Raw genomic sequence first — 72,089 nt, forward strand, 5'->3', positions numbered from 1 at the left:
CTCACGTGCATGCTCTTGTCCACATTGACTCTACTTTTATTTTTTCTTCTAACCAAAGTCTTAACCACGTATTCAATACATTAGTGGTAGGGGTGATTTCTTTGACCATGTAGATGTAAATGCTCTCTATAGTTAGAACACTGACATTGATGTCTTTGGCATTACGAACGTGTTTATGTCCCTTTCCTCTTCGGCCCTGTTTAGTTCACATAAAGTAATCATGTGAATTCAATTTTCATTTCTTTTTCAATAGGATGAAAGATTTATTTCCTGTGTTCGATAACAGTGGAAAAATAACTAGAAAATATCATTTTATTTCTTTTCCATATTTAGGTTATGTAGGAATTAGGAAGATAGTTTGTGGTTTATATACAAAATATGCTGTCTGAAGACTTAACAGTTTACGAGTATCCTACTATAAATGTTTTAGATGTCTCAAACAATATTTCAAAATTAATCAAGTCTCCATGGTTTATGTAGGAATTGAAAAAACTACACAAAAGTGTCTTCCTTTACCCACCAAAAAAAAAGGGAAGAAACTTTGCCTAAGTATGAGTTCTTCATTTTGTATAGTTTTGTTATACAGTTGCTGGTCATCTATTCACGTTGGAGTATACCACCTACCATGGAGACTTTATTAATTTTGAAATATCGTTTGAGACATCTAAAAAATGTATATATATAGTAGGATACTCGTAAACTATTGAGTCTTCAGACATCTAATTTCGTATAGTAGGTTATTCATAAATAGTTTGTCATAGAATTTCTTGTCATCTATTCACGTTTGCCTAATTTTTATCATCACAAGTAGATATCTCAATAGTTTACAATTTGTCCAAATTTTTTAAAGCATAATCTATGAATACAGAACATGAGAACAACATGTCTTCAAAGATGATGGGGAATAGACTGGTCAAATATGAGTGAGCGGGCAACTTCAAGCAATTTTCAGTTCTTCCTTTCAGACACACCATTTTGTTGAGGGGTAAAAGGGGTTGTCGTTTGGTGAATAATACCTTGAGTTGGAAAGAAATATGCCAAAGTATTATTCACATATTCTCCTCTGTTATCAGTCCGAAATTCTTTGACTTGAGCCTAAAACTAAGTAGACAGCATAGTACAAAATTCTAGAAGGATGGAAGCAACATCATGTTTAGTTTTCAGCAAGAAAACCCAAGTGGGTCTGGTACAATCATCAATAAATGTGATGAACCAACGAAATCCGTTCGAAGTAACCCAAGCCAAACCTCATGTATTAGAATCCACTAAATCAAAAGGCTTTGTAGCTTTACTATCACTCAAAGGAAACACAGTGTGATGACTCTTGGCCAAAATACATGTTTTACACTTAAAACTGGACTCATCATAAGAACGGAATAAAGATGGAAACAAACGTTTAAGGTAGCCAAAATGGGTGTCCCAAGCAATAATACCATAACCAAATTTGCTATTTGTCTTTGACAATGCAACTTTGAATAGTATTAAAGACACGATCATGAACTAGTGCATAAGGCAATGTCAAATAATATAACCCCATATCCGTTTATCATGCCCAATTGTCTCGTGAGTCTTGAGATTATGAAAAGAGCAATGTATAAGATATAAAGTAGCAGAAGCATTAAGTGTATCAAGTAATCGACCAACAGATAACAAGTTACAATGGATAGTGGGAACTAGTAACGCACGAGACAAGGACAGAGTATGAGTGAGAGAGATTGTGCCCTCGCCAGTAATTGAATAGGGCAAGCCATTAGCACTAGTTATGCATGGGTCATAGGTGTTACTAGGCAACTCATCAAAAAAATTGGCATTATAAGTCATATGATCAGAAGCACCAATGTCAATTATCCAGGTATTAAAGCCAGTACTTGGAATAGAGTCAGAAACACACAAATTTGTAGAAGCAGCAGCAACATAAACAACAATGGAGTTATCACTCATGATTGCAACAGAAACTCAATAGATCACGGCAGAGTACACAACGGAACACAGTAAAGGCACAAATATGGCAGATGCACGAACACAATAAAGACACAAACACGGCAGAATACACAGCAAAGGCATAAATACGGCAGATGCACGAAGACTACAACACAACACACAAACCTAGGAGGGCACACACGACACATGTAGAAAAATTATGGGACTAGAACACGGATGGGCACAACACACAGGTCACTAGAAAGTCAACTCTGATGCCAAGTCAAACAATATAGGTTGTATTTCATTCTCCAAAAAGAGATATTTATAATACAAGGGTGTAACCCTAGTGGGGTTAAACTAGGAAACAAGATAAAATCCTAATTACACAATATTTGTACAAAAGGAAAGAAATGGAGTCTTAATAGACTAGGAAATAAATCTCCTAATTAAACTAGGATCTTGCTAACAAAAACAAAACTTATACAACAATCAAAAGAAGGGACACGCATGAAAACAAACCCTTCATGTCGTGTATGTTAATGAAATCGCATTTATTGTTCGAAATGAGCAATCTTAGCTCAAGCGTCTGCTTGCGGGACAACTCTAATCCATGACATCTCTACCTAAGGTTCCAACTCTAGTCCTTAGAGCGTTTGTTCCATGAGTAAATACAATACACAAAACATTCCAATTACCACTTGAACGACGTTTTATACCCAACGAATGAGGGAAGCTCGTTCATAAGGTAATACACATGTTTAATAGATATGTACCTACATAACAAGATAGTTTACAACATAGGATGAAGCAGTACACAGAACATGTATACCTATGTCATATTACTTGTTATTGGTATAGACACCAAAGAATTTGTATTTGTTTATGGCCGCCAATTTGCATTTCGGCTTAATGCCTTTGCAATCCGCATGGTCGGAAGGCTCAAACAATAGGATATCAAAAAGCCAAGAAAGATAGATAGAACTGGTTCCTAAGAACATTAATTGAGTAATTTATCGATAGTTGATTGAATGCCCATGGAACATGTATATTTCTTCAATGTATTCCATTAGAGATAGAGTAAAAGGGCTCTTTTCCAGAATCAGAGTTCGACAATGGCTAGTCAGAGAGTGAAGTGGTTTTTAACTTTTTAGCTTTATTAAAAACCTGGTCAAAATGCTAGTTTAAGTTCTAAACTTCTAAGCTTGTATTGTAGATCTACACTTATAGGCACACTTAAAGGGTTGAATTTGATAGTCAAGACTCAAGAGATTTACAAAATAGAGCATCACAATTAAAGAGTTGAATATTATAGTCAATACTTGACATTTACGAAATAAAGCTTCGCATTGGATATCCTGATATATATATATATATATATATATATATATATATATATATATATATATATATTTAACAGCTTTGAGGATTTCTACCAAGATGATTTTGTTCTAGCTATAAAGGGATTTTGTCCTAATTAATCAAGGAGATTTATTTCCTTGATTAATTAAGAGATTTACTTTTCTATTTTATAGATTTATTTCCTTGATTAATTAAGGGATTTACTTTCCTATTTTATATAGTTGTCAAATCATTGTATAATTAGGAGATACTTTCCTAATCCTTTACTGGATCTAATTCCTTGTAAAGCACTCATGTAAACTCTTATATATACCTCATTATGGAGAAGAATAAAAATAAGAACCTAACATATTCAAACCTATATTCATATTTTAGCATGGTATCAGAGCAATCGATCCTCGGTTGTCTCTAAATTCTCATATCAAAATTTCTCCTCCCCTCCTCTTCAAGGGGGGGAGGGGGAGTGAAAAAAGATATGTTTGTCTTTCTCATGGAGATTTTCCTCTTTCTTGACTCCGACATACCATTCTCTTCAGGGGGAGAAGAGGATTGAAGAGAAGTTTCTATGTTCTTAAGCTGTGTTTACAGGGTTTCTGTGTCCTTACCCGTGTTCACAGGGTTTCTATGTTCTTAGCCGTGTTCACAGGGTTTATGTGTTCTTTAAACTCCTCATATCAAATTTCTCATATTTTTTTCCCAAATCCAAATCCCTCAAATCTAAATCCTCGTATCGAATTTTCTTGAACCAAAAACCCTGAATCAAATTCCTCATCTCGTATTCCTCATATTTCCATATCTAAATCCTCATATCGAATTTTCTTGAAACACATCGTATTCCTCGTATCGAATTTTCTTGAAACACAAATCATATTCCTCGTATCGAATTTCCTCGTATCGTATTCCTCATATCCTCGTATCGTATCCTCGTATCCTAAATCAAATTCCTTGTTCAGATTCAGATCTTCATACCCAAATCCTCGTATCCTCTTATCCTGAAATCCTAAACACATCTTTTGTCTCTTAATCTTAAATCCTTTCGCTGCCATGGATATCATTTCCAAAACCTCTCAAATCCAATTCCTATATCAAATTCCTCAAATCAAATTCTTAAATCAAACGGTCGGTCGCTAGTGGAAAGCGACCGGCCCCCTCTTAGTTCTTCGAACATGGAGAATCTACTTCAAAACTACCAGTTGCCAGTGGAAAATGACTAGTAGTCAGAGAAGCTGTTTCAAACCGACCGGTCACCAAAGGAAAACGATCAGTTTTCTCCGCGCTGTCAAAATCAGGAGGAGGAAATTGAACCGTCTTATGAGATTTTGCCCGCTTCAGCTCCAGTACCACATCACCCATTGAGATGAATCACAAGTTGTGTGAAGACATGGACCAAGAACCAACCAATAAGAAATAGTATCAAACGCCTTGTTGGAAGGTTGATATACCTGGCACACACAAGACCAAATAGTGCATATGCTGTGATTGTGGTTAGTCAGTTTATGCATTCACCCAGTGTTTCTCATATGAATGTTGTTGATCGAATCTTAAGATACTTAAAGTCAGCCCTTGGAAAGGTTTTAATGTTCTCAAAACATGAAGATCTTGAAGTTTTTCGGATATACATATGTTGATTGGGCTGAGTCCATTACAGATAGATGTTCTACTTCTGGTTACTTTACATTCGTGGGAGGTAACCTAGTCACTTGGAGGAGTAAAAAATAAACTTTGGTTTCTCGGTCTAGTGCAGAAGCAGAGTATAGAGGAATGACTCAAAGAGTTTGTGAATTATTGTGAATCAGAAGACTCTTGACATAATTGGGCTTCAAACCTGAAAAGCCAATGGAGTTACATTGTGATAACAAGTCAACCATTGATATTGCCCATAATCCAGTTCAACATGATCGAACCAAACATGTTGAGGTGGATAGACATTTTATCAAAGAAAAAATTGAGAAGAAGATCATCCGCCTACCATTCATAAAATCAGAAGATCAACTAGCAGATATCTTAACCAAAGCTGTTTGTGGCAGAGTATTTCATGACTCACTTACCAAGTTGGGCATTTGTGACGTATATGCACCAACTTGAGGAGGAGTGTTGAAGTGAGTCTCCTAATTAATTAAGAAGATTTATTTCCTTGATTAATTAAGAGATTTACTTTCCTATTTTATAGATTTATTTCCTTGATTAATTAAGGGATTTACTTTCCTATTTTATATAGTTGTCAAATCATTGTATAATTAGGAGATACTTTCCTAATCATTTACTGGATCTAATTCCTTGTAAAGCACTCATGTAAACTCTTATATATACCTCCTTATGGAGAAGAATAAAAATAAGAACCTAACATATTCAAACCCAAATTCATATTTTAGCAGAACTCATTCTAAGACGTGGAAGTTACTGACTTATTACAGCAGGAATAAACGTTGTTTGAGTTGAGTTAACAGTTGGCTAAAGTAAAGAAAGAAGGATGAGACAGAGATGTTTAAAGGAAAATAGGTTTAGGGTTTGATGATGTCTTCTCCTTTACCTAAACAATGTTTTTACATGATCCATCTTCAGTTTCTGGGGTTCTATACTAGAAATTTATCATCGTATTGATTTAAACTAAAAAACCATGTTAATTACTACTTACTAAAACTAGCGAAGAACTAGAATAAGCGGGAAGTTAAAGAATCTACAAGACCATGGATAAGGTAATAACAGATGGTAGTAGTCTATGGATAAGGTAATAACGGATGGTTCTTTTAAGTCTGGACAGCTGAAGGTTACGAGAAAACATATAATTGTTCTTAACATATAATAGTCGTAAATGATACTATTCTGCATTTTGACTTTATTCATAAGCATTTTTTATACAAACGATATTATACTTTAATCTAATCTAAACTATGAAGAGGGGGATTCAAACCCGGGTGCAGAGTGGGGAGCACATCCGCTCAAACCAACTTAGTTAAGTCCATGTCTGCGAGAAAATATGCCACTTTGAACCATCTACTACTGGACTGAGGCAAAAGCTCACTCAAACGACAGAGCTATGCTTCTTTATTTCCAAGTTCAACACTTAAACCTACTCCATGAGAATGGCACCAAATAAAAAGACCCAAAAAAAGAAAAGAGGCTTCCATTCTCTCCAAGCTATTCATAATTATTGCAAATGATAGTGATTTAGGGGATCTTTGTGGTACTTTCCTACTATTTGGCTTTTAATTCTTTGTGTCCTGGGTTTATTAGGTAAAAAATATTGGTGGTCCTCTCATGTGCATGCTTTATGTCCACATTGACTCTACTCTTATTTTTTTCTTCTAAACAAAGTCTATCTGTATTGAATTTGGTTTCAGATGATGATCACTTTACTATATATCGAATTCAACTATGGAGAAGGGTTTGGGGCTCGATCCACGTATTATTAGTGGTAGGGGTGATTTCTTTGATCATGTAGATGTAGAAAGTCTCTGGTTTGAACACTGACATTGATGTCTTTGGCATTACAAACATGCCTATGTCACTTTCCTCTAAAGTTCACATAAAAGAATGGATGGAAACTCAATTTCCATGTCTTTTTTTTTTAGGGATGGAAAGTAAAAGATTCATTTTCCAAGTTTGGTGATAGTGGAAAAGTAACTAGAAAATATCGTGTTATTTTTTTTTTCATGTTATAGCATGAGTGGACGGCATTGTTGATACTTCCCCTTTTAGGAAATAGTATTTATAAATATCCACTTATATTATAACATGTAGACAAACTATACCACATGATTGTACTACGGTACTACACTACAATTTTGTATAGTAGGTTATTCATAGTTATACAGTTTCTTGTCATTTATTCACGTTGGAGTATACCTACTAGGGAGACTTTATTTTTTTGAAATATCATTTGAGACATCTAAAATTTGTATAGTGGGATATTCACAAACTATTGAATCCTGAGACATCTAATTTTGTATAGTAGGTTATTTATAGTTAGTTTTTTATAGAATTGCTTGTCATCCATTCACGTTCGCCTGATGTTTTTTCATCACACTTGTTCGCCTGATGTTTTTTCATCACACTTAAACGTCTCGATAGTTTACAATTTGTCAAAATTTTTTAAAGAATAATTTATGAATGAAGACTTGAAAAATATACGATTCGACTCTTTGAAATAAAATGCGGAATACGCCCACAAAGTGTCCCTTGAATTAGCTTATTTATATCCTCAATAAATTGGCAGGATAGGAAATCACAAAATAGGAAAATATAAACAAAATCAACTAAAGCTATTAATCAGCTAGTAACACACTAGACAACCCAGAAAAACCACTCAAGAGAAGGCAAGAGCTTATTGCCTATGCGTACGGGTGTAAATGAAGAAAAGCACAAAACACAAATTGAGGACTATCTTTCTAAACTACAACCCTAAAGTTAAAACATGAGCTCATTAAAACTGACTGGATCAAACATGGTTTAAATCCTATATATACATCAGGATAAAGTCGGGTCAGCGAGGGCCTAATGTGAGAGTCGATGAAACCGGTAATGTTCATGACAAAGAATCATACAAGAGTGAAGGTTAACTTGTAAGAAGAGTCCAGAATTCAAAGATAAAAATAAGATAATAAATATAGTTAACATCATCAGTAAGAGAAAATACATGCAACTTAAGTTAAAATCTAACATGCTACATTGCGTATCAATATGAGCAAAATTACCAAAGAGCTATGAGTGACGATATATTTGGAATTACAATGAAGAATTGATTAAAATAGATTGACTATATCTATAACTTATCCAAAATCAAACAGGTTATTAACATTTTACAGCAGAATTTGGAGTTCAGCCAGGCAATAAACAAAGGGAGAATAACAGTGAACAAAACCCAGTTCTTGCATAGGACTTTCGTACAGCAGTCTTGAATGCCACTATCTTAGCAAAGCAATGAGAATCAAAGCTTCAGTGAAAGCAACTTCTATCTAAAATTAAAATCCAATGTTTGAGTTCTGAGAAGGCCCATCCACTTCTAATAGAACTTTTCGCTCTTGAATTACCAGTTGCAAACCTCTTACATGGCCTTCTACACCTAGTTTGTAATTATACCACAACTGAAACAGATTCCTATGGTTTCCTCAGGTCTGAAACAAATTAACAAACAAAAATAATTAATAGATAGCTTTCTGCAATGTTGTACTTGGAAAATTATGAAAATGACATTGTTCTGGAACAGAACCTGAGTTAGACACTATATCAAACATCTTATCAGCAGAGCCATTTAAACTATAACCAATAGAAATTTTCAATTTAAATCGTACCTTGCCAATGAACTTCGCATTATGGTGAGCAAGAAGACAACGGGTCCCATTTCAGTGAAATTGTGGAATGACTGAAAGCTGGTATATGACAAACCAGGTTGAAACTATACATCTGTCCTAAAGGGAGCACACGGTTTAGTGTAACTATCAACTACCATGTTCTGCAGAGTACTCTCCTTGTGATTGATAATAAACGAAAATGACAAGAAACTGTCTAATCACTTGTCCAAATCTAACGTTAAGCTAGAACAAAATTTTGCATTCTGCAGTAAATGTCTAATGACAAGAAACTGTCTGATCGGTGAATGTCCGAATAACAACTATCTGAAGAGTTTACGACAGCACCACGCAGGACAATGACATTGAATTAAACTCAATTTCTGATTCCAAGGCATGTAGTAGATTTTAGCCTACACTTGATAGGATACGAATTTGCAGAATACATATGAAGTATATCAATCTATATCTTCAAAAACTTAAAGAACAGAAGCATGATAATCAACCATTTATTTATACTCTAGCAGTAACTCCTTCTCTCAATCTTGAAAAGAAGAATGATAGCTTTGCGCTTTTTTCAATACAGTGGAGCATAAAAATGGAATATAAACAGCTATCAGGAAACAAAAATAGTGGAAATCACCAGTGTATATATAACTTATTTCCCCAGCATTTAAGTTATCAACATTATTTTCTGCCATGGCAGTAATGAGTGCATGCATAAATCCTTTCTTTAGAGGCTCTATAGGCACTAATGAATTGGTATGTCTTGATTTCAATATCCACATGGTGGTGGCACTTGAAGTAACGACCAGGAAAATCAAAATTAGAAGCAGGTGCTTTACACCAATACAGCAGAAGACCACCGGTTAGACAAAATAAGATATATCTGGACTGCAAAAACAGATGCGGAATATAATCATATCAGTTCAAAACTAGTGTACAAAGTAATTAAATTACTCATATTTTTACCATAAAGAGAATCATTCATAAAAAGATCAAATAAGCCTAGACTAAAGAAGCATGAATAAGCAGACATATTTTGCACTATACAGCTATTAAGGCATAGCAAGAATGCTGCAGAAAATATACCATGTTAGCAAAAGAAGATAAAAGGAAAAGCATGCAGCCAAACATAATATGAGAGTTAAAGGATGAATGGCAGAAAGGATACAATTCAAGAGGGATGTTACTGCTGTCTCCAAGATTCTATGGTCATGTTAAACATGATATTTTTTACAAAAATAAAGTAAAAATCAACTTGGTGTGGCAGCAAAGAGAAGAGAAATAATAATGGAAAATACAACCATATATTATAAGTCTAACCTCACTTTCACACATCTCATACAAATCCTTAATCATTCATTCAACTCTTGACTACCCTAAGCCGTTGTAAGAAATACCTTAAATATACTGTGATGTTGTTGCTTCTTGGCCAATATCCACTTCACAGAAATACTATTTTGAACGATCACACAACTTTCTTGTTCAATTCAAATTTCTTCGTTTCTAATTAAGTGTGGATTTGTCTCTCAGGTCTGGTTTGTTGGGCCCTTGAAAACAGGGATAAGGCTAGAAGATTTGACGGTGATCTTCCTTTTACTTTTACTCACATCCGCTACCAGTAATACCAAACTCATCTTCAATCCCACCAATGGTATTATCCACCAACGGTATTATCCACCAACTACACCACCATCCTCATCCTCATCCTCATCCTCTTACTCATCAACCTAATTGTGATCATCATAATTCGGTTTCAGAATCAACTGCACAATTACGTTCTTTGTACATTCAACTAAACCATAGAATCCACTGCTACCCATCTTCTCAGCTCGCTGATGATCATGAGATTAATCCAAGATATGGTGTCCAGAAGATATTAGTCCTCTCTGGACCCAACCCTCTTCACAAATGAATCCTAGGTTTGTCTGGTTCATCAGAGTCGTACTCATAAAACAAATTGTTAACTGACTCCTCTTCGGAACTGGATTGGTTATTACCGATATCATCAACATATGGATCCACTTCTACACCATCACCTTTACTCTTCTTGTATAAACCTTTGCTCCTATCCAGGAGCCCTTTTCTCAACAGCCTTGCAAATCTTTCCCTCAAATCTACAGTGGGGTGTTTTTGCAAGAGTTGTTGATGGTCATAGGCTTCCCTTAGAATGACAGTTTGAGTGGCACACTTTTTTGAAATGTAGAAAATACCTGGATGGCGCTCAAACACTTTAGTGAACTTCTGGGGTAGGGCCAAAGGTTTACGAAGGTTGCTCACATTCTTACGCTCAGTTTTCTTGTGTATAGTTAGTTGAAGAAGCTCATGAAAAACCCCTACAATCCTCTTCTCCGATACATCTGTACGAGGATCTAAATGAGAGGCATCAGAGTACGGCGAAGTATAAGGGAGGGTCTGCCACTCCTTCAACCACTCCATGCATTTTCTCTTCAATCCAAAACCCCTCGTAAATCCAACAGGAAAAGCTAAACAGCCACTTCTTGCATCTTCTTCCTTCTGTTGTCTAGCAGAATTCTTTTGCAATTGGGAGACAGCGAGCTCCTCATCCCAGGATAAGAGCTTCAAGCCAATACGATCATCGGGGAGGCGGATGAAAGAGAATAGGTCAGGGTGATGTGGAATGACTGAGTGCTGGTAATCATATGGCAAGCCCAGGTCCCATTTCAGTTGGTCAAGGGTTTGTAAAGGAAGGGTCCAACCCTGGGTAAGCATGAGCAGTTTTTGAAGCCTATTAATGAGATCCATCTGATTCTGCTGAAGGACATTCAGTTCCTCATGGTAGAGTTGTAGGGCTTCAGGAGTCAAGCTAAAGCATGGGACACGAGCACCTCCACTCCAAAATGTGTGGGACTCAACAAAAACAGAAGGAAATTTCCTAATAAAAGTAGAGAGCTTCAGATCACAAGGAAGACTGAGTTGTCCACGATGGCAAGAGAGACGGTATATGGGGAGGCAGCCCTGACGTGAGGACGAGATAATGGAAACAAGAATACAGGCAGCTTTGAGATCCCTCTCAGCAGTCACAACAGCATCCAATCCCCTATCTTTCACCCATTTCAACTTCACATTCACAAGACCACGCTTGTGCTGGGAATTAAATCCGTGCTGACACCCACGGAGGAAACCAAACCCACCAACTTTAACAAATAGAAAAAACCGGACCATGATCCTTCTTGGTAAATATAGATGAGATCAGCAGCATTCTTACATTTCATTACATTGTGTGTTTTGGTAGCCTAAAGGGCAAGACTTTGTGCCCAAACAGTACAACTGCAAAAGGAAAAATCAACACTTGAATAAACAACAAAACATTCCCGCAAAACAACTATTGTCATTGTCATATGAGAAGGAAGGAAGCCATCAAATACATGAACTTAATAAAGTAAGTAATTCTGTGACCGGGGAATGACAATTTCTTTCTTTTTTTAACTAAGAAATATTGATTTATGTCTAATGATGCCACAATTGGAACAGAATTCCATCTTTCCTCAGCCTTAAAAAAATTAAGTAAAGAGAAACGACCTTAGCAATTAGCTTCCCGAATTCTCTGCTTGATAAACAACAAAAATGGCATTGCTATAGAGCACAATCTGAGCTAGACATTTTATCGAACATCTTACAGGCGAAAATGATATAAAGCTACAGTTACGCTGGTGCTGACTAAAAGGACAAAATGCAACAGCTAGCATTCAAGAAGAAATAGATTATACAACAATCGAATTATTAATCGACCCACCAGTTCACCACATACCAGATGAATTTGTATTTGTTGCCATTGCAAACGACAATCAAACCTAATAATAATGCATGAAAGACTAAGAAAAAGAAGAAACTAGCCTTTGAAAGAAACCCGCAACAACCAGAGATAAAAGCTTTGTTAAGCTTGATTTTGGTATGTGTCGGAGAAGTGATCGGGTATCGTTGGGAATGGTGGCTGGGAGGTGTGGGAGGAGGTGGAGGATGGTTTCGGCGGGTATCGTTGTTTTAATAATCTTTTTAAAAAGTTATTTTGTTTATATAAAAAAAAGGACAATGCTTGGCTCCTGATATATCAGGAGCCATTCCTCCTCCATACAAGATGTGGCCTTCTAAAAATATGACATCTGTCTCTTTTTTTTTTTTTTTTTTCACAGACTCTCTTTCTCTCTCTCCTCCCGTGTTCTCTCTTCTCTCTTCTCTCCATCTCTTTCTTCCACCATTCCCAAAATTTCCAAAACTCCCAAATAAATAACTCAATAAAATTAAAAAGGAGAGAAATCAATACATAGTGTTTGGGTGATGATGATGGAGGAGCAGCGATGGGAAGAGAAAGGGGCTGAAAATTTCTTCTAAAGAGTTGCAAGGGAAGAGACAGAGATGGGGAGAAGAGAGAAGAGAGAGCTGGGGGAGGAGAGGAGAGTGGGTGAGAAGAGAGAGAGGTAGAATCGGTGAAAAAAAAAAGAACAAAAAAGAACCATGGGAAGAGAAGAGAGAGCTGGGGAGAGTGGGTGAGACAAAAAAAAATGGAAAAAAAAAGAAACATGGGAAGAGACAGAGATGGGGAGATGAGAGAAGAAGAGAGAGCTTGGGGAGGAAAGGGAGAAATTATAGAATAGTACGGTATCACCACGTCAGCTGGTGATACTCCCATTCAAAATCTGCCACATGTCTATTTTATTTTTAAAAGTTAAAAACTAATTACAGCTGGATATGAAATTATACTTTTACCCTTTCAAATAAAATTTAAAAAAAAAATAAAAAAAGAACGAGTTACCCAAACTATCTCCCTCTGCTGCCGCACCCTTCTCTTTCACTCTCTCTCTCTCTCTTCTTCCCTCCATCTCTCCATCCTCTCTCGATAACATATGAGAAAGCTTTAGACTTTTCAATTGAATATGACCTGGCCAAAAGCTGACTTGGGATCAATTGGAATATGCAGATCTCATTCTTCTAGATGAGAGAGAGAAACTGAGAGAGCGGGGGCGATGGCCAGGGGAGGCAAAGCTGAGTGCAGTGGTTGGTGTACAATATTCTAGTTTTTTAATTTTTTTTATTCTTTTTATTTTGAGGGAGATGAATAAATGGGCAAAATTTCGATGTGGAAATAAACAACAAATGTAAGATAAAGTAGTTGCTGGTACAGTAGAGAGATGGAGGATTAGAAACTCAGAGAGAGGGGACGGCGAGCAGGACTGGTAATTTCAGTCGGGTGGGAGTGGTGCAATCTTCTTCTTTGTGGTTTTTCTTTTATTAATTTTATTGTGAAGGGTAAAATTGGATGTGAAAGTCCAGTTGTATAAAATACTGTAGTTTTCTTTAAAAAGAGACAGGTGGCAGATTTTGAGTGGGAGTATCACTATCTGACGTGGTGATACTGTACCATTCTATAATTTCTCGAGGAGAGGAGAGTGGGTAAGAAGAGAGAGGGAGGGTCAGTGAAAAAAAAAAAAAAAAAAAAAAAAAAAAAAAAAAAAAGACAGGTGTCATATTTTTAGAAGGCCACATCTTGTATGAGGAGTGCTAGCCATGTTATCAATTTAACACAAAATTAGACTATGGAATAAAAAGATTGATTAAACCTTGAAACATTCAGTTGTAAATTGATGAAATTGAAACTCCACACCAATATTTTTTTTTTCGATAATCCATGTTTCCATATCCCCTATAGGGGAGTGCTAGCAACCTTCTCTCTAACCTTCTCTTTTGGACCTTCTCCCTTCTTCTCATGACAAGTGTCACTTTCCTTACACTTAAAACAATGTCATTAATGCATCACACAAACTAGTTTTTGTTTTCCAAGTTTACCCTTATTAAATGTATTAATTTTTTTTAATAACAAGCTAATTTTTTTACAACTTTCTTACCATCTTGTTAAAAAATTAAATAAGAAAATAAAAACTGAAGTTTTTTATAAAAAAAAAAATTTCCAAAGAGAACGTGTGTTTTGTTATAAACAAAATAAAGATGATAACAATGTCATGAAACGAACTTTATTTTTGTAAAAAAAAAATATGACGTTTTTCTTATGTTTTTTTATTATTTAATTTTTAATAATGTGCTAAAGAAGTTGTAACAAAATTTGAATAAATTGAAGGAAATATAGAAGCCAATACATTTTAAAAGGGTAAACTTGGAAAACAAAAACTAACTTGTGTGATGAATTAATGACATTGTTTTAAGTGTAAGGAAAGTGACACTTGTCATGAGGAGAAGGGAGAATGTCCAAAAGAGAAGGTTGAGAGAAGGTTGCTAGCATTTCTCATACAGCAATTTGAATAATCACCAGTGTTGACCAGGGCGGCCCTTGCCCAAGGCCACTAGGGCATCGCCCGGGGCCCACAATTGAGAGGGGCATAAATTTTTTTTTTTTTTCATATATATAGGCATATGCAAATAAAAATAAAAATCCTCATAAAAAAATAAAATAAAAAAGTAAAGTAAAGGGGCATGTGTGATATTTATTGAGAGTCTTACTTGGTAGTTTAAAACAATAATAAAAAGGGAAATAAGGATGCAAATAGATCTAGAAGCGATGGAAGTCTACATCATTGTTTTCCCAAGAAGCAAGAACCAGACAAAGATCCCTGCTCTTGAAATCAATTTTTATTTATGTTCTCTCCGAAACGAAACTAAGTGTGAAAGAAACAAAGCCATTTTTAGTTGGAAATTGATTGTTCTCTTCGAAATTGGGAGCACCTGCACCAGAGTGCAACATACATGACCCAACATATAGGATATTATTGACCATATTTGTTTGGGTTTTCCTCAAATAAGGTTTTAATGAGGCTCAAAGTATTCTATATTATCGATTGTAAACTCTTATAATTCTAATAAAATTTATTATTTGATAAAAAATTATAATTTTATTTATTTATTTATAAGGGGCACATTCTTAGATTTTGGCCCTGGGCCTTAAATCACCCAAGTGTCGGCCCTGGTGTTGACTGGTGAAACCAGTGGTCAACATAAAACTTTGATCCTAGAGGGGGTGCAAGGTTACATGGATCAAAATGAAAACAAGATTGGGATACGGAAGAACACAAGTGAAGTTGATAATATGCTTTGATTGATCTTCTCATAATTATTAATATACAAAGAGCGTAGAGCATGGCCTGGGGATTAGAACGCATCCTCCTTCATATGAGTCTTCTATTTATAGGCGCATGGTGAAGGTGGTCTGCATGGTCTGGGGAGGCGCAGCCCACTAGGCTGAAAACGTGGCTTTTGGTAATCCATCGCTTCCAAGCAGGGGCTCAATCAGAAGTTGACACGCTGATAGTCATTAGTGCCTTATGCGGTTTCCTAGGCCGACGATGCTTACCTCCGTCTTGTCATGTGTGAGGCCCAATGACATCTCCTATCATAAATTTATGTCTTGTCCTAGAAGTGGCCCCAATGGTGATTAGATACGGGGACGTCTTCAATCATTTGCGGCCCCTCAGTTCTCAGTGAGGCATCCCTCGCGGTGGAGAAATGCCAGGTTTCCAACTCATTATCCCAAGCCAATAGAATACTGCCACCTGCCAATCTTCTCTATAAACTTTTAGAAATATATTTTAATAAAAAAAATCAACCAAAAAGTGAAATTTCTCTCTCATCCAATCTCTACATCCGTGCCAGCCCTTTTACTTCCCAATTAATTTTTTTTTTTTCTCAAACACAATTAATGTTTTACATTTTTTTTTGCCAACCCTCTTGCGTCTCTTAAGGGCTCGTTTAGTATGCGGGATTGTCATGGACTAAACTAAATATTGGGACTATCTTGGATTGGCTCGACTTGGCATAAGCTGGATAAGACTTGTACTGTGTTTGGTGCATGATTGGATTAGGACTAAATTTTTTAACTTTTTTATTTTTAATTATTAAAAAAAAAAAAAAAGGCAAGTGGATTTATTTGTTTTGTTTTGTTTTTAACTTTTCTTCTTTCTTTCTCTGTTTCTTCCAACCTGCGACTTCTTCATCTTCTTCTTCTCCCTCCTCTCTCCTTCTGCTTTTCTTCTCAATCTATTTATCTCTCTGCTTCTTAATTCAAAATTTTATACTCTCTCAATTTCCTATTTCACTATTTCTCTCTTCACCTTCCTCTCTCTTCAATAGCCACATGCCCAAACCCCACAATCTAAATTTGGGAATTTGCTTCTTTGAGGAGGCTTCTGCCTGGGTGGGTTCTTTGATGATGAATTGCTTGATGGTTAGCTATTGTTTTATGCGGTTCTTCTCCTAATTTCATAAAAAGAAAAAGCGATTTGAATTAATTGATTTATTTCCTCCATTTGGGTTTTGTAGGAGAGAGAGAGAGAGAGAGAGAGAGAGAGAGAGCAATTGACATGGATGAGGGTTGGAGGCCATGGCTGTGACGAGGTGTGTGCTTAGGTGGGAGGTGATGGCTGTGACAAGGTGTGTGGTGGGGTGAGAACTGATGGAAGAGATGAAGGCGTGGAGAGGGGAGGAAGTCGTGAGTGATGAGGAATAGAGAACTTGATGTCTGGTAGGGTGTTATGACTAGGGTTAATTCATAACTCCATTGACAAGAAAGGCGCCACTGTCAGGAATAAGAAAGGTGCCTTTTTTTCGAACCAGGCGCGACTTGACACCTATGCTAAGGGGAAGTTGTAGCCTATCCTATGCACCGTAACCTTACTTTTTCTCTTCAACTGTTCAAATGCATTTCAATGGCTGCGATTGATTCTTATATAATGTTCGCGTTCTCACCTGATCCGGATGGCTCAAGCACTTATCTTCCTTTGTTTGGGCCTAATTTCTACGCGCCGACCCATCTGGCTATTGGGCTATTTTTGACAACACGGACTTGGGCTCTATTTACCAAAATTGGAGAGCAGCCCAATTCATTTCAAGAAAGGGGGAGTTAAAATGAAACCGATTGCCCAAATTAATTTTCACGGGATAAATGTTAATTACCACCAATGGTGATTTAATCTAAAAGCTCGGATTTAATTGGTTTAACCTCTACCCAGTTTCCAGATTACATTTTTTAAAGGCTTGAGGTTTAATCATCACCGTTGGTTACTGATTCAAAGCCAGATTAGCGACTCTAGAGCTAGAAGGGTTGAGTTTCTTTCCGCAATACCCACGTGATTCCAACGACAAGAAGTCAACAGAAAAGTGAAAGCAGAAACTACTCCCCATAACCATTAAATTCTAGGAAAACAAGCTGAGTTTCCTTCCATACCCGTGAAGATTTCGTTAGTGAGACATTCAATTCCAGTTTGCAAGGAATGGACAAGAAACAAGGGAGTTGGTTGTCAAAAAGTCAAAACTGATCATCATAGCTGACTCTTGATGTGGGATGTTCCTATCATAACAACTACTACTCCCTTATTTACTGGTGCAAACACTTCTCAGCAAAGATCCTTCATATATTAAGGAATCATCATCATACAGATTTCCTATAAATATAAGAGGATGTGAACTAGAGAGAGGACAACAAAAAATCAAAATCAAAACAAAAACTCTCAGTCATACTGACAAAAAATCAAGCAAAATCACACAATCTTAAAAGTCTTCAAACTTAGAAGCAATAAGGCTATCTAGCTTGCAAAATCCATCCAGCTTCCAACAAAACAGGCAGAAATCGAATCTCTGACTTCAATCCAGCTCGGAGGAGTAGTTCACAGGGAAAACGGATTCCTCTCGTTACAAATCTGGTTCAGAATAGGTGATCCAAGTAGAACTCAGGTTGTTCATAATATGAAAACCTCAACAAATTTTCAGAGACATCTTGATGTCTTAAAATCCCCAGAATAGCCCACAGGTGATCCTCAGTCAAGCAGAATAGATACTAAAGTGCAATTTTAGGCTAGCAACTGCCAACCCATCCACTTTCAATTCAGTCCGGATTGGAGAAATCCCAGTTCTGCCCATTCGACAAGCCTCTTCATGGCTCAGATTAATTATAGCTCTGCCAATCTCGACATTGGCATCGATTTCCAGTTGATCTCTATTAGTTGAAGGTGCTGACGTGCAAATTCCAGTACAGATACATCTAGTCCAGCCTAAGTCACAGACAACAACCCAAGCAGAAATTGAAGCCCAATTTTCTAATGTTTTTCTAGACTTGGCAGTCTCTTTTTGTTTAATGTATGATAAGCAGTTCTCTTTGAACTAGTTTGTTTTATTTTCAAACGCTTATTTTTGGCTAGACTTACTAGTTTTTACTGTGGGAAATTATAAAGTCCTCACCCGTCTGAGGCATGGGAAATTATAAAGTCCTCACCCGTCTGAGGCAAGAAAAGCACTTTCTTGGGAGATATTCCTCACTCAAATTCACAATCCCGTCTGAAAGTGACTTCACTATGCTGCCCACGTGCCGCCACACGTGCCGGCAGCGCGTGGGTGGCTTGATCAAATTCCGGCAACAGGAAATCTTCAAAACTGGAAACCCAGCTTCCTACCCTAGGTAAAACACCCTATTTGGAACAACTTTTCTTCTTGGACCTACCCCAAAAAGTAGCGGTAAGTGGCCAAAATCGCGATCCCGAACCCGGTTGAAACCCACTTCGAAAATTGAACTACCTAGGCTCAAAATTGATAGATTCCTACCCAACCCTCAGCTAAATCATGAAAAATTAGTGAGAAAGCATACCTCACTCGCATGAAACGGTGGCCGGAGGAGGGAGAACGAGCCGCCGAAAGTTTACGAAAAAGCTGTCCACAACTGCCTGTTTCTTGGCTGTTTCCGGCGATTACAGCTGTGGATCGAGGCGGTGAAGGGCTAGGGCTGGAAGAGGGAAGTGTAGTGGTTCCAACGGGACCGGTCTTGTGTGAATTGGTGGTCGAAGTTGAGAGGAATCACCTCTTGAAGTCGGCTGGTCGAGCCCCCCAAACTGCAGAAATTCTGGGTTTATAAAAAATGGTTAATTACTGTAGACGTCCGTGAACTATGGCCCCTGCAATTGGGTCCGTGAACTAATTTTTGTGCCAATTATATCCTTTAATTAGACAATTAGTTGCAATTGGGTCCTATCGTCCAATTCTGTCAATTTATCTGTTAAAATGAAGGGTAAAAGCGTCCTTTCGGGTTAAATAAATAATATACAGTTTGTAAAACTGAAAAGAAAAACTAAAAAAACTGAAAAATAATAATAATAATAAAATAAATAAATAAACTTAAAAATAACAAATCCAAATCCAAATTCCTCTCTCTCTCTCAGCTCTTCCTCTCTGTCTCTCCCTCTCTCCTACAACCCATTCCTCCTCCTCCTTAGTCCACCCCCTCAAAACCCAAATCCAATTGCAATTGCAGGTTTTATTTTTAAGTTTTTTTTTCACCTTTGTCTTTCTTTCTCTCTCTCTCTCTCTCTCTCTCTCTCTCTCTCTCTCTCTCGATAGACTTGGTGCGGGGATATGTGGGTTACGGCAGGCGAAGAACTTGGTGACGAAGACAATGGCGTGGCCTTGACGAAGAGGGTGGTGTGGCCTTGGCAACGAAGACGAAGATGACGAATCTAGTGTGGGGCTCGTCAGATCTGGAGAGAGGGAGGTTGGCTAGTGTTGGGGTGGGGCTGGGTTTTATATTTTCTAGGGCAAAGGGGTGGGGCTGGATCTATGGTTGGGGTGGGAATGGGTATCGGGTTTGGAGGGAGTTGGGGGCTGGGCGAGAGCAGAAGGTAGAGGTCTCAAATTACCTCTTCCAAATGAAGACTTGGGAAATATCACTTTTCTTGAATGAAGCATCTCTGGTGAATGCCAAATTCAGATCTTGGAAAAGAAACAAAATCTTCCAAATGAAAAAGAAAAAAGAAAAATAATATAAGCCAGTATTGCAGATGGGTTGTGGAAATGATGAATTGCATTGGAATAAATGTCTGAGCAGAGGAGAAAGAAAAACATTTGATAGGTAGGTGGTGGTCGGTAGATGATGATTTGGAGACAGAGCGAAAGAGAGGGAGAGACAGCGAAAGAGGGAGGGAGAGATATAGCGAAAGGACACTTTTACCCTCATTTTGACAGATAAATTGACAGAGTTGGACGGTAGGACCCAATTGCAACTAATTGTTTAATTAAATGATGTAATTTGCACAAAAATGAGTTCGCGGACCCAATTGCAACTGGGGCCATAGTTCACGGACGTCTACAGTAATTAACCCTATAAAAAACTAAACTTTGAAATATTTACGGTTATGCCACTGAACTTCTTTTGATCGCCATTTCTTCGTTACAACTTCGATTCGAGTCCACTACGTGTCTACGGACTCGTTTTGACGTGCTCTATGCAACGGTTCAATCAAAATTTCCAAATTCCTTCCCGAACTTAAAATGACATTTTTACCCCTTCTTAATATTAAATAATATTTTACTTTTCAAACAGCTTAATTAATTCAAACCACTTTATTGTATTATTTATTTCAAATTTATTTTCTCACTTAAACTTATTTCCTCTTATTTTAATTATTTAATCATTCCTGGGGTAAAATTGTCCTTTTCCTGAATAATTTAATATTTAACTATTAATTTAAGACCGGGTTAGTAGGTTTCGGATCAACCTACCAACCCACTAAAATACCTATATAACCCATTTATTAAATGGGTCGTGTCAACCCGTGTAATACCAACCAACCCGTCAACCCGTTTCTTTGTTTCTTTTTCTTTTTCTACATTTTTCTCATTTTTAAAAATTTCTTTTATTTATCTTTCTCAATCTTCATACATACAAAGAGGCAAAATGTAATCACCATTTTTATATATAAATAAATAAATAAATTGCTAAGTGCAATTATTTGTTTAAATTATCAAAATTCATGTTTTTAATTCTTTTTCTATGACCTTGTGAATTTTATATGTGGGTCTTTGTTGATTTTACGTATTTTGTTTTGTATTTGTTTACTTATTGCCCAATACTCAAGAATGCAAGTGATTCTTGTATGTCCCATGCAAGTTATTCTTTATTATTATTATTATTATTTGTTTTTAATTTTTACCCATTACATTTTCAGCTAATTACTAGATGCTGCCACATTTTGACCAGGCTTACTTGATGCAAGTGATACGACTTGAACCCAACATGTTTATTATCCTATCTAAATAAGTCGGGTTTTGATTAAGCATTCTTGACACGTTTATTATCCTTACTTTAAGGAGACTTTTTGATCATTTGCCCTAAAAACGAAAAATAAATATTACTGTTTTGTTCTTTAATAAATTTTAGAACGTTGTTGTTTTGTATTCTTAAATAAGTTCCTATGATTTACCACGTGTGCGGTTCTTCTTACATCAAACACTTTAAACAGTCTGAAAACTTCTCCAAGACACAGAACAAGTCGCTCCTCTTTCATAACCTGAGTTCTCTTTATCTCTGATTCTATCTTTCTACCACTTCACTGAAAGTCCTCTTGAATTCCAGTAAGTCCAATCCAACCCCTTTTTCCATTCTTCTGTTACACTGAAAGCTATAACCTTTCTTGCATTTTCTTTTTGGGCTTTCGCCATTGATTTATTGACCTTATTTTTTCTTGCTTATTGAAATTCCTATTGTTTTGTTGTTTTTTTTGTGTATCTCTGATATTACAACTTTTAACGGGTTGTAATGATTCTTAATTTGGTGGCAATACTTTCTGGTCCACCTGTTTTATTATTAATTTTGTCTATCAATATAATTGATGATAGTAAATTTTGAAATGCTGCGTTCGTTTCTAACTGCTAAGAAAATTGAGGAATAAGAGAGTAATTGGAAAGGAAATCAAGAAGGCGGGAAAAGATTGAGAATGGCTGTGTTTGGTTACATTTTCATAAGGATCTTTTTGTACCAAAAATTGGATTTTTGCCTAAAATTGTAGATAATTTTCCGTGGACATCAGAATGGCCAAAATATGGCTAGACATGCATTGCTGCAGTCAGATGGAGTGGGCCCAAATTCAAATTCAGCGCTGAAATCAAGTTTCATTCTTCTCGAAATTTGTTCATCTCTACGTCTACTGCAACATATCCAAATTTGGGTTTATTTGGACAAATGTGGAGTCCTAAGAGCTGAAAACACCAGATGCACAGCGCCAGCGAAAGCTTATAGCAGCAATTCGGGCCTAAAACCGGGCTAAAGGCTCCCCAGTCAAGCCCGAAGCAGCTCCAGCGGCAGAGAAGAGGCCCGGGCAAGTGGAGGGTCCTACCAACCTGGGCAAGCCCACAGGCAGATCTTGCCTGGGCTGAAGCCCGAAGGCGCTGATGTCAGCCGTGACGTCACACTAACGTCAGCTCACGCGCCAACAGTAAAAAAAATTTGATTTGCGCCCGCTGACGTCAGCGCTTGCCAGCCCCAATGAGCAGAAGCCACGTGGCGATCCCCCAGCTCTCCGATCCATTTTTTTGCAAAAATCCAACGATCCTCATTTTTTTCTGCCAAAAAAATTGCAAAAAATTCGAATAAAAAATTTATAAAAATTTATAAAAAAATACCAAAAAAATCTAGATTTTTTCCCTATAAATACCTATCAATTTCATTCACCTTCCACACCAAATCTTCGTACCAACTCTTCTCCTTGCAATATTTTGGGCAATTCTACTCACATTTTTCTACTAGTTTCCATTTGTATCAAAAAATAAATGGCCTCTTCTGTCGAAGCTCGAGGCGCTTGGAGTAATGTTGAAGATGTTGTGTTGTGTGAGTGTTGGGTGAAAGTTAGTTATTGCCCTATATCCGGCAATGAGATTAAGTTTTCTCAAATGTGGAAAAAAATTCATGAAGAATTTGTTGAAAGATTCGGTTCGGGTCGGACGGAAACGGCCTTAGCCTCGAGGTGGAAAATTTTGAATAAAGAGTTGGGCAAATGGAGGGATGCCTTGGCAAAAGCTAGGGAGAACCATAGAAGCGGTCAAAATCTTACCAATGAGGTAAAATATTTATAATTCTCGTTTTATTTAATTTAATGTATCAATTTTTTTTCTTGCATATTATAATTTTTTTTCTTGCATTTCTAATTTATTTATATTTTGTTGCATAATAATTTTTTTGCATGCATTTGTAAATTTTTTATATTGTCTTACATATTTATTGTTTTGTTGCATAATCATTTTATTTCTTGCATTTATAAAATGTTTATAAATTGTTGCATAATCAATTCTTTTCTTGCATTTCCAAATTATTTATATTTTCTTCTATATTCATTTTTTTGTTGCATTTGCAATTATTTATTTTTAATAGATCGTACAAGCACAAATGTGGTTCGGTGCGACGGGGCAAGGCAAAAATACTTTCCAACATCAAGAATGTTGGGAAATTGTTAAGAATTGTTCGAGATTCAAAATCATTTGCACTACTCCTCCGGTTATGTTGAATGAGACGCCGCTTCACGATTTGTCGACAACTGATTCACCATTGGACTCCCCAATGGATCAAGACTCACCACGCCCACGTGCGCCAAGACCTATTGGGAGAAAGGCGGCAAAGGCAAAGAAAGGGAGCACTTCAAACAATGAATGTGCACAATTTTTGGAGCAAATGGCTAAGAATAGTGCACTGAGACTTGAGAGAGAGTTGAAAAGAGAAGAAGTGGACAAGGCACGAGAGGAGGCATTTTCAATTCAAAGGGCGAAGGCACAAGAACAAGACATGGAGGATAGAGAGATGAAAATCATGGCTATGGATACCACCCATATGTCTCCTGACACAAAGTCATACTGGAAAATGAAACGAAGGGATGTGATGAGAAGAAAACTTTTTCATGATGACGGACCTAGCAATACGGATGGGTTAAATGATGGAAACCTTTAGGTTGGATTAAAAGATTTGTCATGTATTAAGAATTGTTGTATTATTTCCCTTTTATTCAATAAAGAAAGCATTAAATAATATGACTATGTATTAAAAATATTTGCAAATGAAAACAACCCTAAATTAAAAACAAACCTTATTTTATTGCAAACAACACACAAAATAAAGCATAATTATTGCAAACATAATTAAAAACAAAACATAATTCCAAACACACCACACACAAAATAAAGCAATCTTAAAAACAAAGCATTAATCTTGTCTTCATCCATTGTGATTGCCTTTCATCTCCCACAAGTGCTCGATCAAGTCAATTTGACGCCTCTCATGAACATACGAAGATTGCATTTCTTGGTAACGATCAATCATGGCGTTGTTGAATCGACCATCTCGAACTAACGGTTCATGCTCCAATGGATGTCCATTTGGTCCCATCGGCCTTTCATAAATTCTTGTCAAGGCCGTGTTCATGGGATCCGGTTCGTGCTCCTCTGGACCTTCATAATCATACTCATCCTCCATAATCATGTTATGGAGGATGATGCAAGTCATCATAATGCTCCGCAGCACCTCCTCATCATACATCTGAGCAGCGCCTCTAATAATAGACCAACGAGCTTGCAAGATATTGAAACACCTTTCCACATCTTTCATGTAACCTTCTTGAAAGGCAGCAAAGCTTTTTTCCTTCTGGGATTGAGGATTCGGAATTGTTTTCACAAATGTCGTCCACCTAGGATAAATTCCGTCGGCAAGGTAGTACGCACCAGAGTATACAGTGTTGTTGATTTGGTACGTGATCTGGGGAGAATGACCTCGCAATACATCATTAAACACTGGGGATTGACCAAGCACATTGAGGTCATTTTGAGATCCGGCCACTCCGAAGAAGGCATGTCAAACCCAAGTGTCGAATGAAGCTACGGCTTCCAGAATTATACTTTTTTGGCCCTTTCGATTCCCATAATCTCCTTGCCAAGCTGTTGGGCAATTCTTCCACTGCCAATGCATGCAATCGATGCTTCCAATCATTCCTGGGAAACCTCGAGTCTCAGCTTTTTGTAGAAGCCTTTGGAGGTCCCTTGGAGAAGGTCTACGAAGGTACTCCCTTGTGTAGAGATTTTCTACTGCATCACAAAATCTAACCAAGCACTCTAGGATAGTTGATTTTCACATCCTTGCAATCTCATCCACTTGCTCTGCAGATGCGCCATAAGCAAGCATCCGCAAAGCAGCTGTAAGTTTTTGCTCCGGGAGAAGACCCAAAACTCCACAAGCATCATTCTTTTAAATGAAGTATGTGTCGTAATTACAAATATCATGCATGATTTTTTGGAACAAATGTGGCTACATTCTATATCTCTCTCGAAACTTAGAAACATGATATAAGGAATTTGGGATAAAGTAATCTTCCATGAGATTCTTACCCCAAGATTGCCTACGTCTATCCACATTCTGGGCACGACGGCGGTGGTGTTGCCTTGATTCATTAAGCATAGCAAAGGCTACAAGCATTTCCTCCTCTTCTTCATCGGCCTCCCGATCTTCCTCGGCACTTCTCCGCCGGATTTCTTCCTCTTCTCTCTCTTGCCTCTCCAACACCCTCCTCAAGTTTGACATTGAGAGTAAAATATGTATTGTAAAATCTGAGAATTGAAGGAAAAGAGAAGATGTGGTGTGAGATGTATGAGTTGAAGATGTAGTTATATAGAGGGATTGATAAGATAGAGATGACACGTGGTGCAATTTTAGAGGGTGAAAATCTTATCTGAAATCTGAGATTATGATTTTTTTTTTAAAATTTGAAAACCTTATCTGACATGGGACACGTGGCACAATTCAAGAGGGTGAAAATCTTATTTGAAATTTGAGATTATAATTTTTATTTTTTTTTAAATGAAAATCTTATCTGACATGAGACACATGGCGTAATTTTATAGGGTGAAAATCTCATATGAAATATGAGATTATAATTTTTTTTTTAAATCTTAAAATCTTATCTGACATGGACACGTGGCAACCAAATATATTATCCGAAAATGTTATTTGAAATTTGAGGTGATAATTTTATAATAAATAGTGACATGTGGCAACCGAAAATATTATCTGACAAAATTAATTAATGGTTTAAAGTATAAAAAAATTGAAAATAAAGTACAATGAATAGTACTTGCCCTTGCCCTAGCCTTCAAAGGGTGGAACCAACTAAGGCAAGGCTGCCACTATTCACATGAATAGTGTCAGCCCTTGCCTTGCCTTAGCCTTGCCTTTGCCTTCATGGGTGGATTTGCTCTAATGAATTCTCTTTCTTCATAAAAGTTTTGCATTAGAACGTCTACTGTAACATATCCAAATTTGGGATCATTTGGATAAATGTGGAATCCTCGCGACATCAAACACCAGAAGCATACCAGCAACAGTGAAAGCTGATAACAGTGGCAATTCGGGCCTAATTATGGCCCGATTTGGGCCAGCTTCCAGTCCTCAAATGAACATTCGTTCTTCATGAAAGTTGTTCATTTGGATGTCTACTACGACATATCCAAATTTGGCGTCATTTGCGCAAGTATTGAATCTTCATGGCATTAATCATGATTTCTATTTGTGACAGCAGTCTGTGACGACCAGTCCAGTGTAACCATGCTAAAACCAGATTTTCTATTGCTCAAATGGAATTAAGTTCTTCATCAATGTTGTTCCTACTTATGTGGAGAACAACATATCCGAAATTGGCAGCAATTGGATCAACCTAGCATTCCCAGTTTATTACGCATCAAGGCATGTTCAGAGGAGAAACTCAGTGGCTGCAAATCAAGTTTCACTTTATCAATGGAGGGACTTCATCACCAGTGAGTTGATTCAGAGAAGAATAAAGTGAAGATGTGGTAGATGGAAACAATTTAATATTCTCTGTTACGAAGAATATTAAAACAAAGCCAAAGTCCAACATACACGTGAAAAGTCTACACCAAGGTTGAAAGAAGAATAAAATAATATGCAAGTGGGCTTAAAGAATGAATAAAGAAAGAAGTAGAGATGGTGGTCATTATCTCTACATTTCTTTTTGTCTTTTAGTCAGCTACTTTTGGCTGTCACTCACCAATCAATGGCAAGTGGACTAATACTTTGGATTTCTTTAAGTCTAATAGTGACAACTTCTGTCAAATCACATCAAAGCCTCTTAGCAACTTTTTTGGGTTTACTTGTATTTTCAGCAACCCACTCACCAAAACCAATGGCAAGTGGGTACTTCCAATTGGCTTGCTGGTCCACTCAACGACCTCCATTCTCTATAAATTGAAGGAGAAATCATCAGCAAAAGACACACAACTCAACCAACAAAAACCAGACTCAACGTTTATAAACCCAGCTCAAAAGCTTGAAACAGCCTTCCTTTTTCATTCTCTGAGTTTCCCAGTTGACAACTCCTGAGGAATTTTCTTTATTTTGCTCTGCCAACTCTTGGTATGATTTTTCCTCGTACAAGATTGAATAGAGAAATCTTCAATCTCCATTTTAATTTTATGTACCAGGTCTGAATAGAGAAATCTTCAGGCCATGTTGTTTATGTATTTCCTTTTTCTCTCAAGTTGTCTGAATAGAGAAATATTCCGATAAAACTTCTGTCATTTCCATTACCGTTCAATTTCAACTTCTGTCAATTATCATTTTCGCACTAGATGAATATTGAAGTCCTCTTAATTGAGGCATAGAAAAGAACCTTGTATTGGGCCAGTTCCCCACCCAATCTACAATCGATTGATTAAAGTCAATATCGGTGCGCATTTTCCAGTCTTACCATTGTCAGTCTGTTGGAGTTTTTCACTGCCAACAGTGGCACGCCTTGGCAATCGCAACAAGCAAACTCCACGGCCAAACCCCATGCGAATGGCCGGCGGGTCTTTTCGGGGTAAACAGGATCAGAAAAGACAAATCAAATATGCAATTGGGTCTTTTACTTATTTATTTTGAAGTTTCTCAAAAATAAGAAACAGACGAAGCTCTTGAATGTTTTGGTTGTTTTTATTTTCGAAGTTTGGCATACGCTTGAGAACTGCTTGAGATATACCTAAACTTTACAATAATTTTTTTTTCTTTCTTTGTTTTTTGTGTGCCGAATGAAACATTTACATAACGTTAACTGCATCTTGTACATTTGTTCTACCATGTCTGATTGAGGTTTCGTACACTTTAGAACATGGTAACTTATGTGATCCAAATTTCGTTCCTTTTCTCTTCCCATAAGTATCTTTCATCAAGGCTTTTCTGAGTTGACCGCAGATCTTTGCACTTGCCTATCTTTGATGATTCACATTAATTTCTATATCAGGGCTTGACCATTTGTAAAGGCCTTCTGTGTTAATCTTACATTACCACATTCCAAACATGCAATGATAATCTCTCTCTCTCTCTCTCTCTCTCTCTCTCTCTCTCTCTCTCTCTCTCTCTCTATATATATATATATATATATATATATATATATATATATATATATATATGGTTTTCCTTTATTGGATGGTCTTTATGATTTGCTCATTTAATTTCCTTGCAAATCTCAAGTTATTATATGAATATGCAATACTAAAGGGTCTGCTCGATAACATGGTTGACAGGTGCGTTAGTGTATCTTATAACTTGATATATGTTGTCCTATAGTGGAGGTGCAAATGGATGATCAGAATGGGACAACATACACTTCTGAAGGAGGGGAAACAAATATTATTGAAGTTAGCATAAATCAAGAACCATATGAGGGTATGCTATTTGAATCAAGGATGCTGCCAGAGTATTCTATGACGATTATGCCAGTCGCGTAGGATTTTTGACCCGTGTTCTGCCATCCCGGAAGTCTGAGCGTGATGGGTCAATAATCTCTCGAGGACTTGGATGTAGAGGGGTCTCTGATAATGGTAGAAAAGTAATGCAGAAGGAGTGTGGACAACGAGAATTTTGCACAGCCATGGTGTTGTTGAGGCAAGAGAAGCCTGGAAGTTGGGTTGTCAAGAACCTCACCAACCTCACCAACCTCGTCAAGGCCCCCTATAAATACTTGGCCACGCACAAGGAATGAGGTACATCAGAGTTTCTACTAAAATTCTAGAGAGCTCTTCCCTTCACAAATCCTAGCCACCTCCTCTCTCTCTCTCTCTCTCTCTCTCTCTCTCTTTTACATAAGGCTCCGGCCGCCCGGTTTTCACCACACATATATATCTCCGTACCCTATTTAGCTATTGATTTTTCCCTAAATCAATTGAACTAACTTAGGCATCGGAAGGCCTTTGGCCAACACCCCCCGGGTGTGGTCCTCTTATCCAATTTATTTTGCAGGGAGAAAGAGGCGGCGAAGAAGAAAGGGGAATCTTTCAACAGAATATTCTTGTGGGAGGAAATTTGCTCCCACAAATTGGTGCTTTCATTGAGAGCATGAGTTATACTCAACGCGTGCTCAAGGAATCCGTTCCCCCTATTTTCCAATCCACCAAAGCCTTCCAAACAACCATGGTTGGAAGCAAGATGACGAGAGGCAAAACCGCCGCAATGGCTCAATCCGCGACGGCCCAAAGCCACTCCACCCATGGACCCGCGACGGATTAAATTCCGGAGACGGCCGTCTTGTTTTAAGTTTACTCACGCACACACTCTCCCTATCTCTGTCTATTTCATTGAAATTTATGGTGCACAATTTCTGGAAAAGAATGCATATTTCAATTGAGTTTTTTCACTTCTTCATTAAAATTTACAACGGTTTTATCTCGTCTAGACATTAGAATGCGTATACAACGACAATAATTTTATGTGGCCGTTTGAAATTATGTCCTATGTCTGTTTTTTCAACATCCGTCGTCTTAATTGAAATACTACGACGGTGTTTGATTTATGTTCTATTAATCTGTTTGCTTTTGAATATACGACGAGTTTTTCTACCAACGTTTTTTGGTTTATTTTGCAGTTTGAAAAGAAAAAAGATTGAGTTCAGTATACACAAGAACATATTGCGAAGTTAAGCATGAATGGGCAAAATTCGTTAACAAGCTATTACAAAATGATAATTGATGTACATAATATTTATTAACAATGTTAAGTTTTATTTTAGTTTATTAAAAATGTACATAAATATTTTTGTTGTAATCAATCGAACAACCATCAAAAAAATTAATTTTTTTTTGAAATATTTTTAGTTCCCAAAAAATTCATGAAAACTTAATTTAATTCCCAAAAAATGACGTCTCATTCTAATTTACACGTCACATATGTGTATACAATGGTCGTCTTACTATAACTAGAAATATAACATCGACGGTAATTATTAAAAACAACATGTAACAGTAATAAACACGATGGTTTATATTTACTTCATCTTGTATGGATAAATTTATAATGATATACTACGTCTATTAGTACAACCATATCGTCGTCTTAATAATATACAAAGGCAGTTATCATACAAACTTTGACGTTGTATAATCAAACAACATCGGTGATCCAAAACAAGATGACGTGGTAATCTAACAACCCACGTAGGTGATCCAAAAAAGATGACGTGGTAACATAATCATCCACGTCGGTGATTTAAAACAAGAGGATGTGGGAACTTAATTATCCACGTCGGTGAGTAAAAACAAGACGACATTGTAACTTAATAACGCCGTTTTATGTTCGTTTCGACGTCTAAAACAATATAGGACGTCAGTTTGTGTTGTTTAACGTCGTTGTAAAGTGATACAGCGTCGATTATGTCATTTGGCATTTAATTTTAATATGACTTTTATATTTTATTTAAGGGAGTTTCACTAAAATACCCAAAATGGGGGTTGAAATTATAAAAATACCCAACACCCAAAACACTTTATAAACATACCCAAAACCTATCATTACACACACTCAAAACCCATTTATAAACACACCCAAAAAATATACAATTGTTGATTGTAGGGTTGATTTTGGGTATGTTTCTATGTTTAAATAGTGCTTGGGTATTTTTATAAATACATGTCTAGGATTGGGTATTTTTATAAATATCTATTTATTTAATTCCATAATAAATTCAAAACTAATTCCAAAAATTAAACTGACAACTACCATGCACTCATTGAAATATTGTCTCTCCCCTAAAGCTTTAAAAAATATAATTTTACAAATATTTTTTTATTGTATTTAATTACTAATATTAATAATATATTCCAAACAAAATCCGAAAAATATACCGACAAATTCTATGCACTCATTGAGACAATATCTTGCCCGTAAAGGCCTGAAAAATGTCATTTTAGTTTTCAAAGTTCAAATGATAATAAAAGTCAAACAAATTTAGAGACAAAGCACGATACTCCTTATACTTTACGTAACATAACCCTAAAGGATATGTGATCCATTGGTGCCCATAAATTCAAAATGATGAAATCCGGATTTTAGCCTACTATTATAGAAGGCATTGTTGTAAGGAGTCCGTACCAATTTTCGGTTCATTTTTCTCATACTTGTGTATTTTTTTTATAATTATTGTAAAATTCAGGGTTTAGGGTTTAGGGTTTAGGGTTTATTGAAACGACGCCAGTTTTCTCCCGTTGTTTTCAGTCAACTACGCGTGTTCGAATCCCAGGAAACCCAAACCCCGTCTAATTATTTAATATTTACGACGTTGGTTTATTAAGGGGTGATGTAAACATAATTTACTACGTCGTTTTCTTCATTTGTTGACGTATGTTCTGTTTACAACGTTGATTTTGTATGTAAACCGCCGTCGTAAGTGCGTATTAAACTTCCATAGCTAAGTATTTACCGACGTCGTTGAAAAACGCGGTACTTTGAAATTTTTTACCAATATCTAAAATTTTCAGAATTTCCCTTTAACCGTAAAATAGTTTGTTCTCTCGACTAGCATGTTCGCAAGCGCAAAGTTTGTTGCAGTTATTTTTGTTCTATTGTTTCGTTACTTTATTTTGATGTTTTTTGTCAAACCGTTTTCTAACCTATGGTCGGCTCAGCAGACGGCTCAGCAGATATATGGGCTATTCCAAGGCCATCTTAGCTCAGAGGCTCGGCTACTTGAATGACCGACTCGGAGTCAGAACCCATCACGTCGTCCAACCACCGTGGTCGGCCTCATCCACTTCAGCGCCGAGAAAATCCCAGTGCAAAAGGAAGGGTACTTCTCCCCAAGCTTCTCGTATAAGTCGAAGTATCCCTGAACAAGTTGAGCAGCAAGCTTCTCTTCGTACTCAGCAGACCGTATATAATCCTTTACTGCATCATCATAGCATGACCGCAGCTCTAATGCAAAGGCCTCAATTTTGCGGTTCGCCTCACCTATTTCCTCCCGTGACTTGGATAGCTCTGCTCTTAGACTACGCTTGTCTGCTGTCAGCTTATTCACCGACGACAGTAGATCGGCGTTCTTCTTCATCTCGGCGTCTAGCCGACCCTGCACCAATGATAGCTCCTCATCCACCTTGGCCTATTCATCAAAGGTCCTCTTCAGCTCAGCCATAGTCACAGCCTGCTCGTCCCTCTTTCCTCGGTAAAAATCCCGACGAGCAGCAACGTTTTGAGCAGCGACGAAAAGCTTGAAGGTAGCCTGCATCAAAAATACAAATGACATATATGCTCGGTAACAAACAGATAGAATGGGGTCAGAACATGTTAAATCTTCATTGGTCCTCCAGAGCCGCAATGGTCATAAAACTAACCCATCTCCTCTGTGAACATGCTCTCTATAACCTCCACTTTCAATACCCGCTTGGCTGCTTCTTGGTAAGCCCTCAGTGCAAGCTCACCGTCCACCAAAGGCTCCAATGGACCAGTCACAGGGTTCACACTTAACCTCTTTCCCGACTCAGGAACCGCCGAGCTTACTGGCCGCTTCCCCGTACCCCGTCTAGGCTCAGCCATTCCTGCCCGGCTCGGGCTGGTTTAGCAACCCAACTGGCACCATCGCTCCTGGCCACGGATATTTGAGGTGACGCTCTCGACCGAGGCGACTGCGAGACCTCAGCCGACTCTCTCCACGTCTCCTTGGCCATCTTCATCAGCGTCCCTTGCATACTGGGGTCGTTTCGTTTTGGTCTCATCCCTGAGCACACGGATAAAATTAGTCGCCACTTCACCGCCACAAAGTATACGCGACCGGTGTACTCGAGTAGGTGTGATGACTTGGCGACAGGCGACTGGTGGTCTGAAGTGGCGCCAGGTTTTGAAATCGGTGTAGTGGAGTATGTGTGATAACGTGTCGACAGGCGACTGGTGGTCTGAAGTGGCGCATTAAATTTTCGTGACAGGAGAAAGGTTTCGTATCCCGTCACTTCAGTTGACAGGCATTGGTGTGGCTCCACGTGTGAGCATCTGGAGGAGGTAGCCGTTCGCGTCAACGGTAGAGATGGCATGGCCGTCCGAGTACAAGAACGGCAGGCAGGTTTCAATTTATCACTTTCGTCATTACTTCCGTTTGAGAGCTTTGGAGCAGAGTGTGTTGGGCGAATTTCTTTGTGTGTTGAGTCTTTGCAGACAGTAGCGTCAGAGTGTCGTGATTTCTGGTAAGCCCTTCTCCTCCTTATCTCTCCTTACCTTTCTAATCCTTCTTTCGTTCCAAAATTTGTTTCTGTTTTCGTCTAGCGTCATAAGTCTGTGTGTTTGGTGTTTGCTGGGTTTGGGGTTTGTGTTCGTCAGTTTGTTCTTGTTCTGGCATGATTTGATCCTTAGCCTCCAACTGGCCTCATTAACACATGTTTGTACCCCTTTGCAGTTGAATTGGAGCGAGCCGAGCTTTCCGCAGTTGAGCAAAAGCAGCTGGACCATTTACTTGCATTCACCAGTACCCGAGAGGGCAGCAGATAAGCTTCTTGAGAGTGAAGGGCTGATCAGCATCGCTGGTGAGTTTTGCATGCTTATAAATGTAGTCGGTTATGGTCGATATCATGGTCGGAGACTCATTAGTTTCCTGTTTCCAACAGCAATGAGGCCGAGCCGAAATGACCCTGCCTTCAAGGCTATGCTGATGAAGATGGCCAAGCGTTCGTCTGGTGGATCGGCTTGGGGTTCCCAGCCGAACCTAGTTGGGGCTTCTCCCCACATATCCGTGGCTCGGAGCCAAGCACCCGTGACAACAGCCGGCCCTGCTCGGGGAGGTCAGAAGAGGCGTGCAGAGGAGCAATTACATCGAGATATGGGAAATATGCGGGAGGAAGAGCCGAGGATAGACACTGTTAAGCGGCCTATGGGATCGGGTACTTCAGAAGGACCGAGACGGACGAGTGTGGACCCCGTAAGCGGTCCATTTGAGCCACCGATGGACGGGGGTGTTGGGCTCGGTGGTTATCAGGAGGCGGTGAGGCGCATTCTGAAGATCGACGTGATCGAGGGGATGTTCACCGAGGAGATCGGTTACAGTGGAATGACTCTGTCTGCTTTGGAGGACCAACTGGAGGTATGGTAATCTGTCACCCTACCTTCTGTTTTTCTCTCCTGAATGAGCTTTCGTGTTTTCTTACCAGTTCTTTGGTGTAGGCAAGTATGAAGTTGTTTATCGCTGCTCAGAATGTGGCTGCTCATTACGAATTTGACCGAGGAAAGCGAGACGAGCAGGCCGTAACAGTTGCCGAGCTGAAGCGAACGATAAGTGAGAAGGAGAAGGTTGAAGAAGAACTTGAGCAGGTGCGAAGCCTCCTGGTGGAGGAAGAAAATAGGAATGCCGAGTTGTCTTCCTCACTGGGAAAGTTCCGAGACGAGAATCGCTTACTCAGCCAGGAGCTGACTGTGGCGAAGGAAAATTTAGACGAGGCGAAGCGTAAGATTAAAGCCTCTACCTCCGAGCTGCGCACATGCCATGATGATGCCATTAAGGACTTCATGGATTCTGCTGAGTATCAGGAGAAACTTGCTGCTCAACGGGTCCGGGGATACTTCGACTTAATCGTTAAGGTTAGGGAGAAGTATCCTTCCTTGGACTGGAGTTTTCTCGGAGATGGAGTTGATGGGACCGAGGCCGAAGCCGAGCATTGTGGGGTGACCGAGGTGGCGATGTTCCCTGGTACGGAGCCAGTGATTCAGGAAACCGAGCCCGCGAGCCAGGGTTGTCGTGGCATAGCCCCTCAAGATCGAAGCCCAAAAAATCCAATGTCTGATAAGGCAAGCTGCTCTGGGGCCACTGGTATCAGACCCCTGGCTTTGGGGGTAGAAGATCCAAAGCCTGATGCTGATACTACTGGAAAACAGCAAGAGGACACGGTAAAATCTCTGATATTTTCTTTTTCTGCCTTTTAACAGCAAGAGGACACAGTATGTACTAGAAATCGTCGTTTATATTATATACCACATCTGTTTTTTGGGTTTAGTTAGTGTCGTTTATTTTAGTTCGCACACAAACTAACTTATATTTCTTTATTTATTTCTTATAACAGGATCTCTCAAAGCTAGACATGCCACCTCCTCTGTTAGCCTTATGCCAACTTGTCCAGACCAAGTTGTTGCCCTCTAACGAGGCTCTGACAATTCACATGCCCGAGGAAGTGTTTGGCTTTGAGCATGATACCTTCCTCTTCGCTGAAGATATTTTGCAGTTTGGTTCCATGGTTGAGATTGGAACCACAGTGATATCAGTATACATGAGGTAATTCTAGAAATCCCATTTTGTTTTACATTTCCCTTTCTTTTGAATTAAAATCTCATTTAAATTTAATTGAATTTCATATATTTAGGTACCTATTTGACTATTTGAAAATGGCAAACATGGTAAACCTTATTGGCCTCGTAGACCCTGGGGTAGTCAGCTCTCAATCTGGATCTCTATCAGACCGAATAAAAAACCTGTCAACCCGCCTGAACACAGCAGATGGGGAACAATTTTTCTTGGTCCCTTATAATCCAGGGTTAGTCCCCTTAACTATTTAAAGTATTTTTCTTTGTAGTACTATTTAACCTATATGGATCATTATGTGTAGGGGTCATTGGGTGATGGTCATTGTGAGACCATTGAAGGAGACTGCATATTACATGAATTCACTGCCAAACCGCGCTGTTGACGACGAGATGAAAAGTATAGTGAATAGGTAAGTTCATTTATTCTGATATAAGATTTTTTGGCCTTTACCGCATTTGAAGTATACGACGGGTTTTTATAATGCCGACGTCTTAATCAAAATATAACGACGGTAATTTTTTACTGACGTTTTAAAATATTTATTACGTTCGTATTGTCTTAAAAACATCATGTTAACTTAACCACCACGTCGTTTGAGTTTTATTTAAGGACGTTTTAATTTTTTCTGTTCAATTTTTTGTTATACGACGTTTGAAATGTTACAGACGTTATAATGTTACACAACGACGGTAGTTTCATACCGCCGTTTGAAACACAATACCACGTCGTCCTGACTGATTTACCACGACGGTTACTATGTTATTTTAGATTTTTGGTTTTGTCAGTAACTCGTTTTCTTGTAACAGGTCAATTAAATTGTTTAACATTCATATAAACAAATCTTCAGCACGTAAAGAAGCCATTTGGAAAAATCTACTTGGAACTCCTGTCCAACCAACAAGTGTAGAGTGTGGCTATTTCGTGATGAGATTCATGAGAGATATAATTTATGATCAACACCTAGATTTCGAGAAGAAGGTAAAAAGGCAAAATTTTAGATATAATTTCTTTATTTTACTACGTCAACTTTTTCTTTACAACCGTCGTTTGTATCTTTATAACACGTTGGTTTTTTGGTTTATTTTGCAGTTTGGAAAGAAAAATGATAAAGTGAAGTATAAACAAGAGGATATTGACGAAGTTAGGCGTGAATGGGCAGAATACGTGAACAAGTTATTCTAGAATGATAATTGATGTACATAATATTTATTAACAATGTTAAGGTTTATTTTATGATAAACAGAGGGGCACAGCCCCAGGAAAAAAAAACAATTAAGAAACTTCAGAACAAATCAAACGGGATCTGGGGATCCCAAGCAAGTCCTCATCCAACAGGTCACTTGCCCGAGGAGGAGCAATTTCAAAAACACAAACACCAAGATCCAGATTGTAGCTCCAGTTAGCAAGCCTATCTGCGACACAGTTTATCTCCCTGTAAACGTGTTGGACCACACAATCCCCAACTTGCTTCATGAGATCACAGCAGCTAATAATTAAGGGAGCAAGGGGATGGCACTCCAAGTGCCCAGCTTTATGAATAAGCTGAACAGCCACAGTCGAGTCCATCTCCACAATTAGTTTAGACAGACCCTTTGCCACTGCCAGTTTCAGACCAAATTACTTGGAGGAGTAAGAAACAAAGAGTTGTAGCAAGATCCAGTGCTGAAGCTGAGTTTAGAGGAATGGCTCAAGGAGTATGTGAATTGCTTTGGTTGCGAAGATTGCTAAAGAATCTTGGCATTAAACAAGTGAATGCCACAAACCTATATTGTGACAATAAAGCTTCCATCGAGATAGCACATAACCCAGTACAACACGACCGTACCGAACATGTGGAAGTCGACCGACACTTCATCAAAGAGAAACTAGAAAGTGGTATAATTAAGTTTCCATTTGTAAACTCGGAAAACCAACTTGCCGACATTCTGACGAAGGCCGTATCGAGTAAAGTCTTTCATGACTCAGTTGACAAGTTGGGCATGCGTGATATCTTTGCACCAACTTGAGGGGGAGTGTTAGTCAAGACATAAACAAGACATAGACAGCTTTCCTAAAACAAGGAAAAGCTTGTCTATCATCTCTCATACTTTTCCATGTTTACATATCCATGTTTTAGGGATGTTTTCACATCCATGTTTTAGGGATACCTTTCCAGGATTTGTGTTAGATGTAATTATTAATTAGCCATGTACAATTGCATATAACTCTCAAGTGAGTAATACAATTTCAGATTAGCATTTTCTGCAAATCTTCTTCTCCAAGTTCATCTCTATTCTCTCAATTACACTATCTTTGGCACATAGTTGGAACACATTCTACTATGCAAGGGTATATCTAAGGGTTATCTCCGTGCTTGGTAGTAATGCTTAAGTAGAGCTGAGGAAACCTCTAAGAGTATGATTATTTAATTATCTGTTTATTTATCATCTATTTATATTTGTTCATATGGTTAATTGTATTGTAAGAGTATAAATATAATATTGGAATGATATGCTAATCAGAGATCAATATGGCTAGCAAACTAGTTGAGTATTTGATATAATTTCAGTGATTGAAAAGGAAGAATTATAGCTCTTGATTTTTATCAGATTTTGATATATATATATATATGTGGATATATATTTTAAGTTCAATTGAGAACCAGTTTATTGAGAGTTTATGTAAATAACGGATTATGGTTCTCAAACCCACCACAAGGGTGCCCCCTAGTTACTTTGAAACAGTTTGGTATCTTGTTAACGCCCCACGAGTTCGGGGACACTTGGACCGTGTGGTGCGAGGAACGCGGCTCAGGCTGACTTATGGTCCCCTGAGACCTGCGAGGAGCGCAGCTCGGGTTGACTGGGTGTCTCCGAGGTCTGTGAGGAACGCGGCTCAGGCTGACTTATGGTCCCCTGAGACTTGCGAGGAGCGCAGCTCGGATTGACTTGGTGTCTCCGAGGCCTGCGAGTAATGCAACTCGGTTAACTTTGTGTTTCCGAAGTTGCGAGGATGGAATTGACGGAATAATTGGAATTGACGGATCAGGAATGGGGGTACGCCTAGGTGGAGAGAATTTAAGCTTTGAAACGCTTTTAAAGTAAAAGTGAGGACTTTTATACAGTTACTATCATTTTCTTAATCGATATATTTATGTCACAAGAGAAAGACGGATATATATATATATAATTATTTATTTATGAACCTTACATGAGTTTGATACCAGGGTATTCGGAGCTTGTTTGTTTTATTTTATTTTAATCCGTTTTGCTTTAATTTATATTATTTTATCTTATTTACGTTGTTCGCCTTGATCTTTTATTATTGGATATGGTATTAAATAGCTCAAGTATTTTTAGCATAATTTGCCCCCCCGAGTTTTAAAGATATCCAGATCGGGGGAGCGAGAATTGCGGATAAGGTTGACCAGATGTCTCCTGAGTCCAGCGAGGATTACAGGGCAGGACGTGTCACCAATGGTGTCACGAGGAATTAATAGTTATGACTTTCCAAGAATAATTACTTGAATCTAAATGCCTTTATTCCTTCATCTGAATATAATTATTGCCATGTGAGTAATGCCAGTAAGCTTGGAATAGAAAGCTGAATTGAAATAGAAGAGCTACGTGTGGCTTGATCCCTCAGTAAGGGTACGTTGGCAGCCTTTTGTTATAAGGTGCAACCACGAGTTGGATTCTTTGAGATTGTTAATGTATTATTGATATTCTGAGAGCTAAGATAAATTTCATTAGCTAAATGATTTATTTGATTCTTTTGAGGCCTGAGGCCAGAATAATATGATGCTTGACTTCTGATATAATTTGAATCATGCAGGTAGTTGGGTTTTATTTGTGTATGCTTGTTTGACAGGTGGTAATTTTTGGGAAATGTTCAATTTACAGGGGAGACTCTGCCGAATTTTCGGCAGGAGTTGCACTTGATTTTCATGGAATTTTAGTTAGAAGGGCAATTTGGTCAATTGTGCCCGGTAACTGCCAAGTGTCGGACACGCACAGGATTTGACTCGGATTCCAAAGTGGAATTTGGGTCGGGTCCTGTCATAAAATCTTGGGTAGGGCTGCTTGATCATATGGGTTGTGCGCAATTGTAATCACTAAAAGAGTACGACCCCTTGCACTTTGGTCACATTCAACCCAACCTAGTCCCAACCCTATGAGTATAAGAGAGTTGTCGTAAGCGGTAGTGTTACCCAAAAATGCCTATAACGCGAATAGCCCCTACTTTGCACTCGCTTTTCACCATAAGAAATGTGAAGTCTCAAAGACCAAAATATTCGATAAAAGAAAATAAAAGGAATTTGACAAATTATATGTTCACACTCATAAATTTGTTTGTAATAAAATGACAAGTAAAATTTTTCTCTTCACAAATGACAACTAAAATTACCACAATGAGGTGAATGGCTTATATATAAAAAAGTAAAAATAAAAGTATATCAATTTTTTGGACACTTGTTATAGTATCATTAAACACAACCTCACACTTTCACTTCACCCATACCTTTAACTCTGTTCTAAATGACATAAATCTACCTAGGTTGTGTGAAAGGAGTACCATGCAGGAACAAATCGTCATTTTTAATAATTTCAGGAGGAAATGCAAGATTTTTTTGTATATTTTTGCACTTTTTATTTTGGGTGTTTGCTTTAAGAATTTCAAGGTTCGTGGCATACTTGGTAAAAAAGCATGAGATATAGCGTATTTGAATATTGTCACTACATCTTATCTGCCATTAGATTCAGTCCCATCAGAGTCCCATCTAGTGAATGCACCAGTAGTCTTGATTTTAAGCGTTTTACTTCTATGGGGAATGCTAGCAACCTTCTCTCTAACCTTCTCCTTTGGACCTTCTCCCTTTTCTACATGACATGTGGCACTTTACTTTCTTTCAAAACAGTTGGGGAGTGCTAGCAACCTTCTCTCTAACCTTCTCTTTTGGACCTTCTCCTTTCTTCTCATGACAAGTGTCACTTTCCTTACACTTAAAACAATGTCATTAATGCATCACACAAACTAGTTTTTGTTTTCCAAGTTTACCCTTATTAAATGTATTAATTTTTTTTAATAACAAGCTAATTTTTTTACAACTTTCTTACCATCTTGTTAAAAAATTAAATAAGAAAATAAAAACTGAAGTTTTTTATAAAAAAAAAAATTTCCAAAGAGAACGTGTGTTTTGTTATAAACAAAATAAAGATGATAACAATGTCATGAAACGAACTTTATTTTTTTTTATAAAAAATATGACGTTTTTCTTATGTTTTTTTATTATTTAATTTTTAATAATGTGCTAAAGAAGTTGTAACAAAATTTGAATAAATTGAAGGAAATATAGAAGCCAATACATTTTAAAAGGGTAAATTTGGAAAACAAAAACTAACTTGTGTGATGAATTAATGACATTGTTTTAAGTGTAAGGAAAGTGACACTTGTCATGAGGAGAAGGGAGAAGGTCCAAAAGAGAAGGTTGAGAGAAGGTTGCTAGCATTTCTCTTGCTGTATTGTATAATTTTTCCACAAGCATGCCCACTTAAAAAAGTCTGTCCGGTCCATTTTTGTCCTGCATGTGATCAAAACAAAAGTTCAACGTAATCAATTAGCTAGATAATTGATAATTGCAAGCTACTAATTATAATTTTATTACCGAAGACCTCAAATATTTTGTATTTCTTTTATTTTATTTTTATTAAATATTCTCGCACAGTCAAGATTTGAAAAAAAAAATGAAAATCTTGAAAGCACAGATGTTGGGATTCACGATGCTTACAACGAAGAAGGTGGAGGTGGTGTTGATGTTCATCAACCAAGGAGGGGTCGAAACCACAACATTTGTGGCAATACATTTTATGCACAAAGGCGAGCGTGTTGGGATTAGCAAAGTTGGCAACAAGTACAACAACAACTCGAGCCTACCATTTCTTCTCAGTCTTCTTGTTCTTCTTGTTACTGCTTCTTCTGTTTTCTTTTATATATCAATGGTGAGTAAGCAAAACAAAAAAATGAAGCAAGCGGCTTCAGTAAAAAAAAAAGGGGCACGACCAAGAAGAACAAAAATAAATAGTTGGCGGAAAACTAGATTTTATGGGGCAGGTCAAGACTTGACCACATGTTATGGGGCATGAAAAACTAGATTTATGTATGGACTTGTTTTGTGGCAATCAATAAGTCAGATTTCTTCGTTATTAGTTCTTTCTCATACTCAGAATTAAGCTTTCAGATGTTCATGGCATTCGAATGGGGGAAAGTTTCCTCTTCTCGTTTGCGCAAATTAATAATAAATCCAAATACACAGTATATGTTAGGGGTTGATCCTTCTATGATTTTGATCAAGACCCACATGACTTCGGGGTTCATAATCCCTACTTTTCTCATGTAGAAGGTATTTTTCATGCTGAAAATCAATATATTAAATTCCACAGATTCTCAACTCCAATACTATAACTAACCACATTCAAATAGTAGACACTACAAAGAAACAAAGACATGGACTATAAAATGGAAATGAACTCCAGCCTCTTTCTTTATTCAGCAACACAGCTTTCCTTACTTTCTCTCTTGTTTATTTTTACCAAAGCTTATACCATGGCTTCTTGCTCGTTCCTTCTTCTTCGCTCGAGCTTCTTGCTTCGTCTTTCCTCGAGTTGTAGTACATGTTGCCATCTGATTTTGAAGTATTGGCCTCCACTTATTTGAAGATCTGTCCATTTTTATCTTTGCATATATATAAGATGGGTCTCGATCTCGAACTGAAGCTGAACAATTGAACCAGAGCCGTCAGGAGAGGGTAAGAAACTGCTTTCCCGGTCGCCCTAGAACGCTTTCTGGCCCCAAGGAGAAAGAACTGAACAAGAGCTCCAACAAAATGAAAATAGAGAGGCAGAAAATACTGATGAAAGCAACGACACCAACAACATTAATGAGAATTATTTCTCTGCAATTGACAGCACAGGTGTTGGGATTCACCATGCTTACAACGAAGAAGGCGGAGGTGGTTGTCTGCCGCGCAGATCTCACGGCCTGGGTTTCCGGGCTGAGGGGATATGCGTTGACACGAGGCTTCCTACTTTTGGGTGCAGTGCGGTTGTGCGCGGGCGTGTCAGCACGGTCTACCGTGCGTCGAGATGGTTGATGTGAATAGAATGGTTAAGTGGTGCGCCTGTTTGGACTCGTCTTCTAATCAAATGATTGTAGCCGAGAGAGGAACTAATCTCGGCTGTTAGGTTCACGGCCTGAGCTACAAGGCCGTTTAGTGATGGTGTTGGTGGGTTTTGGGCGGTGCTCCAGCACGCTGCTCAGGGATCGACGGTCGTATGATATATGGGGTGAATGAGCGAATAACAAGGATGATGCTCCGGCGCCTTGAAAATCAAGGGTCGTATGATATATTGATGAATGGATTTTCCTTACAGTCTAACACTACTCCTAGGAAAGCAAGTAAAGATATTGAAAGTGCATTACAGGAAAATATAAGTTGCTCCGTGGGAGGCTTTGGTTTGGTGTTTGAACCCTTTGAATGTAGCTTGAGCTTTGTATTTATAGGAAGAGCCCTTGGATGAGTAATCGGGGCTGAAAATCTGCATGGTGGAGCCTCATCAGAGCAAGTGGAGAGTCCAATCGACATTTGGGATAGTGAAGCATGGTGGTAGCCAGCTCAGAGCAAGTGGACAGTCCAATCGACATTTGGGATCGTGAAGCATGGTGATGTGACCCCATAAATCTTGGTGAATCTCGGCCGCCGCCCTGATCGTGGGTTCTGCACTTCTGCTTGTCAGAGCGTTACGTCTCTCGAGAGAGACACGCCCTTTCGTTTCGAATTCTAGCGCCAATATAAAAACCCAAACTTCTTCGCTTTCTTCTCACGCTTTCAGAATTCTCAGACGCCCAAGCTTTGCCAAAAAACCTCTCTCAATCTTTCAACCTGCCAAGCTCTCAAATTTCCAGTTTTATCAAAGAATCCTGCTTGAAACCACGACTCCCCTCTGCTCTTGAACTTCGCCCTCTCCAGAATCTACAAACCCTCACCCTTTTTCAGGATTTTCTTCCAGTGTTCTTTACGTTCATCGCCTTTTTCTGCATTTCCCCCTTAAACACTCATCTTAAATCTGCTTTAATGGCCTCCAGTACCTCCCGATCTGTCGAAGCTCGGTCCCAAGCCTTCCAGATTGAGTTCGAGGATATTTGCCGAGAAATCTAGGGCTCGGTCCTCCCCAACATCATCGCGCCCTGGACTGATGACGACGGTACCCCTACTGATTCTTGCATTCTCGGCCCTTCTATAGATGGCTGAATGCCAGAGAGGTTAGTGGCGCACTTGAAGAACAATCTGGTGGACCTCTCGGCTTTTGACGGGGGGGACTTCCAAGATTGGAATGTTATCAGGCCGCAGCAACAGTGGCCAACCGTGACCCCGGACTGGGAAAAGTGGCTGCCGAGGATGGAGCACTTCTTCGGCCAGCAATGGAAAGATCAAGGCATCTACCATGTGATCAAGCTGTTCGATCGGCCGCACGTCATGGATCGGTCGCTCTTGGCCGCGGCCTTGTGCTTTTGGTCATCGGCCACCAACACTATGAACTTTCGGTTCGGCATGATGACGCCGATCGTTCTAGACATGGCCGCCCTGTTCGGCCTGTCTCCTCTCGGCGTGGAAGTAAACGCCGCGCTTGTTGCTCCCGAGATGGAAGGGAACTTTAAAGCCACATGGCCCACTCTTACGAGAGTCGCCGGGAACAAGGCGAAAAACATGCTCAACTATTCTAGCTTCTACAGCAACTTCGGCGTAGAGGACAGCGCCGAAGACAACGCCATCGCCCCCCTTGGCGAAGTTGAGCACGCTGCATTCTTGCTGTACTGGCTGTGCAAGTTCGTGTTTTGCACCCAGGCGAACAAGGTCACCGTGGAGTTCGCCCACTTAGCCGATTATCTTGCGCAGGGCGGAAAGCTAGCGCTCGGCCCATTCCTGCTCGGCCACATCTACCGCACGCTTCATGACATCGTTACCGATGGGATGAAGCCGAAGCACGGCGGTCCACTATGGGCTTTTCAGTTCTGGCTGCAAGCTTACTTCCCAGAGCTGAGGGGGGTGGCCAATCCCAACGACGCCGAGCCGCTGGCCAACGCATTCGCCCGAGCCCCCAAGAAGCATAATGCCACAGCCTTCTGCTACAAATTCTTCTACGGCTTGACCGAGAGGACTGGTACGCAATTCCGAGTCTGTCTCGCTCGGCCGTTCCCCCTGTTCCTTACTCACGACCTCTCCGTTATTCCTGATGGCGAGACGGAGAACGATCTGAAGGAGATCTGGGGCTCCTTCCTGGTTTCGTTCGATCTTCCACTACTACAAAAAATGAAATAGACGACGGGAATCCACCGTCGTGTATCATGGTTTACAACCGACGAGAAATCGACCGCCGTATATTAACACATGAAATAACGACGGTAAATAACCGACATGGTTAATATATTACACGTCATTAAAAAAACTAAAACCGACGTAGATTTCATACATAAAAGCATAAAAAAGAGACCTTTCGACTATAATAGACGACGATTTTAGTAAAACACAGACGTTTAAATAATGTTAAATGTCAAAAACAACTACAAAACCGACGTAAATATGTTTATCAACGTCTCTAAATCAAACAAAACTGAAGTGTAAAACTTAGAAACCGTCGTGGTTAATAAATACTACGTTCACTAAATAAAAAAACTGACGTCTAAAACATATAACATGGCATATATTTACTTTCACTGACGTAAAAACAATAATAATCACGACCCTTTAGGTCACCACAGACGTTGAAAATTATTTTGACGGCTTGAACACAAAAAAAACGACGTAGTTAACATATTACACATCATAAAGAAACTAAAACCGATGTCGATTTGATACATAAAAGCATAAAAAGAGAACTTTCGACTATAATAGACGACGACTTTAGTAAAACACAGACGTTTAAATAATGTTAAATGTCAAAAACAACTACAAAACCGACGTAAATATTTTTATCAACGTCTCTAAATCAAACAAAACCGACGTGTAAAACTTAGAAACCGTCGTGGTTAATAAATACTACGTTCACTAAATAAAAAAACTAACGTCTAAAACATATAACATGGCATATATTTACTTTAACTAACGTAAAAACAAAAATAACCACGACCCTTTAGGTCACCACGGATGTTGAAAATTATTTTGACGGCTTGAACACAAAAAAAACGACGAGGATTTAACATTACACGTCGGTTAATTAAAATACCTGTCATGTTTAATCCATTTACTACGGCCTAGGAGTCACATTTTAGGACGTTGTTAGTGCTTTACAACGTCGGTGGTTGTAGACTTTGATGTGGTTGGCATTTTAAAAGTCTCTTTTGTGAGCCATTTAGACGTGTGTAATCTCTGAGACGTCATTGTTTTTAGCTTAACCGTCGTTAATAAGTAACGAAACGCCTTGAGTTATGCATTTGACGTCGGTTATTATAAAATGTAGGTCGTGGTTATACTTTACTATGTCCCAAGAATTCAATTATTCGACGTTGTTATTTCCTTACTACGTCGGTTATTTATTTATTCCATGACGTGGCTAGTCTTTGTTAAGTCTCTTTTATAACCTTTTTTGACGTGTGTATTCTCCGAGACGTCAATTGTTTAATTATAATTGACGTGCAACAATGTTTTTACGACGTTAATCATCAATTGATTATATCCCTAAATTCGTCGGTTTGAACTCTGCCGTCGTGTTATACATTATTGTTCGTCGTTGATTATTTTATTTACCGTCGTTGTTTTAAATATTTATTAACCGTTTTGAAATGAATTTTAATTAACCGACGTGTTTTCCTTTTCAAATGTCGGTTTTTATTTCATTTTTGCGTTGTCATTCCACGTCGATTGTGAAAACCCGACGTTGGTTGTTTTGTAGACGTCTCTTTTTGCGATTTTTGTAACTTGACCGTCGTATTTTCAGCTTTAACTGATTATTTTTAATTTTTGATTTGTCGTGCCCAAAGCCTGCAGAATGAAAATGTGATCGAAATTAAAATGATATACAGAGCTATGAATTAATGTCATACAATTAACTGCATAATTAATGTCATACATTACAACAATCAATCAATCCATATATCTTCACACCCATCTCTAATATTCTCACTCCCAAACTCACCCACTAGGTCATCAAATGTGTCAATATTTGGTATCCCTCTAGAAAATGGCTCACACTCAATTCTAATATCACCTAGCACATCATCACCAATAACATCATTATATTCTCTATTAGGCATTGATAACACTACCGACCAACCATGATGCATTGGGTCTTCAACATAAAATACTTGTTTGACTTGAGAAGCCATAACAAATTGGTCATTCCTATGTCCAATTTTACTCAGATCTACAAGGGTAAATCCAAGTTCGTCGACTACAAGGCCCGAAGTGTTATCTATCCAATCACACCTCAAGACTGGGATTCTAAACTTTTGGTAGTCAAGATCCCAAATTTCTTGAATAACCCCATAAAACCCCATATTGGAGACAATAGGGTTTTTATCCTTGGCACTAGCAACTTGCATAGTATGTGCAAGTAAATAAACTCCACTATTTTGGACAGTTCGCACATCATCTTGTGCCTTGGTGTTAAATTTGACACCATTAATAAGATAGCTCTTATACAGTGGCGAAGCCAGGATTTCATGTGTCTGGGGGCCTTTCACAAAACATCAAAAATCATATTGTCTATATTGTCTATTCATTACAATCATAATTGTCCTCGACGAGTTTTCATATTTTGAAATCGTTGCATAACAACCTCGTCATCTATACTATTAAAAATGTCTTTCTCAATATATGCAACCAAGCAATCATTCATCCACAAATCCCCTATTCGATTGCGTAACCGATTCTTCACAATATTCATAGCAGAAAATACTCGCTCTACACTTGCGGTCGCAACAGGTAGGATTAGTGCTAGTGTCAGAAGCAAGTACACTAAAGGATAGATCTTATCTTTATTTGTCTCAACCATCTTTTGAGCAAGATCAGTAATCCCTTTCAATTCTGTAAATTGATTGTTAGAGCTCACGTCCCAAATGTAATTCTCAAGTTGATCTTCAAGTAATTTGAGGTCATGCTCAGAAAAATCTCTTTGATAAAATTGGGCAAGTCGCATCAACTTTGCTTTATCAAAAGCAGAGAATGAATTACTTGGACTCAAGCATGCCATACAAAGAAGTAATTCAGTATTCTTCTCATTGAACCGATCATTTAACTCTCGGAGCTGAATATCAATGACATCAACGAATAAATCAACACGATAATGATGTAAGTTTGTGATAGGCTGAGCTTTACGCTTTGGTCTCCCTCCACTGGAAAAAATATCATCCATTTTAGGAATTTCAATATGATACTTGCCACAAAAGAAAGAAACTTGATCAAGTAAAGAATCCCAACCATTATCTCTCATGCTTTGCAATCTTCCTTTACATATTTTGACCAAGTCCATGGCATTCACAATATCTTGATCTTTCTTTTGTAATGCCTGAGACAAGTCGTTTGTGATTCCCAAAATTCTTTTCATCAAGTGTAGACCAAAAATGAAGTTGAATGATTGCATAAAAGTCAATAGAACCTTTGCTTCAAATTTTTGTTCGTAACCTGATCCATCTGTTCTTACAATCTTAAGCACATCTATCACAGACGGGAACATGTTTTCCAAACTGATTAAACAATTATAATGAGAGCTCCATCGTGTATCACTAGACCGCTTAAGATTAGTTTCTTGATTCAGGCCTTGCCCACTTAAGAGCTCATTATTATTGAGTGCTTCAAAAATTGCATCAGCATGCTTTTCTCTCAGCATATCACGACGCTTAGCGGATGCACCCACAACATTCACCACATTAGAAACCATAGTAAATAAATCTGCAATTTCTGAATGTTTCTTTGCCACAGCTACCAGAGCTAGTTGAAGTTGATGAGCAAAACAATGAACATAAAAAAGCAAAGTCATTCTCATTTAGAATGAGTGTTTTAAGACCACTAAACTCACCTCTCATATTACTTGCGCCATCATAACCTTGCCCTCGCAATCTAGAGATACTTAATCCATGTCTCGAAAAGAATGAATCACCAATATCTTTGATGATTGCATTGATAATTAAGTCCAAGCAGGGCAGCGGCTATAAGCTGCTGTCCAGCGACCCCAACGTACCCAAGATACAGAGAATAGAAGGATAAAGCTGTAGAATTGAAGTGGAACGAAGAAGTTTGAGTTCTAGGGCTAAATTCCCAAAGAAAACTCTTTAGACTGAAGTCTGAAATTATATTGATTGAAAACTGAATACAAAAAGTCTCTTAATAGCCTATTTATACTAGAATACACCAGCCTATAATTCCTAGTCCCAGTTTACTAAGAAATCCTAATTGATAAAGGAAAATAGAAACAAAACAAGAAACTTAAACCAAATCCTAATGAAGAGAGGAAAACATTTAATTTAATAATTTAAAATATCTAAAACTTAGCCCTTTTTGACTAGGATTGATGCTCTTGCATCAACTCCACCGGGTTGGAAAGAACTCGACTCCGGCGAGAAAGCTTTAACGACTTCAGCATAGATCTCTGGATCAATCCTTTCTAATTCTTCTTCAGGAACCCATGTGCTCTCAGTAGCATTCTTACCCAACCATTTCACTAAGAATCTCCTATACTGGTTACCCCTCCTTGACTTTACCTCTTTGACATCCAACACATCTTCAACAATTTCAGGTTGAGCCTTTGGAAGTTGTTGGATTTGTGCGTCACAAGTCAGACACATTGAAAATGGGGCTAATTTGGAGATCAGATGGCAGCTCTAACATGTAAGCATTTGAACTAATTTTCTTCAACACCTTGCATGGCCCAAACTTTTTAGACTTCAATTTATGGTATGTGCCTTTCGGAAATCGGTCTCGCCTCAAATGCACTAAAACCATATCACCTTCTTCAAAATCTTTGAGTCTTCGGTGTTGATTTGCAGCGGTTGCATATGACTCATTAGTAGCCTTTATAGCTGCCTTTACTTCTTCATGTACTCTTTTTATGTGATTTGCAAAACCTTCTCCTTCATCACTCACCCTAATTTCTTGTGGAAGTGGAACTAGATCAAGAACATGTTGAGGTTTAAGTCCATAAGCAGCTTCAAATGGCGTCTTCTTTGTTGATCGATTCACAGAATTGTTGTATGCAAATTCAGCTTGTGGAATGATCAAATCCCATGTCTTGACATTGCTTCCAACAAGGCATCTTAGCATATTACTCAGACTTCTATTTACTACTTCAGTTTGACCATCTGTCTGTGGATGACAAGTGCTAGAATACTTTAGATCAGTTCCAAACTTCCTCCAAAGAGTCCTCCAAAAATGCCCAGTAAACTTAACATCCCTATCCGAAACAATAGATGTTGGCACACCATGTAGTCTCACCACTTCTTTGAAGAATAAATCAGCTATATGTGTGGCATCTGTTGTTTTAGCACATGGAATGAAATGTGCCATCTTGGAGAAGCGATCTACCACAACAAAAAGACTATCATATCCTCTTGCTGTTTTCGGAAGTCCTAACACAAAATCCATACTAACATGAACCCAAGGAGCTTCTGCAACTGGTAAGGGTGTGTATAAACCTGTATTTTGTGAACTTCCTTTGCCAAACTGACAAATTTGACATTTTCGGACCAGTCTATCAACATCCTTGTACAACCCAGGCCAATAATAACGATCAGTCACCATAGCCAATGTTTTATCTCTTCCAAAATGTCCTCCTAATCCATTACCATGAAGCTCCCTAATAATTTGCTCACGTAACGACCCCTTGGGAATACATAACAAATTGCCTTTAAATAAATATCCATCAAGCATTCGAAATGGTAGCATCTTCCAACCTGTAGGACCTTGGAGTTCAGAAACTATAGAGCTGAAATATGGATCTGTAGCATATTGTTCTTTTAACTCCTCAAACCCAATAACTTGAGTACTCATCGTAGTTACCAATAGGTTCCTTCGACTCAAAGCATCCTCAACTTTGTTAGATTCACCAGTCTTGTAGTTGAGAGAGAAGTTGAATTCTTGAAGATATGAACTCCATTTGACATGTCGAGCATTCAACTTCTTTTGAGAGTTCAAATACCTTAAAGCTTGATGATCAGAGTAAACCATGAATTCTTTATATGCGAGGTAGTGCTCCCGATGTTGAATGGCACGAACCAAAGCATAAAATTCCAAGTCATATGTAGAATAGCGACATTTAGCACCTGACAACTTCTCACTAAAGAACTCCACGGGTCTTCCTTCTTGACTTAAGACAGCCCCAATTCCAACATGGGATGCATCAAATTGGTATTAGAGCCTAGGTTAATCCTTGTTCCACAGCATGGTTGGACGAGCTAGAGGTCGTGGACGAGGGAACCAAGCCCAAAACACAGAGATGGCTGAGATGCGGCGTATGATGGAAGACTTGTCGAGAGCGGTGCAAGCCCTCCAACGACAGGAACGCGTGGATGCCTATATGGAGATTCCGGAACGCAACCGCGGACCCTTGCACATACCGGAAGGTGGTGGTGAGGAGGATGAATATGAAGACGAGACGGACGTCGACAACCCTTTTCATGAAGCTGGAAACCATGGTGATGGTCATCGAGGTGGATTGGAAGAGCGGTTGGTTCGTGCATTGGATTTAAATGGTGGAGGAATTAAGATTGAAGTTGCTGATTTCTATGGAAAGATGCATGCCGAAGATTATTTGGATTGGGAAGCAAGCCTAGAGAATTATTTTGAATGGAAGACTATGACAGATGATCGCAAAGTGTTGTTTGTAAAGCTTAAATTGAAAAGTATCGCGCTTCAATGGTGGAAGAAAGTTGAAGAGCAGCGTGTTCGACAAGGAAAGCAGAAGGTCAACACATGGGATCATATGAAAGCCAAGTTACGCAAGCAGTTTCTACCAGCTGATTACACTATGGAATTATATGAACGGTTTCATAACTTAAAACAACGCGACATGTCTGTTGAAGAATATACGTCTGAGTTTGATAATCTTTCACTTCGAGTTGGTTTGAATGAGACTAATGAACAGATGACATCTTGTTACCTTTCTGGTTTGAATCAGACCATTAGAGATGAGCTGGGTGTGGTTCGCTTGTTCAACCTTGAAGATGCTCGACAATATGCCTTAATGGCCGAGCGTCGACAATTGCGACGTGGAGGAAGGAGAGTTTCTGGACGCCCAGATAATTATTGGCAGAGAAATACAACAGTTGTTCAAGGGGTTCGAAGCGAACAAGGAGCTCGAACTGGTGGTAGGAACATGGTGGGCGTTGATAGGAGTGAAAAGGGGAAGGAAATTGAGAAATTTGGGTCTCAAAACACTGTTGTTCCAAACAATCCTAGGGGTGGCAGCACATCACAAGTGCGTTGTTACACATGTGGTGAGAAGGGGCACACGTCTTATGGTTGTCCACAAAAAAGGGTGAATTTGGCATCGTATGAAGATGAGGTAACTGATTTTCCTGAACCAACGTATGACGATTTTGGTAATGAAGAGGAAGTTATTGATCTATTACCAGTTGAAGGAGAATCTTTGGTGGTCAGACGAGTGATGACAACTCCCAAAGTTGAGGAAGAAGATTGGCGTCGTCATAATATATTCAGAACACGAGTCCTCTGTGGGGGAAAGGTGTGCAACGTGATCCTTGATGGAGGAAGTAGTGAGAACATCATCTCAAATGAGGCAGTGGAAAAACTTAAGTTACCAATCGAGAAGCATCCTAATCCCTACAAGGTTGCATGGTTTCGAAAGGGGAACGAAGTACCAGTTACTTCAAGGTGTTTGGTTAAATTCACTATTGGTAATACTATTGATGATGAAGTGTGGTGTGACTTCGTTCCCATGGATGCCTGTCATATCTTATTAGGAAGACCTTGGTTGTTTGACAAAGACATGATTCACCATACTAAGGCCAACACCTATTTATTTCATCAAGGTGGGAAGAAATTGAGCTTGCAACCACTCAAAGAAGTGAACACTCCTAAGGTAACCAAAGTTAGTGGGTTTTTAACAGGCCATAATTTTGAACAAGAAAGCAAAGAAATGGGAATTATGTATGCACTTGTTGCTAAAGAGATAGGGGCCGATCAGTTGCTGAAATTTGATGAGTTTCCGAAAGAAGTTCAGCACATATTGATGGAATTCCAAGAGTTAGTTGGTGATGAATTACCACAAGGTCTACCGCCAATGAGGAGTATTCAACATGCAATTGATTTGGTTCCTGGTGCAGCATTACCTAATCTTCCTGCATATCGAATGCCACCCACCCAACGAGCTGAAATTCAGAGGCAAGTAGAAGATTTAATTGCTAAAGGGTTAGTGCGTGAGAGTAAAAGTCCCTGCGCGGTTCCAGCACTGTTAACACCAAAGAAAGATAAAACATGGAGGATGTGTGTGGACAGTCGTGCCATTAACAAGATTACAGTGAAATACCGGTTCCCTATCCCTCGACTGGAAGATATGCTTGACATGTTGGCAGGGTCGAAGGTGTTCTCCAAAATTGATTTGAGAAGTGGGTATCATCAAATTCGCATGAGGAGTGGTGATGAATGGAAAACAGCTTTCAAAACTCCTAATGGCCTTTACGAGTGGTTAGTGATGCCATTTGGACTCTCCAATGCTCCTAGCACATTTATGCGAGTCATGACCGAGGTATTAAAACCTTTCTTGGGCTTATTTGTGGTGGTTTATTTTGATGACATATTGATATACAGTCAAACTTCTGAAGAGCACTTAATCCATTTGCGACAAGTTCTGGAGGCCCTTCGTAAGGAACAACTTTATATAAATCTTAAAAAGTGTTCCTTCTTGAGAGACAATGTTGTGTTTCTGGGTTTGTTGTTTCAACCAATGGCTTGCAAGCAGACCCTCAGAAAATAAGAGCTATTATGGAGTGGCCAGTGCCACAATATGTGGCTGATGTCTGAAGTTTTCATGGATTGGTTTCGTTTTATAGGAGGTTCATCCGTGGTTTCAGCTCTATTATGAACCCGATCACTGAATGCTTGAAACAAAATAGCTTTGAATGGTCAAAATCAGCACAAAGAGCTTTTGAACAAATAAAGGTATTAATGACCGAAGCTCCAGTACTTACTTTACCAGATTTTGATAAGTTATTCACTATTGAATGTGATGCATCCCACGTTGGAATTGGGGCTGTCATAAGTCAAGAAGGAAGACCCGTGGAGTTCTTTAGTGAGAAGTTGTCAGGTGCTAAATGTCGCTATTCTACATATGACTTGGAATTTTATGCTTTGGTTCGTGCCATTCAACATTGGGAGCACTACCTCGCATATAAAGAATTCGTGGTTTACTCTGATCATCAAGCTTTAAGGAGTAATAATATTTAAAATGGCTACCACGAAAAAAATCAAGCATTACGGTCCTTTGTATATAAGATAAATATAAGGAGTAATAATATTTAAAATGGCTACATATGAAAAATTAAACTCATACGTACTCGATATAAGGTAGGACTTCCTCCGTATTCTCCAAGACATATAGATGTGGCTGGTTCAACAAGTCCATATCAACTAAGCTCACTGTGCAACCTGATAATGGCTTTGAAACTCCCATATTCTTGCTTGAAGGCACTCCAACTGTACTAACATCAGATAAATGCTCGGTACTGTTTGTGCCTAAAAAGTCACAGCCATGAAATGACCGAAAGGGTACCATTTTCGCGGCCCTAGCACTTGCTCACAAGACCAAAACGCAGCGTTTCGCCAAGGCATTGTGGCCATTCTGAAAATCAAAGAAATTGCTAAGGCACGAACATCTCGGCCTCGACTGAAGGCCGAGATCGAGGCCGAAAAGAGTCACGGCCGAGGATAGTCAGGTCAGATCATCACGTGATAGGAGGGACCCATGCTTCATTTAATGAAGTAGTGCCTGTGTAAAGCAGCAAACCCACTGGCCACAAAGAAGCATTTAATGCATGAGGGAAGGTGGGAAGTGATTGAAGTCAGGATTTGGTGATGCGGATCAGAGTGATTAGACGTGGACATTCTCACAAAGAATTCTGACAGCTTGAGATATTGGTTCACCAGCTATCCAGGCCATAAATGCGTCTCCACGGCCAAAAGTTCAGAACCCACGATCGAGAGCGGCGGCCGAGATTCACCAGGATTTCGGGGGTCACACCACCATACTTCACGATCCTAAATGTCGATTGGACTGCCCACTTGCTCTAATCAAGCTCCACCACGCAGATTTTCAGCCTCGATTACTCCTCCAGGGACTCTTCCTATAAATACAAGACTCGAGCTACATTCAAAAGGTTCAACACCAAAACAAAGCCTCCCACGGAGCAACTTATTTTTTCCTGTAATGCACTTTCAATATCTTTACTCGCTTTCCTAGGAGTAGTGTTAGGTTGTAAGAAAAATCCATTCATCAATATATCATACGACCCTTGATTTTCAAGGCGCCGGAGCACCATCCTTTGTTGTTCGTTCACTCACCCCATATATCACACGACCGCCGCTCACTCAACGGCCTTGTAGTTCAGGCCGTGAACCTAACAGCCGAGACCAGTTCCTCTCTCGGCTACAATCGTTTGATTAAGAAGACGAGTTCAAACAGGCGCACCACTTATCCATCCAACACTCATCAACATCTCGACGCACGGTAGACCGTGCTGGCACGCCCGCGCACAACCGCACCGCATCCAAAAGCAGGAAACCGCGTGTCAACGCACATCCCCTCGACCCGGAACTTGTTGTGTAGATTTCAGCTGCACCAAAATGGATTCAGCTGCATCCTCAACTTGTGATACTCGCAAGTGCACGAACCGTTGGTAGTTTAGCGTATGTAAGTGCGAGGTCGATTCCACAGGGATTGGTGATTGAATGATCCAATTTAGTTTCCCTACACAAAATAGAAACAAAAACAAAGAACATAAAACAAGGAAGAAAGAAATAAGTAACTCAAGCAAATAAGTTCCCAAGTTCAATTTAGATTAATGGATTGATTCTAGCTAAAGTATGATTAAGCCATGGTGTGTGGTCATAACCTTGTGTTCCTAATTCCCTAATTTGATCATTTGTTGTCTAACCTAAAACTAAGCATTAGGAACCCATTAAGCATAGAAGAACATTTTAAACAACCAAGTATGTATCTAATCCCTGTTGTCGAATGTCCATACATACTCTTCCTATTCATAGTTCAATTCGAATTAAAGCATGGTGTATACTCTTAATTCAAACCAAGATAGCTAACATGCAAGCCTAAATGGTGATCAATCATTCAAACTAGCATATTAACTTATAAGCATAATGAATAAGAACAAAAACCATAATTGAAACTTGGAAACTAATTCAACTTGAAAACTTAAGAAAAGAATTTACATAACAAAGAAAAATAAATTACAACTAAGAAGCAAAAGGAAAGCTAGAATTGAGAACTAGAAAGCAAAATTAAGAGAATTTGAGGGAGAGAAGGGAAGGGAGCTCTAGAGAAGTGTTTGAGAGCTCCCCCCCTTGGGGTGTGTTTACAAGCTTGGGAAACCTCACTATATATAGGCCTAAGGAAGCTGAAAATCTGAATTAAGTATGGCTAATGCATACAACACTTGTTTTATAAAATCTGAAATGGTTGATGCACTTCACTAATGCATACAACACTTCCATTATAAAATCTGAAATGGTTGATGCACTTCACTAATAAATCCCACCAGCAGCCCTAGCTCATCTTCATGTCACCATGACCAAGCTTCCAACCAGAAATAATAGCTCATCCTGAGGTCAGCATGACCAGCAACTTCAAGGGCTTACGAATTGGGCTTCCCTTAAGCAAATTAAGACTTTAAGCACTCAAACTTGAAGTTCAGAATGTCTTCTTTCCAGCCATATATCATTTGGGCCAATCCAAGGTCGGAGGAGGAAGTTAAGGCCAAAACAAATTGCTAACTCATTTTGCGCGCTGATAAAATCCATCCTGAGCATGGCTCTGTGTTTGCTAGGTAACAGACTCCATATTTATCCAATGGGGCTGAATTTTGGATATGTTATATTACACACCCATTGGAACAACTTTCATGAAGAATGTGGCCTCATCCGAGCTATGTAGGTTGCTGAAACAAAGCTTGCAATATGACCTACGAAACTGGGCTGGCAGGGGACTGTAGCCAAAATTGAGTTTGTCTTTAAGCTCTTCATCCATTCATCCAAATTAGGCCCTAACATGCATGGATTGCATCATTTACTATCCAAAGCCCTCATTATTACCTAAAGCTCAATGAACTGAAAGATAAACACAAAAAGGATTAAAAGCACAAGTTTAACTCAAAAACATAACCAAATCATAAGCTAGAAGGGTACAAAATGATATGTAAATATGCACCGATCAGAACTCCAGGCCGTGAGATTTGCGCGGCAGACAGGTACAAAATTCTACAGCTTCTTCAGCTATATATCGCTCAGCAATGCAACATTCGGGACGAGTACGATTCTGAACATACCCCTTTAGCACTTTCATATATCTTTCAAACGGATACATCCATCTAAAATATACTGGCCCACATAGACGAACTTCTCTGACAAGATGTACTACTAGATGAACCATGATATCAAAGAATGAAGGGGGAAAGTACTTCTCAAGCAAACACAAAGTAACTACTACATCTTCTTCCAACTTATCTAGCTTGGAAACATCTATCATCTTTGCACATATAGCATTGAAGAAGAAGCACAATCGAGTTATTGCATACCTTGCAGGCTTCTCCAAAACAGAACGAATTGCCACAGGGAGCAATTGTTGCATCAAGGTATGACAATCATGAGATTTAAGGCCAAGAAGTCTTGAATCTTTTAAAGATACAAGATTTTTTATATTTGAAGAATAACCTTTAGGAACCTTCATACCATAAAAAGAATTGCAAACCGCTCTCTTCTCTGCTCTTGACAAATTCCAAGGCCCTGGAGGCAAGCGAGTACGTCTTTCTCCATACTCGGGTTGCAAATCAATTTTTACCCCCATATTCAATAAGTCTAACCGAGCAGCAATCCCATCTTTTTTTTTTCCAGGGATCTCTAGCAATGTACCAATGATACTATCGCAAAAATTCTTCTCAATGTGCATAACATCTAAGGCATGCCTCACAGGGAGGTATTTCCAATACTCGAGATCAAAGAATTTTGATTTCTTCTTCCAACAAACTCTGTCACCATCATTCTCACCAACACTTCCCCCATTTTTCGAGCCCCATATGTAATTAATATCTTCAACCATATGCATCACTTCTTCTCCTGTTAATGGCTCGGGAGGCATGCCATATTCAGGTTTCCTATTAAAAGTTGCACGTTGCCTCCTATATGGATGATTGATTGGTAACCACTTTCTATGCCCAATGTAACAAATTTTGTGGCCATTTTTCAACCTGTGACTAGGTGTATCATCGCCGCATATTGGACAAACTTTATATCCTTTAACAACACAACCAGATAAGTTTCCATAAGCAGGAAAATCATTAATTATCCACAGTAATGCAGCTCTGAGTGTAAAGTATTCTCCTATGTGGGCATCATACACTCCTCTAATCTCATCCCACATAGATTTCAAATCATCAATCAAAGGCTCTAAGTAGACGTCTATATCATTTCCGGGCTGTTTAGGACCGGAAATCAGTATAGTCAACATCATGAACTTCCGCTTCATGCATAGCCATGGTGGGAGATTATATGTAACTAACATAACTGGCCAACAACTGTATCTGCTACTTAAAGAATTGTGGGGATTGAATCCATCAGATGAGAGAGCCAATCTCAAGTTTCTTGGCTCATTACCAAAGTCGGGCCATTTTTCATCAACAAGTTTCCAAGACGGGGAATCCGCTGGATGAGACATATAACCATCAACTGATTTTCTTGCAGCATGCCAAGTCAAACTCTTAGCTGTCTTATGTGATTGAAACATCCTTTTAAACCTTGGAATTGGAGGAAAATACCACACCACCTTCGCTGCCACACCCTCTTTCAAGAACCCATCCTTGGTTTCCTTCCACCTTGAGATACCACAAGTAGGACAATTAGTTGCATTCTCATACTCCTTCCGATACAAAATGCAATCATTGGGACATGCGTGGATTTTCTCATAACTCATCCCTAAAGCAGACAAAGTCTTTTTTGCCTCATACATAGATGAAGGTAGTGTATTTCCTTCTGGAAGAAATTCTCCTTGAAGTATCAATAATTCTGTAAAGCAAACATCACTCATCTCATGTTTTGCTTTCAAATTATATAACTTCACCAAAGCCAACAACTTCGTGTACTTACTGCAACCAGGGTACAAGATCGTCATCCCCAATCACATTGGCAAACTCATAAGGATCAAATCCAATATTGGCAAAATCATTATCATCCATCCCTAATTCTTCAGAAACATAACTGACCCTACTTTGCTCATCTTCTTCCACATTTCTACTAGCATTGGTAGTCCATTCCCAAGGTTCTCCGTGCCATGTCCAAATCTTATAGCTTTGGTCAATTCCATTAAAGTATAAGTGTTCCCTTATAATTCCAACCCCAAACAATCGAATATTCCCACATTTAACACATGGACAACGAATCTCAGTTGTATTTTCAAGATTTTCTGACGCAAAATTCAAAAATCCTTCCACCCCTAACTCATATGCCTTCGATCTTCTATCCGCATGCATCTATGACTTATCCATCTCACACTCTATAAAATTCATATATATATATATATATTAAAGTGGAAAGACCAGCAATGAAACACTACCTCATTCAAATAGCAGAGAACAAAATGAAAATTAAATATAAACCATAGACAAGACGACGGTTTGAAAAAAATAATCTTCGTTTAATATTCATTCAGACGACGGCATCTATAGTCATCGTCGTCATTAAGACACCCAAACCCAGAAATTTGAACGATGTTCTGGTAGCCTAAAGACGACGTTTAATGGAGAAACAGTCGTCTTTAGGCTACCAGTTGCGGCTTAAAACTCAGACGACGGGAGTAAATTAACAACCGACGTATAATAAACATTTGGACGACGGTTTGATCATTCAACCGTCGTCGTAGTTAAAAAAAAAATAGCTTAAATCTCCCATCCCCATTCCTTTTCCAAGAACCCATGGCCAAACAAACATAAAAGAACCCAAACAGAGAGCAATTATTACAAGAATGCAAACACCAAAACATAAAAGAACCATAATATAGCTACCAACGAAAACATTTATGGATTTAAGAAGAGATTAGGGTTGTACTTACAGGATATTGAGAGAGAGCTGCGAGAATATAACAACTGCTTGAGAGAGAGCTTGGAGAATCTACGTACCCAATTCTTTGAGAGAGAGCTTGGAGAATCTACGTACCCAATGCTTTGAGAGAGATCTTGGAGAATCTACATACCCAATGCTTTGAGAGAGAGCTGAGAGAATATAGCAAAAGCTTGAGAGAGAGCTGAGAGAATTTGGGTTAAAGGGACTAGAGAATCTACGTACTTACATGGATATTGAGAGAGAGCTGGGAGAACGAAAACTTTCAGACAAATTTATGTTGAAGAGAGAGAATGAACTATTTGAGGGTTGAAGGGAAATTCTGAAAATTTTAGGTTGCGGTCAAAAATTTTAAAGTACCGCATTTTTCAACGACGACGATCAACACTTACATGGACGTCTAATTCTTACTTACAACGGCGGTGTCTATAAAAGACCGACGTTGTAAAAATAAAGGACGTCGGTTATTGCTGAATACAATTAGTCTTCGTTTATGTAGTTGACCAAAAACAGAGAGAGAAAACCGGCGTCATTTCAAAAAACCCTAAACCCTAAATTTTACAATAAATTTAAAAAAATACACAAGTACGAGAAAAATGAACCGAAAATTGCTATGGACTCCTTACAACAATGCCTTCTATAATAGTAGGCTAAAATATGGATTTCATAATTTTGAATTTATGGGCACCAATGGATCACATAAACTTTAGGGTTATGTTATGTAAAGTATAAGGAGTACCATGCTTTGTCTCTAAATTTGTTTGAATTTTGTTATCATTCGAACTTTGAAAACTAAAATTACATTTTTCAGGCCTTAACGAGCAAGATATTGTCTCAATCAATGCATAGAATTTGCCGGTATATTTTCGGATTTTGTTTTGACTATATTCTTAATATTAGTAATTAAATACAATAAAAAAATATATCCAAAATTATATTTTTTAAAGCTTTAGGATAGAGACAATATTCCAATGCTTGGTAGTTTTCAGTTTAATTTTTGGATTTAGTTTTGAATTTAATATGGAATTAAATAAAATATAAAAGTCATTAAAAATTAAATGAAAAATGACCTATCCGACGTTGTATCCATTTACAACGATGTTAAACATCACAAACTGACGTCGAAACTAATATAAAACGACGTCTTTTTATAACAGACGTTGTTTAATTATACAAAGGCGGATATTTAATAATATCCGCCTTCGTATATTATTAAGACGTCGATAAGGTTATACTAACCGACGTAGTATATGACTACAAAATTCATTTATACAGGATGAATTAATTATAAACCGTCGTTGTTATGACTATTAAACGTCATTTTAGTGTATATAACCGACGTTGTTTACATATAGAAAGGCGGATATTTAATAGTATCCGCCTTTGTATATTATTAAGACGTCAATAAGGTTATACGAACCGACGTAGTATATAAGTACAAAATTCATTTACACAGGATGAATTAATTATAAACCGTCGTTGTTATGACTATTACTATTACATGTCGTTTTTAAGAATTGCCGTCGATGTTATATTTCCAGTTACTGCAAGACGACCATTGTGTACACGTATGAGACGTGTAAATTAGAATCAGACGTCGGTTTTTGGGAACTAAACAAGTTTTAAAACAAAATTTAATTTTTTTGATGTTTGTTCGCTTGATTACAACAAAATATTTATGTACATTTTAAATAAACTAAAATAAACCTAAACATTGTTCATAAATATTTATCTACATCAATTATCCTTCGGTAATAAGTTGTTCACGAATTCTGCCCATTCATGCCTAACTTCATCAATATCCTCTTGTTTATACTGAACCTTATCTTTTTTCTTCTCAAACTGCAAAATAAACCAAAAAACCGACGTGTTATAAAGATACAAACGACGGTTTTAAATAAAAGTATATCTAAAATGTTGCGTTTTACCTTCTTCTCGAAATTTAGGTCTGGATCATGAATTATATTTCTCATGAATCGCATCACGTAATAGCCACACTCTACACTTATTGGTTGTTCAGGAGTGCCGTGTAGATTTTTCCAAATGGCCTGCTGTTTACGTGAATTTTTATTTATATGAATGTTAAACATTTTAATTGACCTGTTACAAGAAAAGGCCAAGGGTGTTAATGACAAAACAAAATATTTAAATACAAATAGTAACCGTCGTGGTAAATCAGTCAAAACGAAGGAGTTTTTAAAAAAAAAGACGTGATATTTTGTTTAAAACGGCGGTAAAAACTTACCGTCGTTGTGTAACATTATAACGTCGGTAAGAGTAAAACGTCGTATAACAAAAAATTGAGCAGTAAAATTAAAACGTTCTTAAATAAAACCCAAACGACATGGTAGTTAAATTAAAACGACGTTTTTAAGAAAATACTGACGTGGTAGTTAAATTAACACGTCGATAATAACTTACCGTCGTTATATTTTAATTATAACGTCGGTATTATTAAAACCGTCGTTATTTAAATACTTTATAGGAAAAATCTTAAATCAGAAGAAATCAACTTACGTATTCACTATATTTTTCATGTCGTAGTCAACCATGCGTTTTGGCAGTGAATTCATGTAATAGGCAGTCTCCGTTGCTGGTCTCACAATTACCATCACCCAATGACCCCTGCACATAATGATTCATATAGGTTAAATAGTACTACAAAGAAAAATATTAGAAGCTCAGGAAAATACTTTAAATGGTACTAACCCTGGATTATAAGGGACCAAGAAAAATTGATTCCCATCTGCTGTATTCAGGCGGTTTGACAAGTGGTATGATATTGATCCAGCACCAGAGCTCACTAGCCCAGGGTCCACGAGGCCAACAAGGTTTACCATATTTGCCATTTTTAAATAGTCAAATAGGAACCTAAATATATGAAAGTCAATTAAATGAGATTTTAATTTAAAAGAAAGGAAAATGTAAAACAAAATGGGATTAGGGAGAATTACCTCATGTATACTGATATCACTGTGGTTCCAATCTCAACCATGGAACCAAACTGCAAAATATCTTCAGGTAAGAGGAAGGTATCATGCTCAAAGCCAAACACTTCCTTGGGCATGTGAACTGTCACAGCCTCCTTAGTAGGCAACAACTTGGTCTGGACGTGTTGGCATAAGGCTAAGAGAGGAGGTGGCATGTCTAGCTTTGAGAGATCCTGTTACACGAAATAAATAAAGAAATATAAGTTAGTTTGTGTGTGAACTAAAATAAACGACTCTAACTAAACCCAAAAAACAGACGTGGTATATAATATAAACGACGGTTTCTAGTAAATACTGACGGAGGAAAGGTTATACACGTCAGTAAATACATAACCGTCGTTGTGTTGAAATTATAACGTCGCTATACTATAGAAAGGTCGTCTAATATAAATACAGTTAATGAAATCATGAAATAGACGACGGTTTATAAAAGAGTTAGACGACGGCAGAAAACACAGTCGTTATTTTGAATGTCTAATAATTTGCAAATCAAGTAAAAGCGTCGTGGTATTTAACTAAACACGACGCGTCCTGTAAGAAACAGACGTATATACCGTCCTTATTTTAAATTTTAACGTCGGATATTAAAAGGAGCGACGTCTATTTAAATTTAAAAGGCAGAAATAGAAAATAGCAGAAATTTTACCGTGTCCTCTTGCTGTTTTCCAGCAGTATCAGCTTCAGGCTTTGGATCTTCTAATCCCAAAGCTAGGGGTCTGATACCGGTGGCCCCAGAGCAGCTTGCCTTATCAGACATTGGATTTTTTGGGCTTTGATCTTGAGGGGGTAAAGTAATTAGAGTAATTGGAGAAATTGGGGTTTTGAGCATCTGGCTGGGATCAAAATTAGGAACTAGTTGACGGAAATATGCCAACATAGCCTCCCTCTCTGCTCTGACTGCTTCCATTATAGTTTCCCTTGACTTTACCTCAATCCTCAAGGTCTCTTCTCTGACTGCCTCCCTCACACTTTCCTTCAATTTGTCACCAAATTTCACTCTCTGCTGTTTCGGCAAATTGAAGAACTGAGTTGGGGTAACTCCAGCACCAGCTCCTCTGACTCTCCCACCATGCTCGGGGGTTCCCAAAGCAAGAGTCAAGACATCATTGGTCCCGGAGACAGTCAGAGTGCATTCGGAGACTTGCTTTTGCAAATCATCCTAAAAGAGAGAAAGAGAGATTGTTAGAAACTGAGCAGGGTGTAAAACAGATAAATATACCGACGTTGTAAATTATAAACAACGACGGTTTTCTTAAATTCCTGACGTAGTATTAATTTAAAACGTCTGTATTTAACTACCGTCGTTGTTTATATTTTACAACGTCGGTATATAAAAATACGTCGTATATTCAAAATAAAACAGATTAAAACATAAATCAAAGACCGTCGTAGTATTCAAAGTAAGACGACGGACTATTGAAAAAACAGACGTAGATGTCCAATTTCATAGGGCTACACAAAATTACCGTCGTTGTATAAGCATTCTAACGTCTAGATAAGATAAAACCGTCGTAAATGTTAATGAAGAAGTGAAAAAACTCAATTGAAATATGCATTCTTTTCCAGAAATTGTGCACCACAAATTTCAGTGAAATAGACAGAGAGAGAGAGAGAGTGTGTGCGTGAGTAAACTTAAAACAAAAATGCTGTTCATAGAGGAATTTAATCCGTCGTATTAATTCTATCTAGACGTCTACTTTATTCAAAAACCGACGTCCTATTAATTTTTAAACGTCGGTAAATTAAGCCCGTCATGGTGTTCATTTTATAACGTCGCTTATTTAAAGATAAACGACGTCTATAACAAAATAAAACATTCTGTTTTTCAAATTTAGAACAGAGTTAGTGAGACTTACGATTAGTTTTGCCTTCTCTGCAACCTTTGGATCAGGGATGTTTCCTGTTTTATCTTCTCTTGCCTTCTTCCATAGAACAGCTCGATCGATTTCTTCAATATCGGGCATGGTTTCTACCAATTAGTCCTCCAAACCAACATACCCTTTTCTAGACAACCTATGGTTGTACTCCAATTTCTCCCTCCTCTCTTTCTGCTCAGCATGCTTAGCCTCAAAATCTGGGGTTAACCTTGAAGTTACGAAGGCATCCCATTGCGATTTCTCTATGAACTTATAAAGCGCAGGGGTTTCTTTTAACTTCTCATTGTCATGTGCGAATGGAAGGATATACTGCCTAGTTACGTTATACTTGAAATCCTTCCATTTTTTGGTGGCAGACGACAAGACCATGGCTTTGTACCTATCCCCAATAACATAGGACATTTGAACAGCTTCCCAAATCTGCTCATCCACGTCCTTGGGTATTTGACTCCATTTCTTGTCCACAAGAGGGACTCTGGTGCGTGCCAAAACACCAATGAAAGACTGCAACTCAACAGCAACCTTGCCACGTGGTTTGCCCTTTTTATTGAACTCAACCACAGGCTTAACATTCTCAATTTTCCTCTTCACAACACGGCTCATTGTGCTGATACCGTGGCCAAATTTTGGCTCCTCAACAAATGTGGCTGTGCTCGAGTCTTTCTCGGAGGCTGAGGAAAATCTCATCCTCTTCGAGTGTTTGCTTTGAGTTGATTTTTCTCCTTCCACTTGAGCCTTTGAAACTGATTTGGCTTCATCCCCTTGTGCCTTTGAACCTGATTTGGCCTTTGACGCTTCAGCTTCCTTGTTTTGAGATTTCGAAACCATTTTTAATTAATCTGCAAGGTAAACAACGTCGGTTATCAAATAGAAACGACGTAATAATACCAAACAATGACGGTAACACTAAAAAAGCGACGTCCTATTAAATAGTCTCTTAGACCATGAATGGAAATAAGACGACGGTTTTATATATTTCATGACGTAAATGTGTATATACTACGTCGGTTTTAATAATAACCGACGTGGTTTATAATTTACAAAACGATTGTTCTTCTCCAAAAAGACGACGATTTTATCTTGTTTCCGACGTATTAATTGTCACACCATGACGGTTTTTAACCACCGTCGTGCAGTTTGCTAGAATTTAACGGTCGTCGTGGTGTGTCCATTCTATCGTCGAAAACAAGACAGAACTGTCATCTTTTGGCGTCGTGAGAGTATCTACTAATGTATTTAATCAAAACCAGTGAAAGATTTCTTCAATTTGACAGAATCTTGTTTCCAGACAACTACGGCATTCAAATGAAATGTAAAAAAAGGGAAGAGAGGCAGAAAAAACCTATGGTGTGCAAAGAAAGTTTCCTTCCGACGAAGACGAAGGCGAAAATGGTGATTTGGATATGAAGACGAAGATTCAGACGATGATCAAATGCTGCTTTTGGGAAATGAGAGGGAAACTACGATACTTTATCGGTGAGAGAAAACCGTAGAATATTAGGTCAGGCGACGAAAAGTTTATATATATTCCCAGAGTTCAATACAACGACGTTGTTATTACAAAACCGTCGTATTAGTTAGTTACAACGACGGTGTTATAACACTTGCCGAGCGACTTTTGGAATTCCGATGTGCTTATGACGGCGCTTTTTTTTATCTAAACTGACGTTGTACTTGGAAATCAACGACTGTGTATTTTAATAAACTGACGTGGTTACTTTGGGGTTCTGAAAACGACGTCGTTCTCTTTTTAATACGCGCCAAATGACTTTTGGATTTCCGATGCAGTTATGACGGCGCTTTGTTTATCTAAACTGACGTTGTACTTAGAAATTCAACGACTTTGTATTTTAATAAACAGACGTGGTTACTTTGGGGTTCTGAAAACGACGTCGTTCTCTTTTAAATACGCGCGGGATTTCCGATGCAGTTATGACGGCGCTTGTTTATCTAAACTGACGTTGATTTTTCCAATATGACGTCGCTATGTATATTAGAACCGACATGGATATTTACGGTAATTTGTTTAAATATGATTTTTTCACGCGTTTTTTAACTCTCGGTTTTCAATTAGGGTTGCAGAATGATTTCTCACAAGAAATTGTCTTTCTGAAAGCAAATGGGTTTGCAGAATGATTCCTCACAAGACCAAGCATGGGTTTGCTACATCCTCCTGTGTAGCAAGGGTGGAACCAGCCTTAGAACCTGCATGGGTTTGCAGCCGCACTTGCCCTAAACACTCGCAGAGACGGACTCAGGTGGTGGCTGTAGTGGGTTCCTCCCAAATCAGAGAAAAGTCTATTCATTCTGAACCTCAAGCCCACTCCCAGCTTCTTCCCAGCTTCTTCCCAGCCCCCACTCTCCCCACCCCAAAGGCACAACCCACAACAGGTTCTAAGGCTGGTTCCACCCTTGCTACACAGGAGTTTTCAAGTTGATCACTGTGGAAAATGGGACTACAATGTAACCAGGAATCGAGGAGTGAGCTTTTCATACTTTGTTGATTTTGATTTTCTGAAATTATTAGATATTCATCTGTGGCTGTGCAGGAGCTTGAGAACAAGAGGAAGGAGAGGGCCCAGCTTGCATATGAGAGGAAGAAACAGTTGAACAAGCTGAGGGTGAAGGCAGAAAAGAAACCACGATGTATTTGCCAAATTTGTGTACATATATTGTGTAAATATTGATCAATATTTAACATGAAGAGATTTGCCTTTTAAGATGAAAATGTTGTTGAGGATTGAGAATTAAATTTTGTTTTGTGTTAAGAAAGATATTACCAAAATAAAAGAAAAATTAATTAATTTTAAAAAGCTATAAAAATAAGACGGCGGTTTACAGAGAAGACAGACGTATAAATTGAAAAAATACGATGGTAATTTGAACTTAGGACGTGGTAAATAATAAGTCGATAAATTAATCTCTCGCGTCATGGTATATTATTTAACACATCGTTTTTTTGTAATATACCGTCGTTTATTACATTACATTATACGACGTGGATTCCATAAAATTATACGACGTGGATTCCATTAAAGAATAACCGACGTGGGTTTTTAAATTACACGGCGGTATGTATATAAGCACTGCCGTAAGTTTAAAAGATTTATTGTATAAATTTGACTCTTTCTTTCAGTTTCAGTTTTCATTTAGGGTTCCAAGTTCTTCTGGTCTCTCTGGAGGCTCGTCTTCCTCTCTCACATACACACATACATCATCACTCTCTCTCACATCTCAAAGACAATAATTTGGATGTTAATGATGTATGCGTTTTGGTGTATCTCAAAGACACCAAAATGCACACATCATTAACTTTCAAAACATTGTCTTTCTCAAAGTTTGCCATGGTCAGTTCAGTTCTGGTTTCTTAAAATATTGTCTCACTTTGGTGGTTCTATTATGATCAGGATCCAAAGATCTGAATGGTAAGATATCATACCTCTAGAGATTTGCCTTTTAAGACGAAAATGTTGTTGAGGATTGACTTGATCAGTTGAGATACTTGATTTCCTTGTGATGGTTTTAAGAAAGATATTACCAAAATAAAAAATTAATTAATTAATTTTAAACAGCAATAAAAATAAGACGGCGGTTTACAGAGAAGGAAGACGTATTAATAGAAAACACACACATCATTAACTTTCAAAACATTGTCTTTCTCAAAGTTTGCAGTAGTCAGTTCAGTTCTGGTTTCTTTTTGGATTTTGTGTATTTAAAATATTGTCTTTCTCACTTTGGTGGTTCGATTATGATCAGGATCCAAAGATCTCAAAGGTAAGTTATCATACCTCTTGGGATCTCATTTTAATTTTCGTAGGCTACCAAAATTAAAAAATAATTAAATCTTAAAAAGAAATAAAAATTAAGACGGCGGTTTACAGAGAAGGCACCGTCTTAGTATACAGACGTGGATTCCGTTATATTATACGACGCGGTTTTTTCGTGAACTGTCGTCTTTATTTTCTACGTCGGTGGATTCATACATGCTGTCGTTGTTTTTTGGTCAGATTTTAACTTTGAAGAAATCCTTTTTAAAAAACGAGGCTTTTTTATTTGTATGCGTCGTCTTTTAAAAATATTCAACAGTAAGGCACTTATCCACGACGGTTTTTTTTATACCGTCGTCAATTAAATACAACGACGGTTTTATGTTCTGCCGTGGTCTTTTTCTGGTCGTCTTTTTCACTTTTTGTAGTAGTGTTCACTGCGGCTTGTCCAAGGCCGAGGCCGAAGTTTACCTGCCAAACTTCGTGGCCTGGCAATTCGGCCTGATTCAGACGGCCCCACTCCCCCCTCTGTCAACCAACCGGCTCTCGTCCTGGAGGGCCGAGGTCCCCCAGCAACACGGCGTAGCTGGTATAACTTTCCAGCTCCAAAGGGGGATGACCTTCCTTACTCTGACGCTTTGGCTGCGTCGTAATGCTTACGAAGAGGATGGAAGGGTCTGGTACGAGGAATGTATCTCGGCTAGATTTATTCGGCCTGTTGAAGAGGCCGTGAGGGGGGCCTTGAAGAATGTAGATTGGGATCCTCTTATCCCTAAGGGCAGCAAAGTGAAGAAGGTATCAGCCGGGCCTCCTCGCCTGAGTACCCTGGCCGTGGCCGCACCTAAGGTGACGTCCCCTCCCTCGGCTGGAACAACGGCCGTGGCTTCCACCGCGGCCCCATCCTCGACTTCGGCCCCAGCTCCCAGGGCGACGCCTGTGGTGGGGGCGCAAAAGACGCTGGCGCACAGGACCGTGTCGTCCTCCCTGCCGGCTCGACCGACCTCTGCCGCTGGTAAGCCTTGCTCATTTTACTTATTCATCATTATTCTTCGTCGGCCTCTCTAAGCCACTTTTGTCTTTGGTTACCTCACCTCTCTTTTTACTTCTTCTCTTTGTATACGCAGTCCCGGGTCGTAAGAGGGGTCGAGAGGCGCCAAGCACTGAGGCCGCCCCGGTTGATGCTGCGCCGGTCAGAAGCGCCGTGGTGAAGATGGCTACGGTGGAGCGACCGAGGAAAAGGACCCTCCTTGCTTTCTCGGAGGGCGGAGGTGAGGAGGAAGTCCCCCCTGTGACTGTGAGTGAAGCTCCCCCTGTGTTTGTAAGTATTTCTCCTTGGCCTCCTTTTCCATTTCTTTATTTCCCAGGTCACCTCCTTACACTTTGATAATCCGATTCTATTATCAGGGTGAAGTGGCGGTCGAGGAGGAAGTTACGGCCGAGGAGCCGATCGAGTGAGTAGCAGCTACCGAGATGGTGGTCGAAGAGGAAGCCGTAGTCGAAACGGTGATTGAGGAGGCGGCCACTGCGGAGACAACATAGCAGAAGTGCCAGCTGCTGAGGAGGCCGCCGAGGAGACTGCCGACGAAGGCGCCGAGGAGGCTACCGAAGAGGCCGCTGAAGAGGCTGCCGAAGAGGCTACTGCGGACGTGCCTGTTGAGCCGTTGCTGTCCGCTCCTCGTCGTCCGAGCGGCATTTCCTTCCGCTCAGTAAGAGTTCGCTTTCCCTATACTTAGCTTTATTGTTCTCTTTTAGAATTGCACTATACTCCTAACCGAATTTTTGTCTCCAGCCTCCACAGTCGTTGCTGCCGCTGTCCACGGTTGCTATAACCATGCCCCTTGCGCCGTTGTCCCAGGACTCGACGGTCGTGACCGAGCCAGCGGTAACTAGGGCCATGGTCGTGAGTGTCCCGAGTCTCCTGAGGACTACTTCGGCGGTCAGAACCGAGCTTTCGCTCGCCGTGAGTATTCAGCCCTTTCTTTTTGTTATTCCCTTATGTCCTAGCTAATTGTTTCTCACCCAAACTCTTTCTCATGTCCAGGAGGCCACCTCCTCCGATGATCTCGAGGAGCTATACGCCAGCCTCCATGAGGAAGGGGGTAGCTCGGCCTCGGCTCCCTTGGACGAGGATTCCAAGACCGTTGTTGAACGGCTCCGAGAGTTCCTTCTCCTTGGGGTTCATCAAATAACCGCCGCCGGGGCGCTTATGGAGTTTAGGTCCTTCTCGAGAAAGTGCTAGGGCCGAGAAAAGGGGCTCCTTCGGCCAGTTCATGGCCGTGATTTATTAGGCACAAACAGTGGTGATCAAGCAAGGATGGGGAGAAACCACAACATTTCTCGCAATAGATTTTATGCAAAAAACAGCCATCAAGTTGGGATTAGCAACGTTGGCAACAAGAACTACAACAAGTCGAGCGTACCATTCCTTCTTTCTTCTTGTTCTGGCTTTATTTTTTTTTTCTTTTTATATATTAACGGTGAGTAAGCAAAACAAAAAATAAAGCAAGTGGCTTGAGTGAAAAAGAAGGCACGACCGAGAAGAAAAAGAAGAAGACAAATCAACAAGTGAGAAAGAAAGGTTCGGCTTGGAGTTTGGAGACGTATGGCCACCAAAGCTCCTATACTCAAACTTTTCTTTGCGTTCCGTTCTCTGAATTTGAATCTTATTTCTCTTATATATTTATGTATTTCTTCTTCTTCTACATGCCATAAGTATATTGATATATGAGTATTATTTCCTTTTCTTCTTGTGTACATGCCATAAGTATTATTTCTTCTTGTTCTAGCCTTTTTCTTTCATAGCCACTGAAGTATATCAGGGTGAGAGTAAGCAAAACGATAAAGAGAGAAAATCTAAACAGAGAAATCAAAAAAAAAAAAAGGAGATTAAGAAATGTTTAAAGTCTTGAACCACATCATTAATTCGTGTAAGAAACGTAATTATGTACAGAAGCTGTGTGTTTGAACCAGGCTTTTCAAGTCAAATGACCTTTTCTAATTTTGTTCATGAACTTTACTAAAAGGAAAAGGTGTTGGCATGTTACGTTACTACCAGCATTGCTTGAATTAAATTAATAATTGAAAGATATAAGAAAAATTAAATTTGAGAGTTGGAGTTAGGGTTTGGATAAATAAAAAAAATGACAAACATGTAGAGAGAGACAGACATATACTTGGCTGGCCAGGTCAAGAACGATTTTAAAAAGA

General features: G+C 38.7%; 4 protein-coding genes and 1 long non-coding RNA gene across 7 annotated transcripts; 2 read left to right on the top strand and 3 right to left on the bottom strand.

The window, feature by feature from the left end:
* Positions 1-8,020: 8,020 nt before the first annotated feature.
* LOC110770110 (protein WHAT'S THIS FACTOR 9, mitochondrial) lies at positions 8,021-13,882 on the bottom strand. Of its 3 annotated transcripts, XM_088252070.1 has the most exons (4): positions 12,432-13,881; positions 9,974-11,864; positions 8,574-9,464; positions 8,021-8,396 (listed from the first exon to the last, which is right to left on the bottom strand). In XM_088252070.1, exon 2 carries the CDS (start codon positions 11,757-11,759, stop codon positions 10,479-10,481), a length of 1,281 nt encoding a protein of 426 aa, XP_088108196.1. In that variant the 5' UTR covers positions 11,760-11,864; positions 12,432-13,881; the 3' UTR covers positions 8,021-8,396; positions 8,574-9,464; positions 9,974-10,478. The 3 variants fall into 3 exon arrangements, with proteins under 3 accessions (XP_088108196.1, XP_088108201.1, XP_021829883.2); XM_088252075.1 differs by having other exon boundaries at positions 8,021-9,464; positions 12,346-13,882; XM_021974191.2 differs by having other exon boundaries at positions 8,021-9,464.
* Positions 13,883-15,580: 1,698 nt separating this feature from the next.
* Positions 15,581-20,636, bottom strand: LOC110747603 (uncharacterized). The gene is made up of 2 exons (XR_015835248.1): positions 19,177-20,636; positions 15,581-16,093 (listed from the first exon to the last, which is right to left on the bottom strand). It is a non-coding gene; the product is annotated as an uncharacterized LOC110747603 (long non-coding RNA).
* A 13,063-nt stretch (positions 20,637-33,699) lies between these two features.
* On the top strand, positions 33,700-38,098 carry LOC110770112 (uncharacterized). The gene is made up of 9 exons (XM_088252064.1): positions 33,700-33,824; positions 34,034-34,160; positions 34,242-34,714; positions 34,795-35,514; positions 35,688-35,896; positions 35,985-36,155; positions 36,228-36,335; positions 36,733-36,904; positions 37,016-38,098. Exons 3-9 carry the CDS (start codon positions 34,244-34,246, stop codon positions 37,106-37,108), a joined length of 1,944 nt encoding a protein of 647 aa, XP_088108190.1. The 5' UTR covers positions 33,700-33,824; positions 34,034-34,160; positions 34,242-34,243; the 3' UTR covers positions 37,109-38,098.
* A 9,587-nt stretch (positions 38,099-47,685) lies between these two features.
* LOC110770113 (uncharacterized) lies at positions 47,686-49,039 on the bottom strand. Its single transcript, XM_021974195.2, has one exon. The coding sequence runs from the start codon at positions 48,940-48,942 to the stop codon at positions 47,686-47,688; it is 1,257 nt and encodes a 418-aa protein (XP_021829887.2). The 5' UTR covers positions 48,943-49,039.
* Positions 49,040-51,387: 2,348 nt separating this feature from the next.
* On the top strand, positions 51,388-54,356 carry LOC110770114 (uncharacterized). Its single transcript, XM_088247741.1, has 2 exons — positions 51,388-53,846; positions 53,963-54,356. Exons 1-2 carry the CDS (start codon positions 51,388-51,390, stop codon positions 54,354-54,356), a joined length of 2,853 nt encoding a protein of 950 aa, XP_088103867.1.
* Positions 54,357-72,089: the final 17,733 nt, after the last annotated feature.

Source organism: Prunus avium, chromosome 1 (assembly GCF_965620075.1).
Source record: "Prunus avium chromosome 1, drPruAviu1.hap1.1, whole genome shotgun sequence".
NCBI lineage: Eukaryota > Viridiplantae > Streptophyta > Magnoliopsida > Rosales > Rosaceae > Prunus > Prunus avium.

Coding starts and splice junctions, on each gene's coding strand:
- LOC110770110 (XM_088252075.1), bottom strand. CDS start 11,759: ATGGTCCGGTTTTTTCTATTTGTTAAAGTTGGTGGGTTTGGTTTCCTC.
- LOC110770113 (XM_021974195.2), bottom strand. CDS start 48,942: ATGAGAATGACTTTGCTTTTTTATGTTCATTGTTTTGCTCATCAACTT.
- LOC110770112 (XM_088252064.1), top strand. CDS start 34,244: ATGAGGCCGAGCCGAAATGACCCTGCCTTCAAGGCTATGCTGATGAAG. Junction 34,715..34,794: donor CTTTGGAGGACCAACTGGAG/GTATGGTAATCT, acceptor TCTTTGGTGTAG/GCAAGTATGAAGTTGTTTAT. Junction 36,336..36,732: donor ATGAAAAGTATAGTGAATAG/GTAAGTTCATTT, acceptor TTCTTGTAACAG/GTCAATTAAATTGTTTAACA.
- LOC110770114 (XM_088247741.1), top strand. CDS start 51,388: ATGGCTGAGATGCGGCGTATGATGGAAGACTTGTCGAGAGCGGTGCAA. Junction 53,847..53,962: donor GTTGTGTTTCTGGGTTTGTT/GTTTCAACCAAT, acceptor TTCGTTTTATAG/GAGGTTCATCCGTGGTTTCA.